Source organism: Podarcis tiliguerta, assembly GCF_965153285.1.
Source record: "Podarcis tiliguerta genome assembly, chromosome: 10".
Taxonomy (NCBI): Eukaryota; Metazoa; Chordata; class Lepidosauria; order Squamata; family Lacertidae; genus Podarcis; species Podarcis tiliguerta.
The window spans coordinates 45155961-45224021 of record NC_139543.1 but is presented as its reverse complement, the minus strand read 5'-3'; the positions used below and the strand labels follow the sequence as shown (position 1 = coordinate 45224021).

Genomic DNA, 68061 nt, shown 5'->3' with positions numbered 1-68061 from the left:
CACTGAACACAGTGGAACTTACTACTGAGTAGACCTGTACAGAATTGCACTATGTATGTTTTGATCATTCCTCATGACAAGGAGCTGAAATAAATGCTGAGGAATAAATGCTTTATAAGTTTTAGTGTAAAGCAAAAGATAAATGGGGTGAGGAGGAGGAAGGGCACTTGGTTGCCAAACAGATCAGTCTGGACTGTAGGTAATTAAAGAGAGACTGTTGGAAAGGGTGAATTCTTATGTTTTGTCCAATCCACTTCCTATAAGGGATAAATATTCTATTTTGCTAATAGTAAATGCTGCCTCTAATGGTCTGGATGAGGATGAGTGTTATCTGGAGAGGAAAATATTTATTGGCGTTGGGAAACTGACTGCAATTACTCGAAGTGCTTGACTAGAGGAGAAATGCCTTTGTAAATAATTAACTGTGAATCCTGCTGTGTGCTTTAATTTTTGCATGTGTATCTGTGTAGATATTATTTTTCCAGGAAGAATGCTGTTAAGTATTATGAAGAACTTGTCTGGGAACAAACAGCTTGGTGAAGGGGGATGGTGGAATTTTAACAAAGGGATCTTAATGATACTGACTTGTCAGCAGGTGTCATAGTATGGAATCCAGTCATCGGAACACAGGAAGCTGTCTTATGCAGAATCAGACCACTGGTCCATCTAGCTCAGTATTGTCTACACTGCCTGGCAGCAGTGGCTTTCCAGGGTTCTCTCCTCCTGTGGTTTCAGGCATACAGCCTCTGACCATGGAAGCAAAGCATGGCCATCACGACTAGTAGCCATGGATAGCCTTTACCTCCTTGAATTTGTCCCATCCTCTTTTAAAGCCATGCAAGTTGGGAGCCATCACTGCCTCCAGAAGTGCTTTCTTTTGTCTGTGTTCTGAGAAGGTGGGGCACCTTTTTTTTGCTCCACTTTTGCATGCCATACGTAATTTTATGCACTTCCATCAAGTTGCCTCTTAGTCAAACCAAAAAGCCCCCAGTGCTGCAATATTTCCTCATAGATGAGTTGCTCCATCTCCTTGATCATTTGATTGTCCCTTTCTGATTCTTTTCAAACTCCACAATATATTCTTTGAGATGAAGCAACCATAATTGTCCATGTTATACCAAATGCGATCACACCATAGACCAGGCATAGGCAAACTCAGTCCTCCACATGTTTTGGAACTACAACTCCCATATCCCTAGATAACAGGACCAGTGGTCAGGGATGATGGGAACTGTAGTCTTAAAACATCTGGAGGGCTGAGTTTGCCTATGCCTGCCATAGACCTATATAACATGATATTTGCAGTTTTGTTTTCAATTCATTTTTCTAACGATCCCTAGCATGGAATTTACCTTTTTCAGAGCCCAGGGTTTTGTTCTAGGTCAGTCACCACCAGTTCAGACCCATAAGCATATATGTGATTCTCCCCACCCCCATATTGCTACTCTCTGCTTACTGTTTCTTAACCAGTTCTTGAGTCATAGGTGTCTCCCTCTCCTGCTGCAACAAGCTCCCCTCCTGTCTCCCAGAACCTGAAGGGGGCTGAAACGGGCGAAGCAGCAAGAGGCTGCACACAGACACAGTCTCCAATTGCTTGGGGAAAGCCCTGGAGAGGAGGGAACTATAGGACAGCTGGGGGAAGTGGAGACTTTCAGTCTCAGCAACTGATTCATGGGTTAAGATCTACCGGGGATGAGCTGCTGGGCTTATTAGGCCTGACACTCAGCCAAGTCTTGAAAGATTGTGCTTTTGCTAATAAAGAGTTAACTCCAACTTTGAATAGTGTGATTTACTGCTGGCTTGCTCTGTTGACAGACAGACATTTATTGAATGAATGGATAAATAAATCATAGATGGACAAATAACCTGACCTGGTATAAAAGCAGTTTCCCGAATATGCTCAGAACTATAGTATATACAACAAAACCCAGGACACAGAAGTGCACATCAAAGTAGGTTTTCTCCTTAATGGCTTAGGTTGCTAGAGGCTAGCATGGGAAGAGAGCAGATTTCCTGCTACTTCTGTGGCTTCCCTAAGTACACTCCTTTACTTACTCCTGTGCAGAGTGAATGATTGTCATTCCTTTCCCTTAGAAATGTAAAGTGCTATACTTGAGACTGCTGGTATGGTAGCAGCAAATTCTACCCTCCACTCTGGATAGTGGGTGGTCTCGCCTTCACCAACAGGAATCTCAAGGAGGGCACTACAAAAGCCCTCCTTTTAAATCCATGTCTCATGATGGGTATTTTGCTAGCATTATAGAAGTGCCTCTAGCACATGCAGAGTACACATCTTTCCCCAGTTATCAACTGCTGTCTATTGCTGCAGGGTATTTGTTTTCTTAGGAGTGAAATCAATATAAACTACAGATTTTCACCTTTTGCCTTGCAATCCCATGTCAAGCTAAGAAGCAGTGTAGAAATGTTTGAATAAAGAAAACACTCCATACTTGGTTGTGCCCACTCACATGCACCATGGCAGGCTTGCTATAGGGATCATGACTGGCTTCTTGGACAGGACTTTGTGCCATTAAGAAAAATCCATAGAGCATTTCATGAACAATTATAGTCCCTGTAATGAGAACACCAGTTCCTTTTCAAATGATTTTTGATGTGGAAACACAAGAGAAGGATGTTTTCAGTTCTGGCAGTATATGGGGTTTTTGGTTGAGTTTTGCAGTCACTCTCTATGACGCCTTTCAGGACAGAAAGGCATTGTGATTCATTTTCAAACAGATGGTGGTATACTTAATCACAGGGTATATTTTCAGGCTATATTTAATTCAATGGCCTGTAGTAGCTCACCTTCTTTCTCGTATTTATGACATCTTGTGTTACATTGTGGAAAATGTATTAGCATGACTACTAGCTCATAGAAGATAAATGCCATTGCCTGCTGAATGCACAGAGTGTCACAAATTACTATATAGAATCATGCGTTCCATTGCAGGGTCACAGGTATTCGTGGATATTAGTCATGGTTATGCAGCATTGACATCTGCAGGGAAATACATATTCTGCTTTTCTTTAGCTGCTGAGCAGAATCTCATCTTGAAATCAGCACCTATATGACAAAGAAGCACCCCTGACACATGACCACTCAGGCTCTCCTTAAAACTCCTCCAGCAAAAGATCCTCAGCCACCAAACAAAACTAAAAGAAATATAAACAATGCTCTTTAACCAGAGTTCTTTCATCTTCAGGCTATCAGGCTGCTTGTCTTCATCCGTTATTATGCACTTTCATATCATTCACAGGATTAAAAAATCCAGGGCTTGGCTGCACAAAGGAAGTTGTGGAGTAATCCTAGACAATGAAAGTTATTCTTGATCAGGTAGCCTACGCTAGCAGTGCAATTCTGAGAAACATGGGAAGATTTGGAACAACTTCATTGAAATTTTTTATAACCAAGCAGGTTAGGTGGTGATCATGGATGTTGGCAGTGCTGTGGTTTGGTTTCCAGAGTGGAACTGAGTGAGAATTCATGAGGCTTATGTTTTAACTTTCAACAAAATCCTTCTTTATTAATTCCATTTATTCTTATTCACCTTTGTCAGTCTGTTTGTTTCCTACATTATGGGCGAGAGTCGTGGACAAATGCCCTGTCTCAGGGAAATGTAATACCAGGATCACAAAACCTTAATAAAAAAGAAAAGCAGAGACATCAACTTCCAGAGAGGTCTGCAAGATCAATTTAGTTGTCTGCTTGCTACCGACAGTTTCAAAGTTTTTTTCTCTTATTTTTAGAAAGAAGCTTTAAGGTGGCTTCAGCATATGAAGAAGGCTTACAGTAATAATAATTATGTACCTATATTGGGGGGGGGGGGAGAGACATATAGCACATAATTTCTTGCTGTAGATGCTTGTGGGCAACAGTCAGGGTAAGAGTGGGGGATGAGAGGCACAGAGGAAAAAATGGAAATGCTTACTGTGAATTTCTACTCCCAGGGTTCCTGGCGGGCAGTCCTGCTAGGGGCTGGCTCCTCCTCTCTTGCAGGCAGGTATTCTTCTGGGGGAGGGGCCATCCCACCCTCTCCAGTCTGGCCCTACCTTGTGTACAGAAGGGTCGGAGTCTTTTGAGCTCCAGAGAGCTCAGCGGAAAATCCTCCATTTTTCCTCCTCCCTCCCTTTTTATTTTCCTTTTATACAATTTCTTCGATTACTGACAGCAGTTGCGGTATTGCGGCGGCGGCAGCAGCAGCAGCAGCAGCAACAACAAGAGGGAGCTCCAGGCAACTAAATTCGGCCCTGCCCCTATCAACAGCCAGGGAAGAGGCTCAGGCAAGGAAGCCCCACGGAGCCCAGGAAGGAGGGGATCTCTGGGCAGCATCCTCAACCCCTTGCATGACCTCAGCCACCGGCAAAAGCAGCCGGCCCTTGCTACGGGCCTTGCTACGTTGCCTGAGGGCTTCCTGGCACGGCTTTGTAGTGCATCTGAAGAAAAGTGCAGACTCCATCGCAAACAACAACGCATCTCAAGAGTATGGATAGACTCACAGACATTTCGTACTCCCTGATGCAGAAGATATGGGAAGCCAAGGTTGCAGATATCATGGAATTGGCAAAAATGCAGGTGCTCATGGTTTCCTGCAAAGGTCTAGTAGATTGGACAGAACTCCACAAATGACCCATTACAGACGCTACCGCCGTTTCAAGAAATGACCGTGACATCCAGACACCGAAGCGTTCCTATGGGCTGCCATAGGTGAAAAACAGGAGAAGGGACTGTTGCTAAGACCTTTGGTTGCTTCACCTGTTTGAATGTGTTTGTTTTTACCTAGATATTTGGCTAAATTATAAATATTGATTTTTGTTATTGTAGTTTTGCATGTTATAACAGAAATTGTTACATTATTGCTTATTAGGTGTGTTTATATGACTTTGTCATTTTTGTATATTGTTGTTTTTTTCTGTTTATTGCTTTCTTCCTCTCCCTGGGATTGACAATATTCAACAAAGAGCTGGCTATAATCATGCAACTTCAACTCTGTATATAAGAGTTGTCACCTTAAGCTTCAAACTGTTGAGTCTAGGATACGGATGGGGAACATTTTTCAGCTGAAGGGCCATATTCCTCAAGGGGAAACCTTATGGGGGCCACATGGTAATAATAGGGAGGGGAAGAGGCAAAAGTGGCTGAAGCTGTGACACTTACCCTTTTGTACAGTCAGCTATGTTCCAGCCACACTAATGTCTGAGGTTTCTTCCCTCTCTCACCTCCTGCTCTCAACACTCTATTCAGGAATGAAATAAACTCGGCACTACCACGTTCAAGAACTCATTCCAACCAAGCAAAAACACTTGAAGGGGGCCAGGGTGGGGTGCAGCCTAGGAAAAGTACTTAGTAGGCCTGGAGGGTTAGATAGTAGAACAGACGCTCCCCACCCTTGGTGCAGGACGTATTTCCTTAAATGCCCACCCTATTCCAAAGGCGCAATCATTATCCAAATGATGAATAAATATTTTAAAGGAATTCTGCCAAAAGCTACGACTAAATCTAGCAGATGACACCATTCCAGCTCACTGTCTACAACAGTGCCATGCCTACATGTAACTGTATATATGTAAAGAATCTGGCACAGTTAGACTTTTAGCAGTTCTGGATAATCCTGTGTTTCATATAAATTTTAAAGTGCAAAGTATCAGTTGCTGTAAATGGAAAATACTGTATAGTTGGACATAACTCCTGCTGGATTGTAGCCAGGTTATCAAGGTTAACTCTGTTCAAGCTGCTGAAAAGTCCCCTCATTGCTGAAAAGCCATGTTGGAGATGCTTGCCGCCCCGTGCCATGTTGAAGTAAACACCAACGTGGCCTTTCGGCCTCGGACACTTGGCGGGGATTTTCAAATGGCCATGCAGGCAGGATTCACGACCCTTTCAGGCTGCATCCGGCCCCTGGGCCGTAGTTTGCCAACCCCTGCTCTATTTGGACCCATGCAGCGTTCTTCCCATTCCAGCTTCCTAATACTGCCTTTTTGGGAAATAGCCATTTCTCTCCTCCATCCTCCCCAGCTTCTTTCAGAAAGGAAGGTGTGGCACCAAGCAGTATTTGTGACAGATGCTAGTTTAGCAGCTTTGAGAGAGATTAAAGGATTTCTTTCAAAAGGCTGCCTGTAATTAACAGCCACTCAGGACGCATTGCTGCTGCCAACTCTCTGAAGGAACAGGATGCAGAAAGGCAAAGCACCAAGACAGGCCAGGTTCAAATGGAGAGGTGGTAAAGTGCAAATTGAACCAAATTTCCCCTCCGTTCCCAGCAGGGTGGGGAAGAGGGCATTTCCGCCTCTTCAAGCAGTCCTTTTCAGTGGCGGATACTGAAAGTTCTAATCCTGTATCTAGTAGGGATGGGGAACCTCTTTCAACACAAAGGCTACATTGCCTTCTGGGCAACCTTTTGAGAGTCAAATGCCAGAGATGTGCAAAAGTGGGTGGGGCAACAAATATAATTTTTACCTTTGAACAGAAGGCTAGTTTCGGTACACTCACACACCCCAATACATCTATGAGCAAAACTTGCAGACAACGCCTAATGAGATGCAGTTCTCGGTTTCAAATGCTAGGAGAAAGAAAGGCAATTGCTATTGAAGTGAATGAGGTACTTGGATGCACAAGAGCTGTGTGCAGTGAACTGCATATCGAAGGCACTGAACTGAGACATGAAGATGTAGATGATGCACCCCCCCCCCAGCCCTGCAATGAACCATCGGAGTGAAACAAAGTGATTCAGCCCATTCCAGGACAGAGGAAACTTGCATTTGGTCATTCGTATTTTTGTAAGTTAGAAGGGATCAAACATACATACAACAAAGGCAAGCAGCTTTGGAATGTAACAATTTATTGGGGTTCATCTTTTTAACTCCCCATTTCTGGCATTGATACAATACTCAAGAGCAGCAGAAAGAACAAAATGTACAAGCACACGAGAGTAATTAGCACAACCCCCCGCAAAACCTGGAGCAAGCCACTTTTCTGATGGAAATGCCAATGGGGGGTGGTGATTCAATCACCCACCCCACTATGCTTCCCATCCATCCACTCTAGACAGTTTAGCCAGCTGAGAACTGGATTTTTAAAAGCAACCAAGCAAATGCAAACACTATATTTAAAAATGAATAAGACAAAAATAATAGATAACACTTCATTCATGCACAATTGTTTCATTAAATGCATTTTTTGCCAAAATTAAAAAGTTACCAGATATATATTTAGTTATTGGTTTTTAAAGCCTATTTTATACGCCAAGAGGCAAGAACACAGCAACTTCAGCTCACCCTATGACAAAACTTAGCATAAGGCCTCAACTTTGCAAAAGCCAAATGTGCAGACTTACACTAACCCTCTCAATTGACTGCAGTTTTGTAAGGTTCGAAGCAAGTGCCACCATCGCCTTAGAAAGCCCTTACGTATTAACAAGGTTCACAATGGGATCACACTGACATCAGTAGCATGTCTGGCAAGGTTGAGGCCTGGCACTGGCAAGTGCAAGGGTGAGCGTAAAAGAGGAGCAAACACCAATTCTGAACCTCCTGGAACAAGAGGCTTTTCTCTAAGAGAACTCACAAAGAGAAATGTGGCAGATGAATTGGTTTGAGTATAAAATTGCAGGAATGTGGGGAGGGGGAATAAGCACCAGGAACATCACAAAAGCCATGGTTAGATATATTTACTTTAGGCTGGTGGTAGCAGCCACCATGAAACTAACTGCATCCTTAGAAGTCCCAACTTTCTGCCAGTCCCTTGCCCCCTGTGGCATTCATCTTGGAGAATATCCACCACCTAACTTGCTGCCTAGCTTTTGCATCTGCACAGGTCTCCCACATTCTTTGCATGTCACGCCCTATGAGCAACAGTATTCTCCAGATTAAAACCATAAATTATTCCCAGGTTAAGGGGACATCTTTCTACTACTGATAATGGCCTATGAATACCACAGGGCAATCTTCCACTAATTACATGGGACCCATACAGCAGTCTCTGAAGAATAGTTGAGTTGCTACATTATTTTCTTGCTCCACTGAAAAGCTTGACTGTAAAGAACTAGGAGTTGCTTCCCACATTACTATACATGCAACGTTGGAAAGTTCCTCCATGTCATTCCGGCACCAAAAAAGTAACATACATGTGTTGACTGCATAAGGACTGATACTGAAAGACTCAAGAGTCTCAGCAATACCCTTGTCAGTCTCTGAGTAATAAATATTCCCCACTATGCTATTTAATGACATAGGACAATTCCTACACGTCATTCTTGTGTCTGGGAAAAAACAGTATGGAATGGCTGGTTCTGTGAGAGGCTAGAATAAATGCTAAACATGGTGATCAGGCAAAGAACAATGGAAGAGGATCCCCCATTTAAAATAGCAAAGTACTTCACATTAGAAGCCACAGTATGAGAGTGCTGAACTTTTAAAGCATGTGCTTGCATTTTTTTTAAGTGCTATACAAAATAGGAATGGGTTTTCAGCATATTGGAATTGGGACTTAAATGAATCCAATCAAATGTTAAGCTGCAAAACATACTCATCTGCAAATTATCGTTTTACTGCCCATTGTATAGAAGAAAGTTTTTTCTCCAGATCACTTGCATGCCTTGATTTCCTTCAGTGAAAGCTTCAGACTAACAAGGAATCATCAGCATCCATCTTGGGAATGCTTCTTCCTTGTCAACAGCTATAATGTTGAGAGCCTTACACAGCATCATCCTGTGCTACACAGAAGGAAGAAATATAGTGACAGAAAGGCATACATTTTAATCCCCACTTATTCAGTACTGGCAACGACCAATTTAGTGACCGAAATAATCCCCAGATGTTAGCAAACCAGAGGGACCAACTTGATCCCTGCAGAATCTTTGTATATTGTAGTTGCAGATTGGCAAGTGATCAGCAACCCAAAGAATAAACAATTAAGCATAGTGCAGCCTTCAGGCTGCCTATTACATATATGGCACCCAATAAGGGTTACCAGTGGAGACAGCAAGAGGTGGTATATGAGCCTTTGGCCTAACCCTATCAAGTTATTATGTATTGAAGCTGCTCTGAGACCACATGGCTTTCATCAAGATGTTACTTTTACTTGACATAGCATCAGTAATGGGTCCCTCATGGGAAAGTAGACAGGCTCCGCATACCAGCAATGGACTAGATAGCTCACTTGAATTCTCTACTGCAAGTAGAGATAGGGCTCCCCTATCTTAATGCAGCACAGAAACACAGAAATATAAATTGAGGAAGAGTATAGCCCCTTTCTCCATGGGCAGCCCATTTTACTGCCAAGCTGTGAAGTGAGGAAAGGGCTCCTTTTCTCACCATGCAGCACAGGAAATACAATAAGCTCCCTCTTCCTCACTGCTGATATGTAAACTGAATAGCTGAACAGCATGTGTGGGGGTCTCCCCCACCACACAGCTCAGCTGATTGGAGATTACCACTCAACAGTGGGGAGAAGGGGGCCTGGAGAGAGCGAGTGGGGTTTGGATGCCAAGGCTTGGTGGACCAAATATTTCACATTCCAGATTAAGTCTTAATGAAGGCTGAGTGTATTCTGTAGTTCAAGAGATTATGTATCTCCAACAAGATAATCTAAACTTTGCACTCACCCAAGGTTGCTACATGCCTAAGTCATGCAAGGTTAAGTACATCTGCATAGATTTGCTTACTTTGCACCATTTACTCTGCTACTGCTAGTCATTGGGAGGCACAAGCAGAACTATGCTGGGCTGTGAACCCATGCTCAGGCCCCACTCTGGCTTCTTCGCCATGCATTGCTCACACATTTTCAAACTTATATTTGCAGCCATAAGTTAGCTTTTTTTTTGAAAGGATAAAGAATGCAGTTTCTTACGAAGCTGAATTTCAAATCCCTTACAAGATGCTGAATTCCAGAGCCAAAGCTAAATTCTACACTTGAACAATCACAGCCTTGGTCCTATGAACTGTGGCAATGGCACATCCAAATGCACAGATGCATTTCAGTGTCACGCCACCTTTCTGTTTCAAGGAAAATCTTTTGGCTGAGACTGGAGTAAAAGAGAAATGAAATAGATGGCGCAATTAATCGTTCAGGAAAACATGGAACTGACACAAAGGGCATAACAATGACATTGGGAGAAGGTCTTAACTCAGTGTTAAACCACATATTTTGAAAACAATAAGGGGCCCACGTTGAATCTCTAACACCCCTCATTAAAAGGGGCTAGGGAAAAAATCTCTGTCTGAAATGTTTAAGATATTGGAGTGCCACTGCCCATCAACCAACATTGGGTTGGTTGGATCAATAAGAACTAAATGGGACAAAGGTGGCTTCAGATGTTGTTCATATGCCATACATAAGTAACCCTGACACTTCCATCTCAAGAAGACCCAGTGGACCTCTCAAGTAGGGCAGGAGAAACTGCGAGGCAATCAGGGTGTTGCTGTTGCATTAACTGAGAAAGGAAGCCATACATGGAAGAAGAATATTCCAACACCAGGCTCCTCTTTCGTGGCTGTGCAAAAGCTGACTTGAATAAAAGCTAAACATTTTATGGGGAAAATACTAAATACAATTAGGGCTGTTCATAAGTGCTGGGAGCAGCTTTCATAAGAACAGCCTCCTTCAGTACATACTTTGGAAGCCAAGTGGCTTGCAGATCACAGCATTCAGACATTCCTAGTTCTCAGCCTTATGGTCATGCTACTGGCCCATGCTGGCTTTGCATAACACAAAGCACTGTGGTGGGTTAAGTGGAGGATTTTACTTACACACACACACACACACACACACACACACACACTTCAGTAATAAGAAAATAAGATCCCAGCTCTTGCACCACTAGTGGACAGTCAAAAAAGCAGCAAAGCAAGCAACACTGGAGCACAGGATGCACCAGGCAAAACAGTGCAAAGCCTCAAGGGAAGAGGCAAGGGGGGAGGGGGAATAGCAACATGATGGTTCATAACAGAAGGACTCTGAGCACTAAGTGTGAAATCCATTCCAGGCCTATTACATTTCCTTACCAAAGGCCCACTTGGAATCTTATACCTCCTGAGACCAAGGGCCTCTCCTAATTATCTGGCATGGGGGGGGGGGATGCCTTTTCCTGATTTTCTCCTCCATCTCAGTTACCCAAAATGTTGTTCACTCACACAACTGCAGCTTCCATGGATGGTGGACAAGAAATAATGTTGCAAAGCAACTAAACCTCCCCTAAGCACAAGAGGGGGGGAAATGGGAGCTTATTAACCAGGAAGACTCAGCTCAGATAGCACCCATTTTATAATGGAGGTAGGATTGCAGGTAGTTCTCCGTGGCCAAAATGGGTACTAAGTTATTGAGCAAAGAGGGGAATTCTCCTGAGACGGGAGACACTGTATTTCAGCAGCTCACCAGGAATCACAGGCCCAGAGTATTGTTCTCAGAATTTCCCTATCACTGCCCGTTGCATGCACCCATAGCCTATTGATAACCAATTATCACATATAGGTTAGCACATACAGAGACATGGGACTCAAGTCCCCCTGAGGAAGGATATCACAGTTCAACTGGTTAGTAACAGATGAGAAAGAGATAATAGTGAACAGATAAAAATGAGTTCTCTGCACAATACAGAAAGCTGGACAACCTAGCAGGAAAGATTTAGCTTTCTGGGAGATCTAATACTTTTTCCTAAACCGATTCCAAACTTCCATTCCAACTATGCTTTGCTGCTAACTACAAGAAGTGAACAATTAAGAGCACAGAAGCAAAGGTGTAATTTTGCAAGCAACAGATAAACATGAAAGCTACTTCCACAAAGAAATATACTGCTCAAGTAGCAGGACAGTCTTCCTCCAACAAAAACTGTCACACTTCATCCTTCTTGTCTTAGGGTGTATCCTATAAACACCAGGAGACTATTCCTCTGCTGTCTGAAAATTGATACTGAAGTGGACGACGGGTGGTCTCTTCTACAGATTTTGCATTGGCACTCATGGAAAAAAAGCCAATCTGGACACTTTGGAACAGGAGGGAAAGTGCCAGCCTATTCTCCACCAGTCAGTGCCACATAAATTCTGGGGACAATCTTCACATCCAACCAACACTCCCCCTTTTAATGGAATCTCCCCTTCCATGATGTCTCTTTTGCTAAAATCTTGATCACATACTTGCTCCTTTCACCTTGCTTTCCCTCAGGGCTCAGAATGAAAGCAATCACTGCAACCCAAGCTGCCATCATTAGTTTGGTGTTTGCTATCCTCACGAAGGTCCTAATCACTTTTTCCTCACATATCAAGGCTGTTACCCACTTGAGAACATCTTGGTAAAATGTACCTGGAAGATGTAAAGTGAATTAGATTAATTAGAAGGAATTCTTTGTTATGAAACCCAGTATACATTGAGGTTGACCTATTATGAGGAAAGTTTTGCCAGCTTCTAATAGTTTGTTTGGTTCACAGCTAAAACACATATTTCCTGCTTGCCTGGTATCTTAGATACTTTTACTTACTGAACAACCACAAAGCAGCAACATGTCCCACTTCATCAAATAGCTCTCACCTCAGTAGGTCACATTGATGCCTAAACTGTTCATCTGCAAGTGGATAACATGCCACATAGCCCTTCTGACAAAGCTTTGCCAGAACCAGGCTGAACTCTGGATCAATCATATCCAGAAAGGAAGGAAAGATGGGAGGCATTCTTCCTCCCTTCGCCCCAAGTAAAAGAAAGTAGAGGGAAGAGAAAATAGGTTTTTATGGACTTGCTTTCTCAACTCAGACACTGTTACTTTTTGCTCTTCCCTTGCCCAATTTGAATGGCCTGAACACCACCCTCCCTACCACACACAAATACTAAAAATACTCTTTTCTTTAAGGACCAGCTAAAATCACTACAGTTTGTGCAATCACTGCATTTAATATTTTTAAATTCTCTATCCTTCTGTCTGTAAAAATCTCATTACCTTTAAAAAAACCTTTTTTCTTTTCTTTTTTTGCAAAACTAGTTTCTTTCTCCCTCCCCTCCCCCCATTCAAACTCTCCTCTCTAAGAACAAGAAGTACAACAAACATGGCACAGACGCAAAAGAATACAGGATGTATCCTATCCTCTATTACATTAAAATTCACAATGATTCAAGGCAAAAAGACAGCCCAAATCATGAAGCCGTTAACAGTAGCCCTCTGTCACCATCTGGTGGCTAGAATGTGTCAGGTACAAGGTTTGCCACTTAACAGGAAAGATGAACACAATCTGCTTTTGGAGGTTGTGCGCCAAATACTGTAAAAGGGAAAATTTCAAGGCAAAACCAAGCAACCCTACATTCCAGCATTACATGCATCTGACTCTCCCCCTTCAAGAGTGATAGAGATGGAGGGGGAATGTTCAAGCAAATGAGCTACCAGGTTGGTAAAATCTTAGCAGCATAGAACTCCCTAGGGATGTTGGTTAGGAGCTGTGGCTGCTAATGCCAAAGTGGTCAAAATGCTAGCCAAAACAGAAGGCTTATCTTTGCATCAGAGCGACTCCTGGTACTGCACAAGTGGAGTGACTCATGCATCTGTGGGCTACTTACCGCAATCCATATCCCTAGCCTCTGATCCCAACAAGAGTCATCATACTGCATGGAGATGGAGAAGATACCACCGATGCAGTCAACTAAACCCTGCTCCATCCAATTGGTTTCACAATCACCTATCTGCCAAGGCTTTGCTTGTCACCTGCCTCCTCAAGGGAATGGCCTTTAAAGTACTTCCAGTGATGTAGTTTTAGAGCATCAGTAGTAACTCAACCAGCTCAACTCAACTATGAGACAGACAGGGACTGCTAATCCCTTTGATGGCCACCATCTTGGAAAGAGGATTAGACAAATCTATGGAGGATAAGGCTATCAGTGGTGACTATCCATGATGACTGTGTTCTCCCTCCACTGTCAGAGGCAGTATGCCTCTGAATGGCAATTGCTGGGAATCACAAGCGGGAGGAGAGCTGCTGTGCTCTGGTCCTGCTTTCACACTTCTCAAAGGCATCAACTGGCCTGATCCAACAGGCTCTTATGTTCTTAATCCCAGTCCAATGGCTGCTGTTCTAAGTAGACTAGAGGAATCAGCATGGTACCACCTCATCAGCCATCACTGCACCAAAATTATGGTGCTGGATGCATCCCGTGTGTTGGCACAACAGTAGCTGGTATCTGTATTCAGGAAACAGAAGCTTGTGACATGAGTGCCAGGCGGCATCCCACTTTCATACTAAAGCTACTTCACATCTTATCAGAGAGATTAATTCCCATTTGTTTATCAAGTGCCACACTCACTAATCTGTGGAGAAAGTAGACATCTGAAGACACACTTTCAACACAGCCCCAGGAACCAATACGGTGTAGACGTTTGCATGTTGCAGTGGATCTGGGAGACCAGGGTTCAAATTACCACTCAATCATGAAGCTCACTAGGTGAGCTTGGACCAGTCACTATCTCTCAGTCTAACCTACCTCACAGGGTCATTGTGAAGACGAGAGGGAGAACCACAAGTGCCATGTTGGGATCACAGACTAGGGATGTGGGATGCAGGAAGTAGTGGGATATAAATGTAATTCTAATAATAATAGCTAAATTCACCCTCTGGGCAAGGGTTTATTCCACTGCCTTCAAACAGGTGTGTCCCCTCATCCCACTGCTTTGAGAGTCATGAAGGAGAAATTAAAAACTGTGTTTAACATATCATGCAAATCTGCTCTCCCACCAGACCATTTCTAGTCTGGGACCTTTTTTTTCTGGAACAAATTCCAAAGCTATTGTTGATCCCCACCCTCCTTTCACTACTGACAAGTTGTTTGGGGGGGGGGGAGCCAACCTGATGCCATTGGAGGTACCATACATGAAATCAGTCAGCTTCTAACAGACAACAGCTTCCAACACCTCCAAGTAAGGTGAATGTCCTACTCTTTTGAAACACAGAGAAACCAAAGTGACAAGAGACTCTAGGGAAGGGGGGGAGGAATCTGCCAAGAACACGTGTTAAAATATTTGAAGAGTTTCCTATTAAAATTCCCTTTTATATTGTCCATTTACTTTTTTCAAATATTAGACAAACTTCAAAACCATACACCACACAAACATACCAAGCAATCTCAAAACACGATTGACTAGTATGCACCCCCACCCAGTATAATAGTTCCTCTCTTGCAGCTTCATAAAATATTTCATTTTTTTTTTCTCCTTTAAAGTCTTCTCTTTAATACAAGTCTCCCTGCTCCATCTCCCATTATACATCTCTACCCCACAACCCAACCCACCCACCTTTGAAGCTACAGCCATTAAAATAAACTCCCATAAAAAAACCCTCCACACTTCCTTTGAGGCAAAGCAATGATACAGCCTGTCTCACTGAACTCATGAAAAACAACAAACAGCTATTTCAAAGCATGCGCCTGTGGAATTACAAGAAGCCTTAGACTTACACATTAGTGGAAGGAGTGTGGAGGAACTTAAGCCTGCACACCATGTAGATTTCACTTGTTTTGAAATAATTTTAAAAGACACAAAAGGTGTTATATGATAGGATAAAGGAAAACCAACATTTTGAATATGTCTTAGGTACTGACAATCACACTGTCACAGACAATCACACTGTTTAACATTATACAATTTGCTTATGGTAGGCATCTCTATATATAGACACTTATATTTAAGATTATTAATAAGGTATCACCACACACCATCTCTCAATCCTGTACTTGGCAAAGTCCAGGCTTCTTTTTAAACACAGATATAGCCAAGTGGAACTTTGCAAAGTCAATGAGGAAAAGGTGAGACAGCTTAAAAAGGTCTGAAGTACTTCCTGATGTGAGATACCGATGAGCTAAAATGCCACAATTTTTGTAGCACCAGTCTTTACATGTATTGATAAATAATTAACTCAATGTAAAACTGAACAAAACAACTAAGCAAGCCCTTGAAAAAAAGAAAGTTCACACAGGAATACAGGGAAGAGAGATGCCATTAAGAACTGAATGCAGTTATTTCAGTGACAGCATAGCATGCAGACAAGCCCTTGAGAAATATTACTACCTCACACACACACACCCCTTCCCCCCAAAAAACAATGTAACGAAGATTACAAATAGTATGACAGGCAACACTTGCACGCACACATGCCACTGGTAACAAAACAGAGGCACCCAGGAGGGGAAAGAGAAACTTGCAACAGGGCTAGAACACAAGATGGCAGAAGAAACACAGAGCAGAACTTTGCAGAAATTGTTTTACTTCTGCAGTGAACCTTGGACACAAATATATGAGCTCATGGTTATTAACCCATTATGCGGGATGGTGAGGAGATAGCAAAAGAAGCCACATTTTTACCTCCTTCCAAGACAGGCTGTAAAGGTTTCAGTCAGAATGAATTCATGAAAAACAGCATGTTGTTGGCAGGTGGACGGGAGGGAGAGGCGAACACACACTGCACATGCACTCCACACACACACACACACACACACAAAGATCCAAGAGACACACAGTAAGATTTTACAATAGGTTCTTAGCACCTTTGGTTGGCAACTGTAGAGGCAGTTTGAGATCCTAGGAATTGTAGATGCGAATGTTCTTCCATCTCACTCACCTAGAGAGAGATGCAGATGGGGAAATGTGCAACAAGCAGGCCCTCCTCCTACCCACCTCACTGGAAGGATGATGGAGTTAAGTCAATAAGAACAGGGCTCACTCTCACTGCACAACTCTTCCATCCCTCCTACATTGGAAGATGGATGTGTGGCTCCTCTCCTTTTCATCGTAGCAGGTTTCAGGAAGGGGACACACATGCCTCAGACTTTAAGAAGAGGAAGGAGCAGGGCACAAGACTGACAACTTAAGAAGGCTGAAGAAACTCTAGTTTGGCCCGCCACAAAAAAAATGTGCAGGGTGTCTTAAAACCAGGACTGAGAAATGGTTCAAGACAGATGGAAGTGATAGAATGTGCCCAGGCTGACTCCAACAATTACCAAGTTAGCACTTTTGGCATATGCAAGGAGGAAGAGTGCCCAGCAGCAGAATGAAAATTTAGGGCACATAAGTTTCCCCAGATGTTCTGTAGCAGCCCCCACCTAATCATAGTGATCTACTCTCCAACCTCCCTTCCCCTTAAAAAGCTGCTTCTTCCTAGGGTATAGTCAATACAATCTCACCAAGGCTACAGATATAAGAGCAAGGTGACGGGTACAGAGGTGTAGAGAGTTGGAAAACAGGAATGCAGACTCTGCCTGTGTTGACCAAAGGATCTCTGTTTCATTAAAGAGGATGGAAAAGCAAATCCTTCCCCTCTTAAAGATACGAACCCATTCACCCAAGTTCTTATTCACCAGGTCCAAATCAGCGCAACATAACCCTTGAAGACAAAAGGGAAACTCATGCCCCACCATAACCCCTAGCAGCTGTGACATTTGGAAACTTCAAACACATCCATTCCCATTCCTCTACTACCGTCTTAATTTCCAAGCAAAGAGAGAAAGAATGGATAAGGAGGAGAGAGAAGAAAACAGGCATTCACACCATGCATGATCTTGCAGTAGAGCCTCCCTGTCCCTTCCCCCTCCCCCCAACTGCGCTGAAGGAAGAAGGCAGCCTCTCATTTGCTGCCTCCACCACCACCTCCAGCTGCTGCCACCTTTTCGAAATCCTCTGCATTGCAGAATTCCTTGATGGTGACCGTCAGAAGGTTGCTGGTGACATCAGTGACCACCACATTAGAGCAGGGAGACATTTCAGGGCGCCAATCCCCAGCCTCCTGCTCTGGGTCAGAAGAGGATGGAGATGATGGCATCTGACCCCCTCCTCCGGAAGGAGAACGCTTGCTGGTGGCTGCTGATTCTGGTGGAATTGATAGATCAAGGACTTCTGATTCACGCCAGTCAGGAATGGCTGGGCTTAGTGTCTCAGGAAGCAGCTTTGGTGGGGAATCATCTGGATCCGATGAGGAGTGTGGAGCTGGTGAGGGGCAGTCAGAGGAGCTGGAACTGCGGGCATCATAGGCAGAAGAGCCCATGAGCCCACAAGAGGCACCCTGGGAGCCTCCTGCCTCGGTCTTCCCCTCCAAGGATGGGACTGGAGTGGACGGCTTGTTGTACAGCGGGAAGTTTCCAAACTTCATGTGGCGGATCTGGTTACGAAGCATGCTCTCGCTGAATTTCTTGCTCTTGCCAATGACACGGTTCCGTGAAGGTATCTTGGATCGAGCCAAACTTCCTCCCCTGCTTCCCACTTTCCCATCTTTATCAATAACCTTCAGGTTGAGAATAATGCGACTGCGCTTGGGCTCACGTGGCTTCACCTTGCGGTTGATGATGCGGACGGTTTCTGAAAAGGGAGAGACAGGAGGGCGGATGCCAGTGCCCCCACCAACTCCACTATTCTGGGGGTCTGGGCGGGGCAAAGGGCGCCGAGACATACGGTGACATCGCCGGATGTCCTTCTTCAGTCGGTGCACTGCAGCACTGGAGTGGAGTTTGGGAGAGGATGTGCTAGAACTAGGCTTGACAGAAAAATGTACATCCCCAATGTGTAGGGCCTCCGCCTGGGCCCGAGCCTGCAGTGGAAAAAATGGAGTTAGATGGGAATAAATCACATTCTGCATACTAAACTGCAGGCACCTGACATCTTAAGGATATGAAGCCTAACTGGAGGAAGTGGAGGCTGAGCTCTGCAGAGGCCTGGATTTCAAACTTAACATGTTCCCAATCCAAAATGAATCCATCTGACCAAGCATAAATCACCCTAACAGTGGAAACCATGAAATCCATTTCCATACATTTTCACCCTGGGTTTTGAATTACAGTTTGGGATACTGGGATTGTTCAAGACTTAAAGAACATTAGGAGATGCTGTTCAAAGAACATTTGTTAGTTATTACTAAGGCTATTCATTTAGCAGACTGCAGCACAGCACAAGTTAAAATCTACCAAAACTTCACGTGTAACAGGAGAGTTTGCAAAGTAAGCATTTAAAAGAAAGGCATATTTTTTCCTGTAATATGTACAAACAATGTATTGAGGTGACTTGCAGCCAGATCATTACACTCACCACTTCTTAGAAGTAAAGCTAACTAGGATAACATCAGGTCTCCCACGAAAATGAACAATAAATGCAATTAATTCCATTTGGAAAAGGTTTATTCAATCCTGCTTTAGGTCATACAAAAGCTTTCCCACTCCGTGCAACAAAACAGAAATCCATTTGAAAATTATCAGGGTTTGACTAAACCATAAGTAAACGAAGCAAAATTTAAGAAAGGATATTATGCTATTAACATGCAGATTAAACCTTTAAATATACAATATTAGGACATACAGACTATTGGCTGGGAATATAGGACTGCCTTCTTCCATCTTCAGCTGGTATGTTAGGCTACAGCTATTCCTGGACAGGCATAACTTGGTTACAGTGATGCCTTGGTAACCTCTAAACTGGACTACTGCAATGTGCTCTCTGAGGATTTTCCCTTGAAGTTGGTTCAGAAATTACAACTAATGCAGCTAAACTGAGTCATGGACCTTATTTGAGGAATTTAAGTGCAGTTTCCCCAAAGTTCCTCTATTAAGATACAACTATAGCTTCCAGCATTAGAGTGAGCTGAGATATTCCTGGTCAAATCTCATCCCATCCATGAAATCAGTACTCTTGGGTCACCTATAAGCCATGACGATGATACTGATCTATGTTCAAAGTCATTATGAGGATTACGAAATTAATATCCCTTCTGCCCTTGTAATAAAGGATAATAATACCCTGCCCATCTGACTGAGTTTTCCCAGCCACTCTGGGAAGCTTCTAACAAAATATTAAAATACAATAGTGCGTCAAACATTAAAAGCTTCCTTAAACAGGGCTGCCTTCAGATGTCTTCTAAAAGTCTGGTAGTTGTTTATTTCCTTGACAGCTGATGGGAGGGCGTTCCACAGGCCGGGTGCCACTACCGAGAAGGCCCTCTGCCTGGTTCCCTGTAACTTGGTTTCTCGCAGCGAGGGAACCACCAGAAGGCCCTCGGTGCTGGACCTCAGCATCTGGGAATAATGATGGGGGGTGGAGACGCTACTTCAATTTAGTTTTAGATTACACTGTTGAATTTGATTTAGTTTACTATAAAAGGTCCCCTCCCTTTTAGAAAACTAACATCCCATTGTGTGATGCTTACAACTAGATATTTATTGTAGACCAGATGACTCAAGTCATTCAATGTGCTAACAAAAATAGCTAACTTCTGTATTCAAATACCATCAGACTAACCAAATGTATCTATCGCCCACCCGCTTAGTTCAATTAGCTTTTCCCACCATCTGGTGCCTGCAACAAGAATTGCAGGTGAATGCTTCTGTTCCTTCCCATTTTCTTCCTACTTACTTTCCACACAGATATATAAGCACCAAAGACTCTGGTTATGCAGCAGCTCCAAAAGTAATAATAATAAACTGGGAATAGAAAGGAAGGGGATAATAGAGAGATGCTATCATAGGAGAGACAACTGAATGTAAAAGGAGTAGGAAGCGGGGATGAAAGAAATTGGCAGGGGGTGGGGTGGGCAGAGGTACAAGATAGGTGTGAAAGGAAAATGGGAGAATAAATTACAAGAGATGAGTAAAAAATACTCTGAGTGGCACGAGGGGGAGGGAAGGGGGAAATATACAAGAAGCTTTCTCTACTTAGAGCCTCTGGATCAGCAAATTCTACCTAAAAGGGGAAGGCTGAGTCACAACACCTTCAGAGCCAATGCCTATACTTCACTTGAGACAACATGCAAAAAGTACAGTGTTACCATTCAGCTAGTTTAAATGCATGCAAAATAAACAGCGTTCCTTCATTGCAATAATTGCTGATAACGCAATCACCTTGCCATACATATTGTGCTTTCTTTCCAGTGCTGAGGAGTAACTCTCTAGTCAACCAGCAAGATAAGTTGGCATAGCAGAGATCATCATCAGAATCTCATAATTATATTAGTTTCCACCTCCCATGCACCTATAGCGCTGTACTAATTTTCTAAATAACCTCTCCCTCTTCTAGTGTTTAATATTGCAAATCCGTACTACAGTACTAGCAACGTACTTAATAAATGTCCACACCTTTAAGCCCCACAAAATGATAAAGACATTGGAAGTGGAGACACAAGAATATAAAAGCAGTTCATCTATATTTCTTTGATCAGGAAACCCAGTTTTGGGAAATGAATGTAATTTTGTAATATTGGGTAGTTAAACAATGCACTAAGAAGTAGTCAGACTTCAGACGTGTACATTTGTGCTTTTTGCTGCATTTTAAAAGCGTTTTTCCAACCAAATTCACATATCAGTGCATTCAAATTACTGCAATACAAAGTTAACATGTTTCTTTTCAATGATGACTTGTGTGAAGTACTTTGCCACACAGAGCATAAACTATGGTTATGATACTACATGACGTAGTAATGGCTGCCAACTTGGACGGGCTTTAAGAAGTGTTTAGACAAATTCATGGAGGATAAAACTATCAATAGCTACTAGTCATGAAGGCTGTCTACTACCTCCAGCATCAGAGGTGATATGCCTATGAATACCAGTCACTGAGGAACAACAGCAGGAGAGCATGATTATATTCAAGTCCTGTTTGTGGGCTCCCCAAAAGCATTTGATTGACCACTGCTAAAAGAGGATGCAGCATGGCTCTTATGCTCTAATGTCTGTTTCCATATATTCATGAATTGCTTATACTTCTGGTTTTTTAAAAAATCCCCCTTAAGCAGAAACTGGATTCTTTTGTTTATACCTTGCCAGGAGTTCTATTTTAAATATTTGTGTCTTTAGGGGAATACCACTCAGTGCTATACTTAATTTATTCTATTGATTACTCATAGTTCAGCTTCCACTTCTGCAAACCTACATAAACAGAAAATATTGGCACATTAGCTGTATAGGTAGGAGTTTTTGTCTTTTGTTAGAAATCATTCAACCCTTCCTTCTCAGACATCCCGTTTTGCTGACCAAACCTTCTGCACACCCTGGAAGTGAAATTTGCTATCAATTCAGAAAATAAACTCAGGAGCAGTGATGAACATGGGAAGCTGCCTTATACTGATCGAACTCAGAATGATTGATACTGACTGGCAGTGGCTGTCTAGAGTTTCAAGGCAGAAGTCTCTGCCAGCCCTATGTGGAGATGCTGGGGGCTGAGCCTGGGACATTTTGCAACCAAAGCATGTGCTCTTAGCACTGGGCAGATGGCAATAGTAGGCAGGATTATCTTCTGTCCAGGTTCCATCATTGGAGACAGGGATATTGCCTCTACCCTCACCTGACTCTAGTGTATGCAAAATTCCACAGCTACCCAAACAGTACTGAATTACAACTTTCAGGATCTTCCCCCGCCCCTATTCCACAAAGCTGTGTCCAGAACTTGAGTAGGAGTTGCTTACTAGAACTCAAAGACTTACTGCTACAAGGCATATTTTCCATGAACTATAACAAACAAACTCGGATAAAATTAGTCCTCAGCCACACAGCCCAATGGCCAACTGAAAGAGATTGTGTTCTACCTGGCCCGCCCAGCGCTTACCCCTTCTCACAGAAGGTTAACCCAATTTTCTAGCAGCTATATACTCACGAAAAGCCAGTAAAATGTACATAACTGCAAGCATTTTCTTGCATGCTTTTAAATCAGTAACTTCTCATGAACATAGTATAAAGCACCTGATGTACTGACCCAAGGTAATATATAAAGGGATGTTTTTATCCATTCTGAGAGTAAAAGAAGTCGTGCAGACCACTCTACTCATGCGGTTAAAATTCTCCCTTTATGTATTACTTTGAGTCAGTAAATTTCTAAATGATTGTTTATACTGTGTAGCAACTGTGTTCAAGTTGCTAGAATCATCAGTTTCTGCTCTGGGAGTTTCAAACATCTTGTAACTACATGAGCAAAGCTCTCCTCACCTGATTCCCCCTGGCTGAGAATAAAAGAAATGGCACTGAGGGAGATAATGAGGGTTCCAAAATTTTAACTTAAATAAATTATAGAAGATTAAAAGCAAAACTGATTTTTAAGTGTACAGAGAAAGAACTACTTGTCAAAGAATGCAGCCCCTCCCCCCATTTCTCTGTAGACCACAAGCTACATCCTGCAAACTGTGACTGGGAAATTCCCTAGAGAACTAAGAATCCATTACTTGCTACTGACCGTCTAATTTATTCCTACTAGCTTACATCTACCCACCTTCATGTTTACAATTTATACGATGACCCAGCAACACATTCTTTGCAAGCCAGAGAGTTGCTCAGTACAAAGCAGGTCATACATAAGTTAACACATTATAGCATGACAAAGTGGCCCTGTACTTACACAAGGCCAAGCTGATATGAATACAATATTTTCGTTTCCATTATCCCAGAGCACCTGAATACTATCTTGGAAAGCATTTGAAGTGGTTGTTGTTACTGTTGTATCACCATCAATTCAAATGCATTCCAAGATAGTGTTCAGGTACTCTAGGAGAATGTAATAGAGCTGGGTCCAAATTTGCCTCAAGTGTTTCATACTACACAAAGGACGTACATGCCGCAAACCTGGAAATAAGCGTTCCAATTTGCGAACATTTTTTGGAAGCTGAACGTCTGTTTTGGCTGTCAGCAATTTTTCAGGGGCCAATGAGAAGCCGCACCTTGGTTTGTAAACGTTTTGGGAATCGAACGGACTTCGCGAACAGATTCCATTTGACAACCAAGGTACAACTGTACTCTTGCTGCCATTTTGGTGTCTTTTTTGTTTTCCTGGGCATTTGGGTACCACCAATGATTTGACACATGGTTAAATCTATGTTTAAAATAAGGTTTATGTGATTTTATAATTGCATTTTTTACTTTGGTTGTAAATTGCTTTAGGACATTTAGTGGGAAGCAATGTATAAATTTAATAAATTGAAACCACTGCCTGGGAAAATGAGTGGACCCTCACAAATATATTAAATTAGTCATCCTTAGCTTAATATAGCAGTGGGGAACTTGCAACCCTTCAGATATTGTTGAATTACAACTGTCATTAATTCTGACCATTGGCCATGCTAGTTATTATGGAGCTCAGGATTTTCTGAATCATTTACATCTGCAAATAAGCTATCCAGTTAGTTTCCAGATCAAATCAATTATCAGACCACCTATGTCATCAGAAGTCAAACACTAGACAAAGTCATCTTTATAAGTCCTGAATGAATATTTAGGAATTTGCTGAGAAGAGTGGTAAAATTTACACAACCAAGGTTTTCTTAGTCCTGACAAAGTGCAAATATCCACTTCGGGTGTTAAAATCTTTATTCTCCATGATGGATCATCCTTTTCCAAACTGGTTTATACTGGTTTAAATGCCAACTCTGCAAACCCTCCTCAGCATTTGAGGTTCAGATTTCTACCCATGCTTCCAAAATTCACATCAGTAAGAGCTTCTACTTTAAATGAGCTGAAAGCAGCATTAGTGAGAAACGGAACCCCAGCCCACTCTGCCTCTCATATAGTAAGCACTGCCTCAGCAAGACTGGGAGGAAGTTTAAACTCTGATATACTGATATACACATACACTTTTCTCACTTTTTACAGACAAGAAACCTCAAAGCAGGTTTTAGTGCTGCAATCACAATAGCCTTAAACAAATGATATTTTGGACTGTCTGGTCCAGAAAGTTCCTGGGCACTTTAGCATTTCCAAAGTTTAATTATTTTCTTTCAATAAGATTTTAAAAACTACTGGTTTACATTGCCCCCTCTTCAAAGTTCTGAGAAAACACTAAACAACAAAGTCCATGAAAAAGGGTGGCAAAGCACTGGCCCATTTTTAGACAGCAAGAAGTCACGAGGCCAAAAGGCCAACTTACATACACTTTAAGCAATCACTTTCAGTCAAAATGAAGATGGAAAGAGATCAAGAGCATATTTGTAGCTTTCCAATAATTTATGGTGTCCCTGGACACATGCTGCAAAATAACATGTGAAGCTTTAATTTCTAACTACTTCCTTTCCCCAGCTGACTCTGTTTTTTGTTTTATTTTTGTTAAGAGTTTTTAGTGGGCAGTTAACCATACTGAAGTTATCAGATCCCAGAACCTTGAACTGGTTCAATTAGAGCCAAGTTATTAAAGTGAGAGTTACCTTCAGCAGAAAAGTTTTGGGCTTGGGTCCTCTCTTCTTAGGTCCGTACAGCTCACGCTCACGTTCCCTTTGTGGGGGAGAAATTAAACGCTTTTTTAAAAAAAAGTCAAACCTCTCCATTCTGCAAACAAAACAAGTGATAACTCCTAACTCTTCCTCTACTGTCCAGAATCAATCTCAAACTCACTTTTGCTCAAAGGCTGCAATTAGACGGGAATCCAAGATGTTCTCTTCAGGTTCCCAAGTGCTGTACCTGCAGAAGTGCAGATGGACACAGTTACAGGCACATGCAAAGGAATGAAGGGGGGGGGGGGAGAGAGAAATATTAGCACATGCTGAGGAGTTCTTGGTGGGTGGGGAGGCGAAAAGGATAAAGCAACCCTACAGGCACTCTGTGTGCGTGCACGCGCACGCGCGTGCCTTGTGCGCACCCAGGGAAGGGACACATAATATTAGCCCAGCGAGAGGCCCACAGGAGGCGGGAACGGGGCTTCTTCACGCAGACAAGACACAGAGAGGCGCTAGGGGGGAACTCACTTGATGGCCCAGCCTTTCCATTTCACCAGGTATTCGATGCGTCCCTGCAAAATACGGAGGGGGGGGTTGGCAGAGGGGAGGGGGGTAAAATGGGGGGGCGGTGGGGAAGAGGAGAAACGGGAAGCGCAGGTTAAAGAGATGGCAACGGCAGAAACACCCCCTCCTAAAAAAAGCCGAGCCCCGGTCTGGGGCCTCGCTGGCCCGCCGCTTACCTTTCGGATCCGTCGCTTGATGATGGATTCGGCCGCGAACACCCGCTCGCCCACTGCAGACAGCTCCATTTTTGTTTATTTCTTATTTATTTCTCTCTCTTTTGCTCAGCCCTCAGCAGCAGCAGCACCCACAGCCCATAATAATCCCGCCCGCTCCCTCGCCTTCCTTCCCTCCCTCCCTCCTCAGTGTGTAACTGACTGACTGACTGAGGCGGGCGAGTGAGGGAACGGCTCTGAGGGCTGCTGCTCCCGCGACAGCGGCTCGAGGGGCTGGCTCGCGCCGTGAACTCGCACGCACGCACGTACGCGAGCGAGCGCGCCCCCTCCTCCGAGCGTGCGCACCGTCTTTGCTCGCTCGCGCCGCCACGGGAAAAGGGGGGCCGAGAACGAGGGAGTGAGGGAGAGGGACACGTGACGCGAGTAAAGCCCGCCTTCGGCTTCGCGCGCCCCGTTGCTTAGTTTTCAGGGCTTTGCTGCTTCGTCCCCCGCCTCCCGCCCTCGCCTCCTTCTGAGCGAAGGGAGTAACGTCTGCAGAGCGCAAGCGCGGACCCTTAAAGGGGCCGTGCGGGCAGCTTTTTGAAGAGCGGGAGGGTGGTGGACGTGCGGCAAGCAGAGGCAGGAAAGTACAGCGTGGACTCGCAGGCGGGGCAGCGCCCCCTCCTCGCGCGAATGTTTCCCGCTATTTTCATTTTCTCAGCGCCTCCCCCCCCCGCTCATGTTTTGCCTCATTTCTCTACTCCTGCCTCTGCTCAGGTTGCGATGGAAGATTATGACCACGATGTTGTCATTGTCGCTGCAAATAAAAGCAACACTTTCGAAGGCCGTCGCCTCCAGCAAAGTGCAGCCGGGTTTCAGCTCGATGGGTGCATTTAAAAGAAAGGGGGGGGGGGGGAGCAAATCTTTGACCCCGCTGAGAGAAAAGCAAAACAGTGGGATCGAGAGCTTGTAACTCTGGAACATCTTTCTGCAGGGGTGGGAAACATATTTGGAAAATATAGCATATTCCAGGCCGTTTTGAAAGCAAGATTGGAATCGCATTTTCGATTTGCTGCTGAGTGATTTGATGGGGTCTTGGGCTGTAGGCCTTCAGCCCTGCAAAAACGTTGAGGCTTACACCAGCCATGGAGAATCTCCCTCATCCTTTGCCATAGCCTATGCGGCACCAATATTTAGTGGGGTGTGCAGTGGTAAGATTTACTATTTTCTTTGCCCTCCTAAAAAAAATAAAAATATGTTTAAAAATGAGGAGGGGGGGGAATCCCCAGGGGCTTTAATAGTACACTCAATCCTATACTTGTTTACTCAGAAATAAGTTCCACTGTAGTATTTTAGGCTTACTCCTACGGAAAATGTGTTTAGGATTACAGTCTGAAAGTCAACACACATCTCTCTCGTGTACACACACATAAACGCTTGAGAATCCAGCTCCTGTCACAATTGGTTGCTCTGATTCAGTCTTCCATACAAAAGGATATCACAGACAATCTTCAGCTCTCCCTACTCCACTCCTGGGTGTTTATTTTGTGTAGATTTACAGGCAATTTGCAGGAAGTGGTGAGGAACATAGGAAACTAAGGAGCAGTCAGAGGTCTCTCTCTGCCTTATCAGGAGATACTATTGAGTATTGAACCTGGGACCTCCTTATGCAAAGCAGGTGCTCTACCCCTGAGCTACAGAGCCTTCTCCAGGAAGGTAGAGCTGGAAGAAGGAAGCTGGAAATGGATACAAAGAAACAAGCTGAATAAGATTTAGTAAATCGAGCAATGATGAGGTAAATGGAAGGTCAAAGAAAGGAAATCTTAAAAAATTAACCAGTTCATCAATTACTTCATGTATTTTCTTCATTTGTTGAAGTTATTAGTTCCTGGGAGAAGCGTAGCTCATGCATATCTGACATAGTAGGGTATGTTTTGAAGCTTCACAGTCACAGATGCTACCAAAGGAAGAGCAATTAATTTCCACCTCGTACGTTACACTATGTAAATAAGAGAAATAGCCAAACAAAATGTGTGAATGGACACTTGGGCATATGGTCAGTGTGTTCATTATCAGACAAGCTCTCAAGGCTCTCATAATAAAAACAAAACTTTATCCAACATTTACAATGAAGTGTGTAGGCAAAAGAAACCTAGTCACTAGCCTACCATGTTGCTAGTGCTGAATAAATACCAAGGACTGATTCACACCTGCATGTGTATCATTCAATAACACATGACTCAATGACTCACAGCTAAAGTTTCAAGCTGTGTTACACACATCCTGCCTCTGAATAGTGAAAACAGCAAGGGTAACAGTTTTCTTTGCAGAAGAGTACACTAGAGATTTACTTAGAAAAAAGTCACATTGTGCAACATTACTTGCTCCCAGGTAAGCATGTGCAGGATTTCAGCCTTATAGAGTCTTTGTAATGATTAATTTGCAACTATTACAAAACATAGCATTATGAAAGCAAACCAACACGTGAACAACGTGCAATAAATATCTTGGCAAGCAACTTGTGTAGCCATCCCCTGAGGCTCTATCAGCCAAGTATCAGCCCTCTGTCAATTCAAACGGCATGCTGTTGTTCTCTCACAAACGCATCTTCCATTTACTCTTCTCATATCCCACCCCAAGTTGATGTTCATGAGATGACTGAAGTAGCTTCTGAGCTTCCAGTGACTGCTGTGGGCAGTTTCACATACTGCATTTTTACATGTGTCGATACATACCATGCATGTGTCCATAGCAATTTAATAATGCAGGCATGCAACAGATATGGTTGTCTCCATCTCTGCATCCATATCTCTTGTAGTTCTTGTACTTTTAGTCCGCGTTTCAGGCCCAGATGGGCTTGTAGAGCGTCTTACAACATTTAATATACAGTCAAAAATGCTTCTAGAGTGGGGATACCTGCCTGGGTTGAGTCTGGGAACTTTGGAAGACTGTTGCCTCCCCTCCCTCTTATGCATCAAATAGGTACACATGCCAGGATGCTGAGACTAGCCATTGCATATATATGCACAGCAGTACATATATGACATGTTAAGCACTGCCATGCATGACCCCTTTTAAACCAGACTGTTACACAAACCACCTTTTCAAACCATGTTCACTGCAAAAAGTAGCCAGACACCACTGAATCTACCATTTGAATTGCAAGACACTTCCTACACAGTTCAATAAAGTGGTTATCAATAATGTGGCCTGCCTGTGTTGCCCACTTTCTTTACGTTGTACAGAGCAATTAAGTGCTCTGATAAGCTGCAATGGTGCTTGATTACATTTCTGAAGCAATCAGCACTCTGGAGAGCACTTGCTACCTTGTTTTGTTTACAATCAGCAGATGCCCTGAAGGGGAAGCATACAAGGAAATTAAGCATGCAATCACTGTGCAGAGTCAAACTGACGTGGGACTTAATGGAGAAGTCTAAGGTCAGCCACATAATTAGGGCTCCACATGAGTCCATTTGAAATGCTTTCAGTGTCTCCCTTTATCCCGTTTTCTCTCCCTCTGTGGAACCAAGGTGGTAACATCACCACACCCTTGGGATGTTACTATGAGATACTGTGAAAGCTGGTAATATAACTGGCTTAAAAGCCAGTTAGATGAACTGACAGAGAGCATAAATGGTTCTGCAAACTGCAATGCTTCAGAACCAACTTCACATCCATGGCTGGTCTAGATTTCTGTGCACACCCTCCAACTCCCCACAACTTGTTTTAAAGCCATTCAGTCATTTTGATTTATTTGATTATTAGAGTGCAAGAAGTCTGGAATGAGAACTATAGCGAGGGGCAAGCTATTCATTTTGTAAATACAGTTCTTTACAGTGGTAAATGTTATGAAAAAGCATCGATACATCAGATCTGGATTGCTAAGGCACACAGATAAGGGCTCTCAGCTTCACAGTTACAGAACTTCCTACCTCCCCCCAGCCACCCTGCCTCCCTCCCTCAAAGGCTAGCTTGCATGCAGTGAGAATGGGTTAAATATTCATATCTGAAAAACATGGATTGTAAAAAAGTTGAAAGCTGCCCTTGAATTGCAGACTCACCAGCCAAGGACAGTTTTGCATTTATGTTGACATCCAGTTTGATGAAGGTTAAATCTTCCTGCTGCAAGTGCTTCATAGTTCTGAGACACCTTATTTGTCATCAAAACATGGGAGGCTGCCTTATACCAGGCCAAGACTGTTTGTCCAACCAGCCCAGTAGTGTCTATGCAAGCGGCAGCTTGCCAGCATCCCATACAGAGTAGGACTAACCAAGATCTCTTTAACTGGAAAAGGCAGGGATTGAACATGGGACTTTCTGCAAGTATATGCTCTACTAATCCCTCCCTGCAGGAAACCTTGCTCCAAGCTTGCAGAAGCATGCATGCCTCTCTGTATTATTTTTACTACATAGCCTTGTCAGTCTAGGGCAGTTGTGGTAAAAAATTTGGCCCCCCAGATGTTGCTGAGCTACAACTCTCATCAGCCTCAGGAAGCATGGCCAATGGCCAAGGATGTTGGGAGTTGAGGTTCATCAACATTTGGAGAGCCAAAGGTTCCCCACACCTGATCAAGGAGCTCCAGATGTTGTTGGACTACAAATCCCATCATCTCTGACCATTGGCTAAATTGTCTGGGGATGATGGGAGTTGTAGTCCAACAACATCTAGGGACCAAAGGTTGGCAAATACTGTAGATACTTCAATCTAGGTCCTAGCAATATGGATGTCGGAATAGGGAATGGGGAACTTGTGAGCCTTCAGATGTTGTTGGATTCCTGACTCCCATGGTCAAGGGTCAGAGGTTTGGGGAATTATAGTCCAGCAACACCTGGAGAGCTGCAGGTTCTGCATTCCTGCTCTAGCCTCGAGCCTTGGCAGTGGCTCTTAACTCAATTATCATTATCTTAGCTGCAGTAATGCTTACCCAGCTGCCTCATAACTTCTGCAGCACTGTTTGGCATGCTATTCAACTCATTACATTATGGCAATGCCTCTTCTTACACTTTTAAGACAGCATATTTCTTCTATACTATCACTTCATTCAAAATAACAGTGCCAGGGTTTAATGTGTCAGATTCAAACCAGTGCTTAACCATGCGGTAGACCTAAGAACAGCCTATTAAGTCACTTTTGTAGCACTAAAGTAATTTCACAGACAGATGGATAGGTTATTGATCACCCCTTTCAAGTTAGAATACTTAACTGTGTGGTATTTTCCTTTAGACATATGTGCCAGCAAGAAAGAGAGAGAGATTGTATTGGGTGATTTTTTTATATAAAAAAATTCATTCGCTTGTTTAGTACAGTACTGTTGTGTCAGCCAAATGGCGGACATTTTGACTGAAAGCTTCCTCTCTCTCTTATTGGCTCAGTGCAAGCAGCGTCCAGACAGCTAGCTTGAAGTGTAGATTTGAAACACTTAACCTTCATCAAGTCACTTTTCATCAAGTCCTCCCATCCTGTCCAACAGCTATGGAAACCTATGCAACTATCTAGATAGCAACTCTCATCATTTGAAGACTTGCTGTTGTATTCTGCAGGACTGTGGACATTACCTTTGAAGAGCAGATCCCAGCTTTGTGTCCCAGGCACATTTCAGCCCCACCCCTTCACCCTCAAATTCCAAAAGCAGTTTGTTGGAGAGCTGTATTCAATAAAGAAAAACCTTGGTTGGTTGCAAAGAATTTATTTCCAGGGCCTCTGGCTTGTAGACCAGCTAAGCTTGCACGGATCAGGTTTCCTGATCTTTTTCAAGTCTTCCCCATTGTGATTAGGAGTGAGAAATTTGTGGCTCCTCAACTCCTATTGGATTGCAGCTCCCACCTTTCCTCACCATTGGCCATACTGGGTCACACCCACACATTTAAAGCACTCTTATTCCACTTTAGGAGTCATGGCTCTCCTCCAAAGAATCTTGGAAGCAGTAGCTTGTTATGGGAGCTGAGAGCGTTAACAAACCAGATTTCAAGATTCTTGGGGCAGGGGGAGCCATGAATAAGAGTGCTTTAACTATATGGTGTGGATGTGACCTTGGTCTAGTTCAAGAGCACATGATCCACCACAGAAATCTGTTTAGGCACACAGTTAAACCGGTTTGTGTGGAGGCCAGAAATCTATTGTGTTAACTCAGCACTCCCAGAATCCTGCTATTTTGGGGTGGGATTCAATCATATCCTGGCAAATTCAGGTTGCCCAGCTGTAGTTGCTAGGGAATTTTTATGCAACAAACCCGTTTCTCCAAAAGATCAGATTTTTTTGCAGTAAGGTGAAATGCACCAGAAAGCATGAGATAACACTTGCTTTGATGCAGCGGCATCTAACCTCTCTGCCAACCAATCGGAATGGACTGCTCATCAAATAGCCAACATCATCTCATTTACCAGAAAATATATTATGATGAATGCTCAATAAACCAATGGTCTGTGGACCAGGAGCCGTTCCTTTCCTTTGCCTATTCCCCTGTCTCAGACACTGATGGGTGCATGGGCAGAGCTTTCTTTCTGTTTTTCCTGCCCCACCCTCACCTCTGCAAAATATCCACAATACAGCCAGAATGTTGGTTTATGTCTTGAACTGCTGCAAGCTGGCAGCTGCAGAAAGCCTGAGATTCTTACTCCAGTGCTCTTTGCTACAGTAATTCTTTAGCAACGCCGCATACGGCCAGCTGTTGAAATCGCTTTCAGTTATGATACTGGTCCCCGGAGATCTGGCTACAACTCCGCTTATGAAGTAAGTTTAGAAATCAATGCAGTGTCTCCCTCTTCATACCTCCTTGTGTTCTGAGAGACCAGTTGACGGGGAAGCTTATTGCAGCAAGAGGGTGAAGACAGCTTGGCTTCCTCACAGCCCATCCGATCTCTGCCTCTTGGCCCCCTTCTTATCCAGCTTCCACATCTGCCTCCGATTCTGGACTGCTATCTGCCACGGCCTATTCCTGCTCACTAAACCCTGTTTCCTCTTCAGCATCTGACACCTCCTCTTCCCAGTCTTCCCCCTCTGACCACTCATCCTTGTCCCACCACCAATCCCCTGAGCTCTGAGCCTTCTTCCCTTGGGGGTTCCACTGCTGGTACCTCCCACCATTCCTCTGCATCCAGCCAGTCCATGACAGCAGGTTAGGGCTGGGACTGAGCCGACTAGCTGGGTATCTTTTTTCAGCCCAAGGGCCACATTCCCTCATAGGGAACCTTCCAGGGGCACAGCTAGAGGCAAAAAATGGGCAGAGAAATTTTATTTATTAAATTCATATCCCACCCTTCCTCCCAAAGGAGTCTAGGCAGTAACGAACGCAACTCCATGTCAGCAGACTGTATTCCAGCCATGCAGAATCCAGCAGTTTTTCACCTCTCCACTCAAGCAAGCAAGCAAGCAAGAAGCAACCACTACAGTTCAAGGCCCCATTTGTTCTTCTTGTTGCTGTTTAGTCTGGTCCGACCCCATGGACTAGAGCACGCCAGGCACTCCTGTCTTCCACTGCCTCCTGCAGTTTGGTCAGACTCATGCTGGTAGCTTCAAGAACACTATCCAACCATCTCGTCCTCTGTCGTCCCCTTCTCCTTGTGCCCTCAATCTTTCCCAACATATTTTCCAGGGAGTCTTCTCTTCTCATGAGGTGGCCAAAGTATTGGAGCCTCAGCTCCAAGGCCCCATTTAGAGCTATGCAAAAGCACTCTTGGATCAGGGCAGTAAGGCATAGTGGGTACACAGTCTTGAAGGTGCTGCAATTGCCAGGGGATTCAATATGCAGCAACCTGAGGGTGTTCTGAATACAGGCACCCCAATTGTGGAACTCTCCCAGCCTTGATACAGTGTCTTATAAGCTTTGGTGCCCAGACAACTTATTCAATTTGGGGTTTAGTCCATGTTGTTTCACTTTGCAAGCTACTATTTAACTGGGTATGCGCTCTGGCCTTTTTTTACTGTTTCCTGATAGACTGTGTGGTTTTATAGTGTTTTATCAGTATTGTACCCCGCTTTAGGATTCTTTAATAATAAAAGCAGCATAAACAAGTTTTATAAAGTGAATAAAAATAAATAAAAGAGAAAGTGAAATTCCAAATGCTAGATAGAGAGCCTGAGAAGCTGGTGGTTGTCTGCGCACCCAGAGGTCAACCCTGGTCTAGTCACTCTGGCTGTGTGCTATTCTCAATATAGTAAAAAGAGTGGAATGGGCTATTTTTATATATACACACCCACACATATACCACAGATGCTTCCAGAAAGAGGGCCTAGCAAAGAACAACTTCAGACAATAAGGGTTGAATGAAGACACAGAAACAGGATGTTAGTTAAATGTCAGTTCTCATTTATTTTATTTTATTTTAATAATCTTGTTTGCAACATTTACCACATAAATCATCTAAATAAATAGATGCTGTACAGTCTCTTAACCATCGTCAGTACAAAAATAAAGCTGCACGTTGAGTCAATTAAAACTCGCTCTGGCCCTCTCATTTGTATTACAATCTCTGTTTGCATCAAACACTCACTCACGCACAAAAAGGCATTAAAACTTTGATATATGTCTGTATCTCTTAAATTTCGTTTGGAATTTTGTTCCCTCAGCCCCTCCCTCCCCCAATACATTCAGTTAGTCTGTACAAAAACATAACAAAAACAAAGAACTGAGAAGCTCATTCTGTGCAAAGGAAGCTTTCGTGTGCAAAGGTTTAACTTGGGCGTCACGTCAAGAAAACACCAAATTGGATTTCAGGCCAAAAAGGAGAAGGAAAAGAAAACCACTGAGCGCACACGCAAATACACACACGGAAATTCAAACTTTTTTTAAAAAGCAACACCTCAGGTCGGTTTCTCTTTTCCCACCCGTTCATAACTACTTTGCCCCTTTCTAGCTCCAAAGAAAACAATATAGAATCAAGCAACTAACTCAGACCGAGAGACCAAACAGTGCAAACGAGGAAGAACATAGTTCAGACACCCCACCCCCCTCGACAGGATATGGCAGCCGTCAGTAACCTGGTGTCCTCCAGATGTTTTGGACTACAACTCCCATCAGCCCCAGCCAGCACAGTTATAGTAGCCAGGGCTGAGGGCAGTTGTTATGGACAATATGTTTACCACTTTTTACCTCAAAGCATACTTTTTGTGCCTCAAAGTGACTTGCGTTATAAATATTAAAACCAAATATGAAAGCAGCAAGAAAAGAAGGCCTAAAGTGCTCATCCAAGAAGATATTGATAAAAGGAACAAATCCTACTCGCCTCACTTAACTGGATGAGCACCAACAGCTAGTTACACTCCCAATTATGAACCAAAAACCTAGGTAAATAAGATGTTTCCGCCTGGCACCTAAAAACAGATAATGGTGTCAGGTGTGCATTGCACAGAGGGTTGACATAGGGAGAGGCGTTCCTGGAGGTATTGGGGTCCTGAGCCACATAAGACTTTGTAGATTCAAGCTATCACTTTGAACTGAGCCCAGAAATTAATTGGTAGCCAGTGCAGTTATGCCAGGATTGGTGTTATGCGCTCAGGCCCTCTTGCCCTGATCAGCCAGCTACAGTTTCCAAACTGTCTTCAAAGGCAGCCCCAAATATAACACATTGCAGTAGTCTAACCTAAGGCTACCAAAAGATAACAGAAACTAGTCTAGAAGTTGTAGTCCTAAACATCAGGAGGGCACCGTGTTGGCAAAGGCTGATATATGGACTCCTTCAGAGATAGGTACTTGGCACTGAAACAAGCCTCCTAACCTCATTAGCCAATTATAATGCCCCCTTTTGATTTCCTGTAAGCTTTCTACTTCATGGTATTTCCTTAACCCCCCCTTTACAAAATGGGTCACCATTTAATACAACAGTCGGGAAGAAAAAGCTGCTGCATTGCTTACATCCTACCCTAGAGCCTGACCTAGTCCCACAACCCTAAAAAGCTGTTAAAGTGCAATTTATCAAGGGGACGGGAGTCTGAAGAGATGCATTAAAAATACATTATATACACATACTTATAAATGGAAGAGATCCACAATGCTGCATTTGACTGACTTGCCCTAGGCCAGAGGGATTGATACTGGAGGCCATTTTATTGCTGATGCCTGGAAAGTGTAGCTCGTTTTTCATAGAGCTGTATGGAATCCTAAAGGGGGAAGTATTATGCTCTCCTTGCTTGGAATGGGGAGCCTAAGAGTCAGCCAAAGCATGAAAGGCTAACTGCAAGTCGTGAAGAGGAAGTTTAAGAGCAGCTTTGTGGCCTAACGTGACTACACCTGTTATCTTGCCAGATGCCATTAGAAAGCACCAGAGAAATAAGCATTTACAGTGGAATCCTATGCATGTTTCTTCAGAAGGAAGTCACACTCTGTTCAATAGGGTTCACTCCCAGTTAAGTGCATAGGGACTGCAACTCTGGTGCCCTTTCCTGTGCGCTTCAGGCAATCTGCAAGCTGGTTCCAGTCAAGATACATGGGAAGCCTAAACAATCTGCATTACAGGCAAGTGCAACCTGTCTGACTGTGGGGTTGGTCTGGAACCAAACCATTACTGGTTTCCCCCTCTACCTTAATTCCTGGTACACTTTGTCACAGGTCTATTCATACTGTGACAGTGTTGAGATAAGTGTTGAGGGGTGTTTTGGCAGCAGTAAGATCTGTATTCCCCCCCCTAAAAGGGATAGATCAATATTTTTGATTCATCATACGAACTTCGGTATCAGCACAACATTCACCTCTTCCTCAAAGATCTTGTTTCACCTCATTTTCTCCCATCAATTCTGTTGGTTTATAAGCTTCAGAAGAGGACAGTGTCCTATTCTCACCAAGCAGGCAAGCTAACACCCAACATGGATTTGAAAACACACCTTTCCCACTTCTTAGGACTCATCAAAACCCAGCTTTCACTTCTGGGTTTTGCTTGCTTTGTGGTAATTTTTTGTTCAAAACATGTTTACTATGCTCTTCTATATGTGCAAAATTTACAGTGTTCAATATTAAGAGGAAGAGACAACGGCTGCCTCTTCCGAAAAAGTCTCTTATCGTTAGAAAGGAAAACCTGATCCACATCTCACCATTTCTTCACATGCTCACATCTCCTTCCACTTCTTAATGGATTGCTACACTGCAGCAATGGCTATAGCAGATTCACCATTCCTACTTTATACAGTCTTATGAAACCAGCAGCATAAACTGTCTTACGAAACTGCATACAGTTTCCTTACTTCTTTGCTCTATCATCAATTTTGGCTGAAGATGCACCAATACCTGAAGGAGCAATCAACTCTTTATAACCTATATAATATGGGGGGGGGGGGGATTATATTTTGTACAAGTGAAGTACCATCAAGAAAACATGCCACTGGAGAACATCAAACAACAGTGCACATAGTTCTCCAACTTACGATGCATTTCATTTTTAGATAAGAAACACATTCCTCTGTCTTCTGTGTTTCATCTTTTCTCTACATCCACCCACATCTGCCATTACCTGTTCCCTAGTATAGCTTCAAGCCAAATGCTTTTCTGGATTAATACTCACACACCAACATGGAACATTACAAGATCCCGAGCTCTCTCTAATGTAGGGCATCAGAGCATACTATGCACATATAGCATTTATACACAGTAGTTACATTAATTGAAAATATGGCCCCCTTTCTACACCACTCTTCTCATAGGAACCATTGTCCACACACACAAAAAAGGGTAACAAGTTCATGACAAAGCAAGGGGCATAAGGAGAGTTATGTAAACACCGGCTGATAGCATTCATCATACTGTGTGAAGACCCATTATATTAGTTGACTTGAGCCCCTTAAGTCCACTGACTTCAGCAGGTCTATTCTGGATGTGACTTAGTAGGACATCACCCATTCATAATAACTAGCCTTCCCCAACCTGATGACCTCCAGATGTTTGGGGCTGCAGCTGTCATCTACCTCACCTGGTCAGTGGCCAGGTATGGAGAGAGCTGTATCCTAGAACTTCTGGAGGACACCCCGGTTGGGGGTGCATAAAATACAATGATTTTATTTAAAGGAAGTTTGGTTGAGACTCATCACTTTGGCATCACTTTATATAAAATGGGTTGTTTTCGCCAGGAAGGGGTTTCCTATTTGTAACGTTACAAATGCTTCACGTTACTGAAGTGATGCAGTCCAACCTCAACAGTGCAGCAAGGACGTTACTAGAAATGGAAAAGAAAAGAACTGTACAACTGTTTCGGAGAGTTAAGAAAAAATACTGCCAATGGACAGTTCCTTGGAATGACCCAAGGGCACTCAATCAGAATTTTTGAATTGGTCGATTTTTATGCCATGCATACTTGCCAATCATAAACACGCATACACTAAGAGTAATTGTAACATCACCACATCCCTATCTATCATTCTATTGCCAGCTAAATCAAGAACACTACAGATTTAACTTGTCTGTAGTTAAAAAGGGAGACAATAGTACTAATACTATTGGTACCAAGGTCAGCACCCTGGAAACTCCGTTCACGTACCTATGTACAAACCTGATACAAAGCTTGGAACTTGCTTCCGACGTGTATGTTAATTCTCTAAAGTGCCATAAAAGTTAGTTGCTACAGACCAGGGATGCTGACCCTCCAGATGTTGGGCTACAGTCCCCATCTTTCTTGACTACTGGCTATGCTAGCTGGAGCTGATGGGAGCTGGAGTCTAACATCTGGATGGCCACAGATTCCCGATTCCTGCTGTCTTACTTCTTTCAGAAGTTACCAGATGCTGCTGCGAAGCTTCTTTAAAAATAAACTGAAGGTGACTAGCAAACTCTTCCACCCATTAAGTCAAACGTCTATTTCCTCGTCTAGATCTTTGAACCGAAACGATGTACAAATTACTGCAACGTATTTTGGCAAGGTGTACAGCGTATGGTTTGTTTTAACAACTAATACCCTGCCACAGTTTTAACAGAGAGAAAAAAAAGGGGGGGGGGAGACTGCAGAGCCATGGCAACCATGAACCCCACTGCACACAGTAAGGCATTTTTGCAAGGAATGAAAGATAATTACAGCAACACCCATCAAAACCTCCTGCAAGGTAACAATCCAGGGCTGGCGATACCAAGGGTTGCCAGCTGCCACCACCCTAGCAAGCCTCCTTTGTGTAACTGCTGTGTGGCACACAGAGATGCAACAGACGCAACTTTTCCCAGCATGAAATGCAGAACTCTGCACCTGCTGAATTTCTGCCTATCACACAGCTGTTATACAAAAAGGCACAGGAACCCTGTCTGGAAGGGGAAGGGAAGAGAAGAGAAGGCACAAAGCCTAATGGCAAGTCACTGGGCACATGGAAAAAAGTCTAATGGGGCAAGAAGGTTACATAAAGTGCAACCCACATAGAAAATATTGCTTTAAAGAACACATTTCTGGGCTCTTTTTACACATGGCATATCCTCAGGGGCAACTCAGAACAGTCACATATAACTTAAGCCAATCTTATAACTAGTGGATTATATCTATTGGGACCATCCAATTTCAACTGAATATTATAACCACCTACTGGAGCCATGCAAATGCTCAATTTAAGATGCACATGCTCACGTGTACAGGATTGTAGTGGATGGGCCCATTTCCCCTTGTCGTGATATTCAATTTGTTTGGCTAAGGAACAGGTTTTGTTCATTTCTATTCCCTAAGGTTTACAAAGCCACTAAGGTGGGTCAGGGGGACAATGGTGCATTCTCCGCTTCTTCAGCATTCACACACAATTGCCAGATAAGAACTCAAGCTACACATTGCTTTGGAATTGTGTTATCGCACCAGAATCAAGACTTTTTGCTCCTGGTAATCAGAGAGAGACTCCAATTTCAGTGTCTCCCTGACCAGGTTTGAAAAGGGAGAGGGGGAAAACCCTGCACAAAACATCTTTTCACTAGCCAAAGCGACACTGTTTGAGAGGACACAGACTTGTATCACAGAGCCAGCCACAAGACAACACAGTTCAAACCATCAAAGAGGGAGGGGAGGCAAGCATCCTTTCTGAGGCCGACAGCCCAGCCCTTCACATTCACTTGGAGGGATGTTACGCATACATTTTGATAAGCCTTATTTTCACATGTGGCCTTGGACCACAGCATGAGCTTTGAAAAAGGCAAATCATGCCACTGATATATCTAAGGAGAGGTGAAGTGCCTTTTTCCAACTGAGTTTGATCCTCTTAAACTCAGCCTCTAACAGCTGTAAAAGTTCCAAATCAACAACAAAGATGATCACTCTCTTCTGGTGCACCCAACGTGGCTAGAAATGGTTTCATGCAAGGACAGATGTCAGTGACCAATTTTTTTTTTTTTTTTTTTTGAAATTACAAATGACACACAGACTTGAGACAGAAGCAGTATCTTTTTCACTGACTGCTAGGGCTGACTCCTATACAAACCCCTATAGAAACCTTTTTCTTATTATTAAAGTGGTGGCAGGGAAGTAAATAACATTTTGGATACAGGCCTGGGAAGAGACTGAGGGCACACCTGCACTGTCGTGCAGACATGCACCATTTTGTCAGCCATTCTCTATCCCTTCCACAGAAAACCCTGACAATGGCTAAAGAATTTTCAGTACCCTTATTAATTCCCAGGATTCTCTGAGGGAAGTGAGCCAACATATATTTGGAGTGTCCGCATGGCCTTAAAGGAAGAAACAAAAGCGCCAACAGAAATGGAAGTCACATAACAATGCTTGCTTTCTGCTGTTTAAATTTAGCGAGATGGGGAAACACCTAGGAAGACGTGGCTTCCCTTTTGAACAGCAGGTTAAAGCAGAGCAAGTCACAGCTGCAGCGAGCTTCCTAAACTCTGTGGGGGAAATGGGGCCAAAACTTCATAGCGCTTAGAAACCCAATGTTGTTTTAGATTTAGATTTAATTGTTTTAGATTTAGATTTAATTAAGAATTGGTTTATAAGTACAATGTGCAGTCAATTTGTATCACAGTAGAAACCCGTGGAGGGGCGGAAGGAAGTCAGAGAGTCAAACTGAAGCAGTAAAAAATATGTGAAAACTGGATGTTACGAAAAATGGGGGGGGGGGGGGAGAGAGAGAGAGAGAGAAACCCAATATTGTTATGCAAGTATTGTAGCCCAGCCCTTTATGGGTCAGAACCTGGAGTTGGCCTTGTGTTGCCAACTTTTCAACTGACCCCTGAAGCTCTGCTGTTTGATCTGCAGGAATTTAAATGGGAAGGATTTTATGGCACAGAGAAGCCTTTCAGGGCATTATTGCCTGCTAACTTCTGCAGACCAAGCCACTGTTAAGAGGCACAGCTTCAGAGGATGGTGAAGAAGTTGGTACCGGTTGCCAACCAAACCCATGCATTCACATCCTGCAATATGATCTGCTGATATGTCTCCGTGCAATAAGTACCTGATGTTTTTTTAAAAAAATGAGGCCATTTATTCATTTCTGCAAAATGGTCCATTAATGTAATATAGACCCACCAGGCCCCCACGAGAGACAGCAGTGGGCACAAAAGCTTAAATTTCAGCAGTGGAAATAACAATGTTATCCTCAAAACACTTGAAGCAGCCAAAGCTCCCATGAAACATAAGGAGATCTATAGCTCTAGCCTTTTGGTGGATTAGACTAGAACCTAACTAAAGAAATCAAATTTGGGGGAAGTTATCCCAACCTATGCATACACAATAGTAAAAAAGAAACAAAATGACATTGCTTCTAGTTTCTGGGAAGGGCCTGTCCAGCTCTCACATTCTGTCCAGGCCTTACATTAAAAAGAACTCAGCACCAAGTCAAGCTCTTGCATCACTAACATTGTCTGGAAAGTGGAATATTTATAGCCAGGCATCCAGATAACCCAGATGTCCTGGTATTCTGCAGCCTGATGGAAAGACAAAGACGAGGCCAGAATAAACTGAGGGACCATGTCCAAGAAGCCAGCCCCCTTCTTTGTTAGCATGAATAGTTTGAGATAGCATGATTTATACCTTCAGACCCAACAATGACCTTTCTCCTTTTAACAGCTCTGGGACAGGAGAAAATCCATAGCACTTGCACTGCTTTTAAAAACAGACACTATTATGGAGGATGGGAGGTGACGCTCTTGCACAGAACTGAAGTGTTCCTCCAAAAACTGGTTTCGGGTCTGGAGTGAAAGATTTATTGCAGGTATCTGGGACTAGAAACTCCACAGGGTGTTAAATTCAGCTTTCACAATCTCTAGAGACTAATGTAATTTCACACACCTAGGGGAAGAAATGTTCTTTGTAAGCTAGACGATGAGGTCAGTAAATAAGATCATCAGAAGGTGCACAGCAACATTCTATTGCTCCATCAGTTTCTCTTTCACCCCCTAATTCCTAAACTAGTCGTATATACAGATGTCAGTCCCATTCATTTCAGTGGGATATAAACTGAAGTACCTATAGCTAGGATTGCAGCCTTGCCTTCTAGCTTGCCATCCTCACTCTCTAAAGGAAGATAAATTTTGTGGAACTTTCCCTTTTGCTTAAGTAAACTTAAAGGAGCACACAAGCACAAGAAAATATTCTAAAGCTATACAGATCATAGATACCACCGTTCCTTATATATAAAAAAAGTCACAAAGAAGTCCAGCACAAATTTCAAGGCATTGAAGTGCAAGACAAGGCTCTATAGAAGTGCAAGCAGCTTCTCCCTGGCAAAGGCTAAGATGTTCACACACACACTTATTTGTCAAGAAAACCACACACAAGTATCAGAGCCTCCAGTGTTGAACAAGAGAGATAACATCAAGGGCAAAACTGAAGTGGAAGAATTTTATAACTCTCATAAACATATTTCAACCCCATTCCCTTTCATACCCATATTTCTGACCCCTTACTTTGATCAGACAGGACAATATTGGCCAGTGTCCATATCTGCTACACTACCAATTCAACAAGGCAACAGCTACAGTTCTTCTGACTCCACAAGGAAGTTCTCACTCTATCATCACCTCCACTTTTACCCACCCAAAGCCCCATGCCTCAAGAGATATATGAAGCCAGTTTCATGACAATGGGAGATAATGGAAGTCCACAGCAAAGCTTGAACATGGATAGAATTTGATGCAGCGTTTCTCTAGTATCCTGAGCCTGGCAAATATTTAAACACAAAACCAGAGAGATTCCCAACTACCTCCTGGAAGTTGGGAATGCCTTCACCACCACAACTGATAACGAGAAGAAATGCCCAAGTGGGGCAGGCTGAAGCAGTTGTTTAAAATGAACAAAAAGTCTTCCAGCTATTTATATAAGCAGAATTGCAATCACCGGGCAACTCCACCTGTATGCATCCAAGAATGGCAAAAGACGGGCATGTAAAGCTACAGTTCATTACCAGATAGCCGTAGTGGCTTAGTTCTTACACATCACATTATTCCATCAGCCTGCCAGAGGAACAAATATCTGCTTCTCGTGTGGTTATGTTTGTTCCAACAGGGGTTCAGAGGTTTCACTGACACTGCATGCACTGATGCACATCCAATCCCTCCTCGCCATGAGCCATCATCAGTCCTGTGGATCCTCCACACAGGACACAATCATACTCTGCTCTGGGAGGATTCAAGCTTCCTAGGTCCAACTGTTTGCTAAGAATCCCTGCACATCTGCCAGAGAACCATTGGATGATGCACATTGTAGAGCAGCCTCCCCATACCGTGTCCTCTCCAGATGTTTCAGACAATGACTCCCATGATAGCTGACCACTGGTCAAGCTGCGTGAGGCAAACAACAGTTGCAGCCGAAAACATTTAGAGGGCACCATGTTGGGGGAGGCTGTTCAAGAGCATGCTCTCAGTGGGTGTGCAGTGATAGTCAGACCTGGTAGGATTCACTTTGTCCCCTACTTAAACCAAATGTAATTTGGCTGTGCACAGAGAGAAGTCAGTGAAGACGTTCCCTGGAGTGACACAACAAAGCAAGCCGGAGTAAAGGAAGTCTCCCAAATATATAGCATGTGTGGAAGCACTGTGGAGGCCGCATCTTGTACAGTACAGAAAAGGGAGGAAGCATCAAACATGGGAACTCAGCCACCCAAAGGAGGGGGACCACTGCTTTTCACAGACACCACTGGGAAGTGATGAAGTAAAATCAACTCTGAAACATGGAAGAATACAGGGAAATTTGTATTTAGCATCTTCCTCTTTTCTGAACATTCCCCGGGTCCTTCCTTCGATTGCAGATATGCTATAATTGATATAGGGAATGGACATTTTTCCAGAATGCACTGTGAATAAATGTCTTTGCCAGTGAAAAGAGCTTCCACTTCCCAAATGGACAAAGCAACAACACATAATATCTATATACTCTCTCTGTGTCTTTATAACAAATGAGGAGAGAAAAAAATGTACAGGCACCCCCACGTTGCCTTCTTTTTTTTCCTTTTTTTCTTTTTTTGCTTATTTGAAAGGGGAGCAAGGGAAAGAGAGAGCCAGTGAGATCAACAGTCAAAATAAAACCAAAATCCTCTGTAAACATTTGTGAAGGAAAATTTCCGGATTTTGCTTGTTAAATAATATAATTAAATCCACCCACCCCTAGAAAAATCTGATTGGGAGCACGGGGGGGGGGGGGGGGGGGAAACACACACACACACACACAAATGAAAAACAAAACGAAAAGGAAACAGAAATCTTCCAAGCATGAAGAAAAGAAAAACGATGAAATAATAATAATAATAGAAAAATGCAGATTCAGAATGGGATGCTCCTGTCTCGGAAGAAGCCCTCTGCCATTTGTGCTTCTCTGAAAGTCACGGTAATGGAGTTTGCTGTGATGTCCGTCACTGTCACTTCATTTGGCGGCAGGGCGGGGCTCCAGGAAAGATTGCCTTCTGCTGCCTCGGAGCTCACTGTGGAAGAGGAAGGAGGAAAGAGAACAGCATGTGAGAGGGAGGGGGAAGTGGGAGACCAATAGGAATCAACAATCTTGTTCTTATGGAACAGGCTGGCCAACTACGAACTGAAGCAAATGGGGGGGCGGAGCAAACACACAGTCACAGACCAATAAATATGTGGCCTATGCAAACCACCTCAAACCCACTTTACAGGCTATAGGATTGAGACCTGCCCCCACCTGCTTATTCACTAAGCCAGTGGTTTTCAACCAGTCTGCCATGGCACCCTGGGGTGCCTTGAAAGATGGTCAGGGCTGCCGCAGGCAACAATGGCCTCTGTCCCTCTTCCCTTCCCTCCCTTCCTCCGATGCCCTCGTGTCTCTGCCTCCCAAAAGCTTGCACAGATGTTTGTGGCAGCAGCTCTGGCTACAAGCTCCCCGTGTGAATGGTGCCTCTGGGGCTGGCCAGGGGGTGCTTCCCAGGCCCCTGTGGGGCAGGGCAAGGAGGCACCTCCCTTTATGGCAGCTCAGAGACCAGGGGCGGCTGCCTGCAGGACTCCCAAGGAGGCTGAGGGAACACTCCACAAGGGAGGGTGGTCGAGAAAGGGTGGGAGCTTGCCAGCTCTGCAGGCAAGGGGTGACATAACTGGTCAAGGGAGTCGTGGACCCAAAAAGGTTGAAAACCTCTGCACTAAGCAAATCCTCTCACTTAAAAGGGATATAGTTTGGTATTGGGTTTATACTGTGCAACAAACCAAGGAGATATTTTCCAGATGCTTGTTATATGAAAAAGGAGAATTTGCCACAGAAAAGTTAAAAGGAGATGCTGTGCTTTCCAAATCCCTCAAAATGAGTTTCCTTTTAGTGTCAAGTGGGAATTTACGTTTCCTCTCCTCCATAGGAGTTTCATGACACATTTATTTACCCAAATGGCCTCAGCAACAGCTGAGAATGAGGGGCCCGCTTCCTAGACTTCTCATTTGGGACCTCATACATAAAAAAGCAGCAGCAATAATCCCACCCCCATGCCAAAAGAGATACATGGAGAGGGGAGGGAGGGAGGCCTCCATCTTCTCTTATTTACCTGTTCTGCACCCTCCTGTCCCACCTGGGAATGGAAAGTGGGCCCTTTAACTGGGTATTCCTGGCATCTCTCTCGGATATCTGAGGTGTGTCTACTCTCACCTGAGAAAGGCTCCATTTCTCCCCGACACTACCCGGGATTCCACATGTGTGCTCACGTTGAAGGGAGAATAAAAAAAATAAGGTTTACATTTCTCTAGCAGAATTTGTCAGCTACACCTCAAGGGACTTCACAATGAAAGCTACAATGGAAGGCTCCAAAGTACCCCACAAAATGCAGCAGCCATATTGTGTTATTGGGAGTTGAGAAGAACTAGTCAACATCTTGACTTGCAGCTGCAAATAATCTAAACCCCACTTTGCTCTATCCAAACCAACTGTGCAAAAAGTGCAAATATCAACACAGATGGACACTCCTGTCAGATGCCTGTTTTATTTATTAGGATATTCATATACCACTATTCATTTTTAAAAAAAAAAATCAGAGCGGTTTACAACCATCATACACAAAACCCTATAGAAAACCATATAAAGCTCTAAAAGCAGAGGTCAAGTAGCACTTACAGAAGGGTATTTTCTGAACTGCAACCATGAGCTTGGCAGCATTTCTGCCTCCAGGGATTATCTTCTGCTTTCCCAGCCTGTCACTGTGGGGCCGAGGGGGCCAAATGCAGCCCTAGAAACTCCTCCCTGGCCACACTCCTTCACTAGCCCTGCCTCACACCCCAAGTACTCCCTCCCTCCACATTTATTAATAATGAAACATAACAAAGTATAATAACAGGTGTCAAATAAAATAGCAAAAGTATGAGAGACTATCTAGAACTAAACATATAGGAACAAACTTCCATACCAAACACATACATAATTAATATCCCAAGGTCCCTACATTTTCACCTTTAAACAGTTTTTTCCCTTAAAAAGTAAGTTTTCTAGGCCTAAAGGTTGCAAAGGTAGGCTTTACCGTCTACAGACAATGCTTGTTGAAACTTTAGAAGCTACAATTTACATGCACTTGACTTTAAAGTCCTTCTTGGATGGGCAAAGCTCCCTGACTAGAAGATGTAAAATAAGTTATTCTTAATTAAACAAGTTTGCTTTATTTGCATATATGCAAGTTGTAGAATGAAGATTTCTTGGCACATGATCCAGTTTACCACAGGAACATTCCCCCCCCCAACCAATGGAGTCCATACAAACCTCCTGGTGAGGATGGCACACAGGGTTTCAACAGTACCACGTAGCCCTCCAAGCAATGCATGTGTGTGAAGATCACTGTAAAAGCTCTCCAACACAAAAGTGTTCCTCTACTAAAAACAGAGGCTTCCTATATACACTAGGAAGTTTATATGCATTTTATACCAATCTAGGCTTTCCTTCGTGAAGCCCAATTGATGTGGTTCAGCTGAGGGTGTGTAAACCGGGGGAGGAAAAGCCACCAGCCCAAAGACCAGACCTGGCTCCTTCCAAATACAGTTGTACCTTGGTTCTTGAACACTTTAGTACTCGTACATTTTGGCTCCCAAACGCCACAAACCCAGAAGTGTTCCAGTTTGCGATCGTTTTTTGGAAGCCGAACATCTGACACGGCTTCCGCTTGACTGCAGGAAGGTCCTGCAGCCAATTGGAAGCCGTGTCTTGGTTTTCGAACGGCTTTGAGAGTCGAACAGACTCCCGTAACGGATTAAGTTTGAGAACCAAGGTACCACTGTAATTTTTTAGGCCTGAGGCGACTTCAGCACATAGTTCTGGAAGGGTTTGCTACAAGTCCACCACAAAAAATTAGCTACCCCCAGTACAGATTGATCTCTATTAGATATTCTTTGAGATACCCACTAGCCCTCCCCTGAGCTACAATTCCCAAGGTTTTCATGAAATAACTCTTAAACCACTTTAAATATGTAGCATAGATATACACCCAAGAGACCACAGGGAGGTGGGGAGAAACTTCTCTACCAACATGGCTTCTTCTTCTTCTGTGATGGTCACCCACAGTAAGAACCCAGACAAGAAGCGCATTCACAGGCCAGCTGTCATTAAGAAGAACAAGCCCGAAGGATGACATTAAATGCTTCCTATTGTGGGGATGTCAATCTACCCTTGCGGTTTTGGCAGGAGAGCGGCAGCACTGCCTGCACAGACCCTGCTGGTCTGCCCGGACTAGTGAATGAACGGCATGGAAATGAGCGCCAGTGTCAAGTCGTGATAAGATTCAGAGTGTCTACTAACCAAACACTCAGGGTTGTCTCCATCTAAGCCACACGCAGCTGAAATCAATGTACTTGACTAACTTAAGCCCATTGGTTTCAACAGGTCTGCTCCAAGTCAGACTTAGCTGGGAACAATCCTAGATCTGAGATTTTCCCCTTCAGGTCAACCTGCAGGGGCAGCTGGCAAACAAAGGGTTAGCCCCAAACGGCATGCAGGGTGTGCAACAGTTAAGAGAGGAACCTGGATGCCCAAGCAAGTGAGATGAGATGGGCTCTACGTAGCTGGGGGTATCTGCCAGCGCTTACCTTCTTTGCTGGCAGGTTGCGTGGCCTCATCCCAGTCGCTGGGGGTCTGCCTCTCCTCCAACGCCACTGGCTCCTTCAGGAAGAACTCCCGCCGGCGGTTCCGATTCTCCAGGCTCGCCATGCGGGTGAACTTCTTCCTTGAAAGGCGCAGGTACTTCTGGTTCTTGCTCTGCTTCCGAAGCGGGAAGGGCAAGACAGTCGCTCCACTCTTCTCGGGCAGCTCGGTCTGCCCTCCCTTGGCTAGGCTGTTTCCTCCTCCCCCAAACCGCCGTGACAGAGAAAAGCAGAGTTTCTCTTTCCCTTTGTGTGCGCTTCGCAGGTCCATGCTATACAGCCTCTGGCAAACGGAGGAAGAAAAAAATCACAATTCTGCAAATGCCCCAGTATTTCTATGAACACCTGTAGCCACAGAACCATAACATCCTTGAAGAACTAGCTCAATATGCTCTTCACCTTATGATATATGTGTACACACACACACACACACAAACATATTAATAATAATTATTTACACAGAAGCAAAAAAACTGTAATGGAGAATGATCAACAGGAGCGGGACACATTAAGCATTGCTTTGGGAAAAATTAAGCCAAACTAGCAATCTGTAGGGTAACTTTGCCTGAAAATGTGTACGCAGCAATTCTTACATTTTAAGGAAAAGTGTTTTGTTTTAATCATAGCTTCAAGATTTGGAGCTGGTGAGCTGTGTTCAGAACCATGATTTTGACATTATATGCACTGATTGTTTTGGCCTTGGTGGTTGGGGATGAACTTTGTGTTTTTTCATGTTATGTTTGCTTCTTTTCTTTGTCTGTCAGCCGCTTTGAGCAACACCTTTGTGGAGGGACAAGCAGCGCATGTATTTTCAAAATAAATGTAGAAGTACTTAAAAATATATATATGCATGTAGTGGATAGCTGAGTCGGTACAGCAATGCTGGGGCTTAGGAACGGACAGTGTCATTCAACAAACTTGGGCCCTTACCTGCAGCAAGAGACGTTTTGGTTTGGGGCCTCTCTTCCTGTAACCTGAGGCACGATCTTTCTCTTCCCTGAGGAGACAGAAGATACCTAGCAATTCCATTTGTTAACACAGCAAGAGCACCAACAAGGCCACTTGTTGATCCAGGTTATTTAAGGCATATCACAGAGCTGCTGCTTGTGCAAATACAAATCGTAGTGGAGAAGGGGGAGACTTTCATTTGGCTTGGTTGGTAGTTGGAGCTGTTCTTTCCCACCCACAACCTAAATCAGCAATGCTTAACCGAGTCGATACCTACCTGCTATACAAGCAGCAACTGGGATCGACAGTTCGGTGCATGCAAGCACACAAGAATACACAAAACCCTACCTGATGGATATCACAGTCTAAAGCCAGCTTACGCTGCTGGTTTCACCATTAAGCATTGTTTTATGGTTCACACACAACGGGAAGCTCTGGTTAACTGCTATATCCTGCCTTATTTTGTTGCCGGTTCAAAGGGTGGGAGTGAATGGCAGGAAAGGAACTGAGTACATTCACACATAGCTTGTGCATACCCTGCTTTAGCAAGTCAGGATTCTCAGCTTAATGTTATGTGCTAATGCAACCAATGGTAATTCCCATTGGGCTAGGTAAGATACTGATATTTTAGACCCTAACTACACATTATGGGAAAACATATGGCTGCTGCTGGCATACATCTATCCAACATGGGTTGGTGGCACATATTGATTTTCCTAGTAACATGCAGTCCAGGCAGCTAGGAATATTGTCATTTGTCTTATTGGGCAGGTGAAGAGGCTGCAGCATATTCTGGGAACTCTTCACACTGGGGTGCTCTCAGGTAATTGAGCCATAGCACAGAAGCCTCCGTTCAGCTGGGTGCCTGCTCTTTAGATTAGAGTAAAGAGCTTGTTTATTAGCTCTCCTTGCCTTGACAGGCGAAGAGAGAAACTCTCGAGCCAACCTGACCATGCTAGATCTCGTTGATGAATTTGAACCTCTCCCCAAAATAAAAAGGAAATATTCTTACTTCTCTTCATAAGCCATCACCAGGCGAGGGTCAAGAATGTGATCCTCTGGCTCCCATGTGCTGTATCTAAGAGGAAAAATGTCAAGAGAAAACCATGAAATGGTTTCTGGTCAAGGAGGGTGTCGCTAGCACTGTCAAAGTTCTAGCACTTTCCCCCTTATCAACTGGAGACTACAATCCACTCAACAGCTGAAAAATAAAGTATTTGAATTTCCCACCCAAGGGTTCTGCCAATAAATTCTTGAAATAAAATTTATACCATACCCTGCTCCTTCCGTACATGGAATGGATCAAATAAGTGACCATCCTTTTTTGAAAAAAGGGGAGCATAAACTCTCTGTTCTCAGTCTTAGATCTGCCTGTTGCAGCCAACAGAAAACTGGATTCCCACAAAACATCTCCTATGCAGAACCCTGTGCATTTCACCAGCTTTTTCTTTCAATGGCAGGCTCTTACTAGGCCACTAGATTTGGAGATGCTACAGTGTTTCTTGCCTGCGTCGTTAATGACTTTAGAGCTGGGAAGTATGATTCATTAAAGCTTTTTTTTTAAAAAAAAGAATTCAGAAACTGATCTCTGAACACATGGTACTTTAGAAGTATTTTTACCCTTCCTGTCAATCAACTACGGTTCCAGAAGGTGGCATAAAACTTAAAAACCAACACAAAATACAATACAAAGCCACCCAGCAGGGAATAGGAACAAATTCCAACCAGGAAATCAGAGGGGGGGGGGGAGAAGATCCTCCAAAAAAGCATCATCATAGGCTTCAAGCAGGCAGGGAGATGGCAGGGGAAAGAGAGAGAATGAATGAAAGAAAAAACAAACACTGTGACCACATTTCCTGTGGTGGATGCATACATAGAATGGTCCTCTGAAGATGATTTAAATGCCCAGGTAGACGTATGTGGGATAGGGCCGTCCTTAAGATACCCTAACCCATATTGCTTTCATGGCAATTAAAAAATACTGTATTTTTTGCTCTATAAGACTCACTTTTTCCCTCCTAAAAAGTAAGGGGAAATGTGTGTGCGTCATGGAGCGAATGCAAGCTGCGCAGCTATCCCAGAAATCAGAAAAGCAAGAGGGATTGCTGCTTTCACTGCATAGCGATCCCTCTTGCTGTTCTGGCTTCTGAGATTCAGAATATTTTTTTTTTCTTGTTTTCCTCCTCCAAAAACTAGGTGCGTCTTGTGGTCTGGTGCGTCTTATAGAGCGAAAAATACGGTAAATAAATCAAAGCTAGCCTGTTGAATTGTGCTCAAACTATAAGACATTACAGTTTCTATGAAGACGCTACAGATTCTACAGTGTACTTCAAGTGACTCACCACCATCAACTTCTTAGCAATGTATTCTGGGCCAGTGGATGCTTCCAAACATAGCAGCTCCATGTACAGTACACTACTGTAATCTAGCCTGAATGCCATCAGAGAATTACGCTAGCCCTCTCTCTCTGTATATATATTTATATATAGTAAAAGGTAAAGGTACCCCTGCCCGTACGGGCCAGTCTTGACAGACTCTAGGGTTGTGCGCTCATCTCACTCTATAGGCCGGGAGACAGCGCTGTCCGCAGACACTTCTGGGTCACGTGGCCAGTGTGACAAGCTGCATCTGGCGAGCCAGAGCAGCACACGGAACGCCGTTTACCTTCCCGCTGGTAAGCGGTCCCTATTTATCTACTTGCACCCGGAGGTGCTTTCGAACTGCTAGGTTGGCAGGCGCTGGGACCGAGCAATGGGAGCGCACCCCGCCGCGGGGATTCGAACCGCCGACCATGCGATCGGCAAGTCCTAGTGTCCCCTCTTATATATAGTACAGCAATGCTAATAGATGTTTATGGCTCACTATGCTGTGCAGAAGCAGGCCAATGTGGTTGCAAAAGGAGAGGATGTTGCAGATGCTGATGGCATCAAGGTGAACATTAAGTTTTTAACACATTAGGGAGGTGAAAAATCTTCAGTAGTAAAAGTTATTTTGAAAACAGTTAGAGAAGAGCTGCTGTTTATGCCACAGGTATAATTTCTTCTAAACGATACACAAAATGTGTTTTTTAAAAAAAAGATAAGAGAGGGAAGAGGTGGGGAATGTGTTAATAGCTGCTAAAGTGCTTATAGCAAATAATTCGAGGTAGCTTTGGTAACTTAGTCACCCCATATTATCTTGTAAGCCAGTAGCAGTTTTATGACTGCACTGTGGAAAGGGAAAAAGTCTATGCAGAGATGTATGATGAAATGGCAGCTATGGATATTTCTTTTGGTATGAAAAACATTCTGCAAACAGGGTTTATGCTTTAAAGAAAAACTGTATATATAATATACACAGACAGGGTAGCAGTCCATTAAGTTTGACTCCGAAAGTAGACCTATGGAAATTAATGGACTTAACTTGGACATGTCCATTCATTTCAGTTGGGTCTACTTGAGTAGAACTTAGTTGAATCCCACCCATAGAGACACAGTTGCAGCACACATCAAGGTAAGCCATAAATCATTTCTCACAAGCCAACTGCTCCTCCCTGCTTGAACAGGGGAGAAACAAAGCATGATCCCTTGTTCAAACCTGGCGCTAAGCCATGGATCGTGGCTCATTTCTCTCCAGGACAAGCAGGTTAGAGCACAGCAGGCATATTTGGAACAAGCCACAGTTTATGGTGTGCGCTGATGCACAAACCAGGTCAGTGGGATTGCAACAGAAGATAATGTAGGTTTTCTCCACGTTTACTTTTCTAAAATAATAATGAGATTGTCTTTCTGCAGCAGTAAATAAATAAATGCAAAAAACCTTCCATTCTGGTGACCTGTCAAAGAGGAAGGATTAGAAGATGAACCTCAGAGGCAGTGCAGGATCAGGACCTGAGAGAATCTCAGCTTTAATCCTAACTCAGGAATTGACTTTCTGGGGACCCTTAGGCAAATTCCCATCTCTCCTAGTTATCACAGCTTTCTCTTGCCAAGCTGAAAGGCAGGGTATAAATATATTTTTAAATAAATAAATTGCTCAGCCTTGATTTCTCCTGCAATGTGAAATGGAAAAAACCCAGCAGCTGACTCCCACATGCCTGCCTTGCAGCAGGCTTTTTTTCTTTCTTTTTTTTCTACCTGCCCTGAGGCTTTAGGGAATGAGGTGTGATGTTAAATAAGTCAATACATTTACTTCAGAAGATGTCTCTCACATCCAGCTCTCAGGGGAAGGGCAAGGTTATAAATAGCTTACATCGCCAGCTTCGTTTTCATTAATTCTTATTCAGTCCTCATCATTAGCCAAGCTCTACCTCCCAGTAAGAGCTCTTCCTCTGCCCCTGCCATCTCCCTTCCAGCCTGTTGTACGCCCCAAAAAAGTTACCAAATCAGAAAAATAAAAACTCGAGCTGAGCAAATGTTGTGCTTGCTTTCTACCTCCTTGCTGCACAGAATTTTGCCATTTGTTTTAAGCTGCGAGGGAAAGAGGGGCTAAGGCTTCCTTACAGAAGGCAGCAGAGCTGGCAAGCGATTGGGGGAGAGAAGAAGAGTAACGGATCGGGAATGTATTAGATCTTTTAAAAAATGTCCTATGGGTGTTGCCCATTCCTCTGCAGTTTAGCTTCTTGCTTGACTGCAGTGAGAAAACACTGCATACAGTACAGAAAAACATTGCAGCTCGGCACACGTAGACACACACACACAGAGAGAGAGAGAGAGAGAGAGAGAGAGAGAGAGAGAGGCCAGACTGCAGCAGAACTGCAGACCACGCATTCTGGAAAATACAAGTCACATGATTGCCTCCCTCCTCCCTCCCCCCCCTTCAAACCCAAGTTGTAAACAAGCTTGCAGCTGACTCAGAGCCATAACCCTTCAAATCCCTGGCTCTGAGCTCCTATGGGTGGGGCATGCAGGCCATTTTTTATTATTATTAAAAAATTGTTTGGAAAAGGCATCCAGAAAATCGGGAGGAAAGGAAGAGAGCATGAGCAGGGGGGAAACTGGGGAGGAGAGAGGCCAAACAGTTTGAAGCATAACCATTTGCCTGCTTTCTTCAAGCCACAGTGGAAGAACTGGCACAAAACCGGGAAGGGTTATGGAGTAAGATGGAACGCAGACACACAGAGATATTATGCAGGTATCAAAAGTTGAGAAAGGATGAACAGGGATGTGTTAGGATGAACGGATGCAGAGATGGGGGGGTGCTGTACATAGCTCGTTGTTTACAACATATTCAGTGGCAATCAAGAAAACGAACATAAAATATTTGTAGCTGTATTTTAAGCACAGCTGCAACCTTCATGTTCTTAAAATAAATTATCGGTCAATCTTCAGAATGGTTTGTTCATTTATTGGTGGATCTAAGAAGCCCTTTTTTTTCAGTCCTAGGAAAAGCTATGAGCTCATCATATCCTTATTTTAGCATTTGTTTCACTATAGAGCTTGAGGGTGGGGGGAGAGAGAGCAGTGGAAGACTGCTATGTGGAACTTAAAGAGTGCCACTGAAAAATAGTGTAAAATCACCATGGATTAGGAAACAGCAATAGTACACTCCTCTCCCTCCTTAAATATGATGTGACTAACGAATAAATCCAGCCAAACTCTAATTTGAAGCCATCTTGGGGGAAGTGTTTAGCTAATGAGCTTGACAACACCATGTTGTCAGCAGCAGCACACATTGTTAATATGGAAGACAGAACGTATGGTCGGGACACTTCTCTCTTCCTGGTCCAAAAAGGAATGGTTGTTTTTGCTGTGGCTACATAGAGAGCAGGAAGGTGGATACTCTCTGCTCTGTTTTTGCAGAGTGGCTATATTCTTGCAAGTTATTAAATTGCAACTGCTGGATTGCATCTGACATGAACAGGCTCTTAGCCCCTTCTCAGTTATTTCATTAAAACGGGGTGGGGGTGGGGCTGTGACCCTCTAGGTGCTGCTGAACTACAACTTCCACCATCACTGGCCATGCTGGGAGAGCTGGAGTCCCAACAACATACTGGAGGGCTTCAGTTCCCACATACCCCTGCATTAAAATACGCAATATACTACTCTGCCCGCACTATAATCCCACATGGGTAGAAGAAAGAAGATGCCTCCCTATTGCAATGCAGTTTCCTCTGGGGAGGCATTAACTAGCAATAAACACCAGGCATCAAACTTGAAGCTGTTTAAGCGATATCTGGGTGGAAACACCTCTGAAAGAAATAACGAGTGGCAGGTACTGCCTCATCCAAAAGGAGGGGTGAGGGGAGCATTATGCAGCCAAATGTATGTTAATACCTCACTTTATTGACAGGTAGCCACAAACCCACTCAGGAGGGTCAGGGGCAAATGCACCCAGCCCTCTCTGGACAGCAGCACTGTAAAGATATATTGCAGTATTTTGCAGCTACAATGAGGAGCCTTATTTTCACTGCAGTTTTCGATCAGGTGAAAAAGCAGTGCTCCTTCTCTTCTTCCTGCTGCCCCCCATATGAGAGGTGACTGTGCCCCTCTCCCGAGTCCTCTGTACGCACTAGAGAATGCTGCAGAGAAGGGGACATTGCTACCGACCACAAATAATGGCTTGGTGCTAAGCCAACATTGGTGGACCCCTGTTTACTGCTCTGCCGTTACTCTACTGGAGTTGGAGCAAACACAACGTACTTCTTCGTTCCTTAGATCTGCATCCCGTGCTCTCTAAAAAGACTTGAAGAGCAACTATTTCCTTGGGACTACTCCTGTGGTTTCTTTTTTTAAGACGACTTAAGTTTAAGGTACTGTATCTTTAGGGTTCCATAGGAAAAGGAGCCACCTGCTAATGAACCAACTGTTTCTATCACCACTCCAAGGATACGTATTTGAGGAAAATGTTTAAGAAATTAGAACTCTTGGTTAAATAGGGCCAGGAAGGGAAGTAAGGAAAGAATGGTGTTCCTTTTGGAAGTGGCGTCAACAAGAACCAAAACACAGAGGACAGATAATTAACACAAATGCAGCTTTACAAATATACCCCAGCACTTACTTGGGGGGCCATCCTTTCCATTTCACAAGATATTCCACTTTACCCTATGGGAGGGAAAGGAGAGACAAAAGAAAAAACAAAATCAATAACTGAAAAAAGTAAAGTAAATTGGGTTGGCAGGATGTGAACCATAATAAACCCCTTCACAAATTTCAGCTTGTCCAATTCCTCACATTGGAAATTTAAGCATCTCCTCACTGAGCTACATCCCCAGGTAGGTTTGCCATGCAGACCTAAGCAATGGCCCTTTTTCAAGAGGGTCTTCTTCCAGAACGATCAGCTAGAAAGCATATACAGAGACCCAACAGAAAGACGAATCAAAGCATATACATGCAATTAAGAAGGAATGCTTAAGAAGTGAAAAGAAAAATATCCTTTTTAAAGACATTCTGAAGGATCCTGCTGCATTGCTTGCTCGATATCTGTCTGCCTTGCTCTTCTCATTCCCTCTCCTACGAAACACCTCTCTCTTGGCACGCAAGCTCTCTACTTACAGCATTCTGTAATATGATGGATCACATGTCATCTTCTAGATGGTCTATAATCTTATAAAAATGAATGGAAATGGAACGTGTGGCTGGGCTACAAGAATGGTTCTCAATGTCTCAGGCAGACCTATCCAGGTAGCTGCTAGGGGAGGTATCATTTCCCACTCCACCCTGTTTACACATCCTCATTGACCCACAATAAAGGATGCCAGCCTACCTGTCAATTTAATACAGAAGGTTGTGTTCCTCTACTGCATGATCAGCAAGCCAACCCTAAAGTGATGGTTTCATTTCCTACCATACATGGATGGATAAGGAAGGCAGGGGGAATAAATACCGAACAATCGGCAGCGTTCAGAGATTATAGGCGTGCTGAGCTAGTATGATGTGATACGGTTCTTTTTGGCCCTGTGACAGTTGTTTCCAAAGTGCATAACTCATCCCCTCTAGGAAGGACTGTGAAGATGCATAAGACCAGAAGGACAAAAAAATTGGGGGGACCCACCACCTATCATTATCATAAATTTTAAGTATGATGCTATTTCCATTTCCAGAATGGGTTGCCTTAACTTGCAAAAGTCAAGGAAAGGTTCCTAACCCTCTGGTGTGAAATTATACATCTAGGGATAACAGCGCAATCTTAACCATGTCTGCTCAGAAGTAAGTCCTTCTGAATTTAATGGGGCTTACTCCCAAGTAAGTAATATTAGGACTTTACCCCAAGTCACCCAAATGTCAAGATGTTGACAGCCTCTCAATGTCCAAGTTGTTGAGAAAGCCCTTCATACAGAGAGATGGGTGGTAGTCATATTTTCCATTGCAAAACAATGGGCTGGCGGCCCCTAAGAAACTGAGCACAGAGACCCCCCAAAGGCAGATAAAGCACACAGTGAATTGCTCACTTGAAATGAATGGCCTAAACAACAAGGCAAAGCTCTGACAAGAACACCATCAAGTCCATGCAATGACACTCAGATGTTCCAGCGCCCATCTCAAGTTTCAGTCATGCCTTTGGTGCCAACCACCATATATTTAAAGCTGGCAGGGCTTCCAGAGACCCAACCCGTTCCTCTTTCCCATAGGACTGGAAATGAGGGGAGTAGAGGAAATGGAGTAGGGGCTTTGAGAATGGGACACCCACTAACTAACGGGCATGTTGGGTGTTTCTCCTCTAGGAGAACTCTTTCTACTGCAACACCTCTACTTTACTATGGGGGCAGGTAAGGTTCCAAAGTGAGCCCAAGGGTGTGCAATCTAAACGCACACTTGCCGCTGACCCGGGAGTAAGCCTCGCTGAAGTCAATGGCATTTACTTCCCAGTAGAAACAGGCAGAACAACACTGGGCGACGTCATGCAAGGGTCCCAAGCGGTGGAAACCATTCATGCCAATCACCACGACTGCCACACAACCTCGCCTGGAGCATGACAGCCAACCCATGCCCATGCCTTCAGGGGAGGGAGAGTGACAAGGGCTTCACTGCCGCCCCCTGGCGGCGGGATAACGAGACGCTCCGCCGCCACGCCCCCCTTACTCGCACCGTGGCATGCGTATGAGATGTGGGGCGTGGGGGTGGGAAGCATACGATGCCGAGCTGTTCCTTACAGCACCACCACTCCTAGAGGTTTCTCCTAGGCGAGGAGGAGCCGCTTTGACCCCTGCCTAGGAGTCAGTCACCTAGATGAGGCTTAGAAATAGAAATCAAAGCGGGGCCCGCGTGCCTCCCTCCTACCTATTTGACCGCTGGAGTAGTGGCGGGCGGGGGGGGGGGGAGAACACGAGTGGGGAAGACGCCAGCAGAACCCACCTTCCTTATGCGCTTCTTCCTGATGCTTTCCACCGCAAACACCTGCTCCCCGATAGCGGAAAGCTCCATACAGGGAGAAGACGGCGAGGTGGAGGAGGAAGCGAAGGCGGCTGCTCGCGGATTCAGCGCTGCGTGGCGCGGGCTCCTGATTTTGCTGCTGTTGCTGCAGCTCTCGCGCTTACTTACTCCACACTCACACGCGCGGCGGGGCGGGGGGGGAGAGGGAGGGAGAGAGATAGAGACGCACGCACACCCCTCGCGCGCTCCGGCACGCCGCCTCTAACGTTCCATTTTAGAACCTGCGCAACATTTTCCCAGGCGCGCGCGCTAGGGAGAGCAGCGCCCCCGCCCTGCTTTTCTCGCGAGCGCCGACTGTCAGCGAGGCACCGGGCGCACGGAAGGAGAGCAGCCGCGCCAGCCTCAGACCTGATTGAGCAGCGGCTCCTCCTCCTCCTCCTCCTCTTTGCACACAACAAGTAACCTGCCTGAGCGCGCGAGATAAGTCCCAGCTCCTTGGCGCCCGGGCCTTTATTTAGCGCGCCCGCGCGAGCGAGCTGCCACTCTCCGACGCTTCCTCCCTGCAGGCAGGGAAAAGAAGGGCCGAGCAAAAAAAATAGAAATGCATATGTTAAAGATGGGGCGATACATACTGGGGGAGGAATGGGGGAGAGAGGGGAAGACTCGCGCGCACCGGTGCTTAAAGCTAGCGGCGCGCCTGGGAACCCTGGAGAGCAATAGCATTGTTATGCAGTACGCGCACCCGTGGCGGAGGCTGCTATCCTCTGCGTTTACCTGGGCGCGAGCTGCGGGGGAAAGAGGCCGTAGCAAGGCGGTAGAGCGTTTGCTTTATACGCAGCGGGTCGCAGGTTCCAATCCACAGCATCTCCGAGGCAGAACGGAGACGGATCCTGGAGGGAACCGCGCAGCTAAGTTCAGTTGTATGGACCAGTGGACTGACTCGCTGTAAGCAGTTGCCTAAGTTTCTGCCCCACCGCTTGACTCTGTGGGGCTGACTTCTCTGAGCAAGCATGCGTAGGATCGCCTCGCACAAGCAAAGGCGGCACCCGGGAGGGTCCTAGGGTTACTCAGGCACAATCGCCCCGGGTTTGTGTCTTCCCCAGTCGTCGTCGCCCCCAACACCATCTTGCTTCAAGGGATTTTCCTGTATAAAAGAGGGATCGCGAACCCTATTTAGGCTCCTTAGTCCTGTCCCCGCCAGGAGTATTTTTCGAGCAGAGTTTTTCAGCATGGCTAGTTCTGTAAAATTAATCTCAATGAGGGCTTCGTCGCGCAGCAGACATGAGCTGCAAAGATTTGGCATCCTGTCGTAGATCGGGTTGTGCTCTTACTGACCCTAATTCCAAGTAGCTTTATATTTCCCTGCCTCAGTTTCCTGCTTCCTTGACACCTGTCACGCATCACATTATTATTATTATTATTATTATTGTTGTTGTTGTTGTTATTATTATTATTAAGCTACGTGGCAGACAGAAGTTCAGCAGGTGGTGTGTTTCACTAACGGAAAAACATTTCTCGACACAAAAGTGTCCGTTATCTCACACGCGAATTGCATTCTTCCCATTTACAAGGTTCTCCGAGCAGTGAGGGTGGAAAACGTCAAGCATTCGTATGTAGGCTCTGGACAATTGTTGTCAAAAGCCCGCCTATAAAAGTTCCGTTTGGAGGAATGTGCGTTTAGAAAAGGAATGAGCCCCCAGTACCACTCCCATGTGCTTTTTATAATGTCGGAACTTTCTTTTTAAACATATCCCTGTACAACGTTCCTATTGGTTCATTTCTACCCAGGGCCTTCCTTCCTTTGGCTTCATTGGCCCGTAGCTATGCTTGTATTCTTTCCGTTCCCCATAATTGGTCGTGGTCTGTTAATTATTTCTCTCTTAATCGTGGAATCATCGCGGCCTTAGGGCCTGTCTCCGGGATTTCCGTGTGCTTGGTATTCTTAGACTCGCGAGCGGCGAGCAATGAGGATTTGCATTTGAGTTGTTTTTCCTAACAGGATTATTGCCACATAGTAAACAAAGGAGTTAGCAGCAAAGTCGGGTTTTTTAAAGAAAAAAATATTGGATGTCTGAATGAAAGTATAGTGTACACACACACACACACACACACACACCACAAGTTGCTGTCACCCAGAATTGTATTGGCTTTATATTGGTTTTTCTCTCTCTCTTTGATTGATTCTGCACAATTAAGGTGGCTAGTTATGCAGTGCCAACGGAGAAAAATCTACTTCATCAGATGCGTGACATTTTATCCTGAGTTACAGGCCAATATATGTACTCACTTGATATTTTGTGTTTATGTGTGTACACACAAATATGCCATAAATAGATTAGGCTTTAAGGTGCCACACAGGCACTTGTTCATCTGGGATTTTTTTAGCCCAAAGGTCACATTTCCTCATGGGGAACCTTGGGACATAGCAGTGGTGAGCAGGACCAGATGGAAGGTGGGTGGGGCTAGAAACAAAAGTGGGTGGAGCAACAGGAGCGTCTCTTCACTTTTTCCCTGTACACAAACATCTATACCATACCCCCTGCTCAGCAAGAGGCATTAACATGTTTCAAGGAAACATCCCACCCAGGCAAAAGCAGTCAAGGAGGACTAACACAGATCTGGACCAACAGGCTGTGGCTTGGGGAGGGGCTTAGAGTCACAGGGGCCTGATATAGAAGTCTGAAGGGCCACATCTGGCCCCCTGTAGGGCCTAAGTTTCCCTACTCCCCAGACTAGCACAGCCACTGCTCTGCGAATTTATATGTACAGGTGCAAATTTAGAAATGGTTAATGGAATGGATCATACAGCCGTTCAAACAGAGGATGCTTTCTAAGAGAGGGCTGCCCACTGCAAGCTAGGGCACACGGCCACCCTAACCACAAGGGGAGGGAGCAACACGGGGGACGGGGCGGGAATCCAGCTGGCCCACTCTTGCAGTGCAGCCGTCTGAGCTCTTGCTGTATGGTGGCTGTAGGAAAATATAATAATGGGATGTTGAAGGCATCTTGTACCATTGTGCTGGTGCATTTGGATAGAACGAGATTCAGATTATTGCAAAGCCACTGTGCAAGCAGATCAGCCAACTCAAGCAATGCGGCACTGTGCCACGGCAGGTAGGCTGAGGCAAAGGAACCAAAGCACAAGAAAAGGCAAGGCTATGGTCTCATATAAAGGCAAGCATGATGCATATGGTCGATGAAAACGTCAGCTTTAGGTCCCCTTTATGTATGTGTGTAAAATCTTTTTCTTTTCTTTTTGAGAAGCAAACTCTGCACATGCTCAGGAGAACTCAGCCTGAGCTGCCAGAATTTTTGTAACACATGGCAACTCCAGCCCTGACTCAGCAGATCAATTTGAGCGCAATGCAACATAGGATGCAGAGGGTGCCCACCTCCGCCCAGGTGTCCAGTTGCAGCCACATTCGGAATAGAAAACAGCTCCTGGAGAACGCAACGAGTCTCTCTGAAGACCTGTAGCTTTGCAGAGCCCCAAGAAATGGCCTTGCTATGTTGTTGTTGTTGTTTAGTCGTTTAGTTGTGTCCGACTCTTTGTGACCCCATGGACCAGAGCACGCCAGGCACTCCTGTATTCCACTGCCTCCCGCAGTTTGGTCAGACTCATGCTGGTAGCTTCAGGAACACTGTCCAACCATCTCGTCCTCTGTCGTCCCCTTCTCCTTGTGCCCTCAATCTTTCCCAACATCAGGGTCTTTTCCAGGGAGTCTTCTCTTCTCATGAGGTGGCCAAAGTATTGGAGCCTCAGCTTCACGATCTGTCCTTCCAGTGAGCACTCAGGGCTGATTTTCTTAAGTATGGATAGGTTGGATCTTCTTGCAGTCCATGGGACTCTCAAGCTTCTCCTCCAGCACCATAATTCAAAAGCATCAATTCTTCGGCGATCAGCCTTCTTTATGGTCCAGCTTTCACTTCCATACATCCCTACTGGGAAAACCATAGCTTTTACTATACGGACCTTTGTTGGCAAGGTGATGTCTCTGCTTTTTAAGATGCTGTCTAGGTTTGTCATTGCTTTTCTCCCAAGAAGCAGGCGTATTTTAGTTTCGTGGCTGCTGTCACCATCTGCAGTGATCATGGAGCCCAAGAAAGTAAAATCTCTCACACAAAAGCTGCCATTATTTCCTTAATGTCGCAAGAGCTGGCATCTGTTCAGGGCTGATCTCCAGAAGCCATTAGCAGCGAACAACTGCAACGTCCTTGACTGTCCAAGCTTCTGAGCAAAGCCTGTGGATTCCCGAGCTTGCAGCAGATGGCACCCTCTACACTAACAATGAATGTGTGCTTGTCTTGGGAGGGAACATGATTCCCTCTCCACATAAGCGGCTGCACCACTTCGGAGCGGTGATGACTTCATGCACTGCCGCCCATAATGATATAAATTGCTTCCCATCATGTGGAGAATTTATATACTTGTGCTACTTGCTGCTAGAGGAGGCTCAGCAGGTTGCAAAGCACGGTACATGCTTTTGCCTGCTGAAGATCCTAGGTTCAATTCCTGTTTACTGTTAAAAGGATCGGGTAGCAAAGCCTTCATCAACTTGGTGCCTTCCAGCAGTTTTGCATCACAACTCCCACCAGCCATTGACAGCACTGCGCCTCAGTCAAAATACTGGGTTTTTTGTTTTTAATCCTTCTGCAGGCATCAATTCATTTACCAGTGTCAGGATGTTTGTTTTATCATTAACACACAGTCAGTGAAATTACCTTTACATTTAATTATCATAGTCTGTATTCCTTGCGTTTCATATCGCTCTGACTTCATGGCTAACATTTCCCCATCCTTCCTATGTGCATTTCATGACATTAATCCCCAAACTACAGGAATATAAAGTATTTTTTGCTCTATAAGACTCACTTTTTCCCTCCTAAAAAAGTAAGGGGAAATGTGTGTGCGTCTTATGGAGCGAATGAAGGCTGCGCAGCTATCCCAGAAGCCAGAAGAGCAAGAGGGATTGCTGCTTTCATTGCGCAGCGATCCCTCTTGCTGTTCTGGCTTCTGAGATTCAGAATATATTTTTTCTTGTTTTCCTCCTCCAAAAACTAGGTGTGTCTTGTGGTCTGGTGCGTCTTATAGAGCGAAAAATATGGCAATTTTAAAATAGACAAACATTTGCACAGCATGATTCTCTGACTAAGCAGCTGATGTTATACGTTACAGTGTGCAGCTCTGCTTTATTGCTGTTTGACTTTAATTTTGCATCATGAATGGCACAGACGTGAGACAGTTCCTGCCCAGAGGGTTTAGTTAGTATTTAAATTGGATTGACAGCTTTTACCAAAGATAGTCCTTGCTTTACAAAAACCTCTGGCAGGCTGCATCCTGTCCTCTGCTTGTTACCCTTTTAAAGTGTCATTTGCACAGCATCATCAGGGTTTTTGCAGTCGGGTTTCCTTCCTCATTGCAAAGGGTAGGCCCAGTTAACCTCCTTCAGAATGATTCTCATCCATCAACTCATTGAGCCTGCAGAGGGAGGCCTTCAAAGAAGGAGCCCACAGCACACCTGCCTGCCGCAGGGGGCCTCACACTTCCTGGGCTGGTCACTGTCGGAGACACATTACAGGGTCAAATGAAGCATAGGGCTGATGGGGATTGGCAGGCCCTGGTTCTCCCGAAATTCCATTGCGAGGAGGAGCTGCTCCCAGCTGCTGCTCGGGTTCGACAGGATGGGCACAGGAGGGCACAGCAAGTGGCTCCCATCAGGCATGGCCAGGAGAGAGGAGGGATACTTGGAGGAATAAACAACCAAGAGTTCTGCAGCACCTTGAAAACTAAAAAAAAAAGACTTGTGAAAAAACATCTATTGACTTGTGTCTCCGTCATCAGATGCATCCTCAGAGGATGTTACATGAGAGGCAGTATTCCTTCTTTTTCTTTCTTTAGAGGAAGCAGTTGGAAACAGGCTGAACCCTGATGTTGACCCCTGATGGGGAACATTCCTAGCCCCACCTGGAGATTGCCAAGGATTGAACCTAGCCAAAGGAGATGTTCAACCATTGTGCTATGGCCTTTTCACCTATTCAGGTAGCTCCTATAGCTTTAATAGTTTAGAAAGTGGCATTTTGAAATGTGCTGCTTTTCCAGGTTGGCATTTGTCTGCTTCCAGAGACAATGGAGTGTGCCTCTCGGGATGAAGTCAAACTGCTGTGTTATCAGCATTGAAATGACCACCCCCCGGCCAGTGGGCTGCCCAGATGACAAGACCCTCCACCCTCAGTCCTGCTAATGTGGTCAAAAGGAAAGCAGAGCAAGACATTTAGTACCAACGTGGCTGCAGGAGTTGCTGGAAGGAGGCATACCAGGTGCCATCCAACAGTCTTAGGGACTCCACCTTTGTGTAGGGTTTACTCCTTAGACTTTTCTTCTCCCCAAGATATGCTGCAAGGCAGTGGAAGTTTTCCTTCTCCTAGATAGAATAACTTCCCAGGTTGATGAGCCCCATCCCTCTACAGCTTGTGCAGAAACCGCCTTATTGATCGTTGGACCCACTATTAGTCTGGTTTGCTCAATCCGACGGATCTTGTCTTCACATGCAGAGGCAATCCCTAAATCACAGAGTTCGAGACCCATTGGCTATCTCACCTGGTTAAGCCAGCCAGTTGAAGTCATTTCCTGGGCTGTGGCTGCTGTCACATGCTGACGGCTTCTAGGAGCCGCAAGTGAGTGCTGAGTGCATGGTGAGGACCGAAGGTAGACAAACTACCCCAGAAGGTGTACAAACTGTCACCTACCAGAGGTACTTCTCTTCCCCACACCCCCCCTACGCCCAAGTACTGTGTCAAGAAAAGCTCCATTTGCTGAAGTTTCTCTAACCTATGGGATGTACAGGAAGGTACAGGAGAACTGAAATGCTGATCCATCTCCACTATAAGAAAGGAAGAAGAGCCCCAGTGAATCAGGCCAAAGGCCCAGAAAATTCAGCATCCTGTTCTTACAGTGGCTAACCAGGTGCTTGTGGGATGCCTGCAAACAGGACCTGAGTTCAATTTGAGATTGATTTTTTTTTCTGTATCTATCTCAACACTCCCAAAATCTGAGAGCCACAGATGTGATGGTGTGGTGATCTGTTTTGAAACAACCCCATTGAAGAAGATAACAGTGGTTACTCAAACCTCATTGCCGATTGCAAAGGGACTCCCGTGACGGTTCGAGCTTCAGGGTCCCCAAAATGTAGTTTCACTACTGCTTGTTCCTGTTTCTGTACCTTCATTTCTCATATGGTGGTTTCTAGGCACTGAACAACATGTAGGTAGAAAAGGTGTGTTCATGGCTCAGCATGCACCCACATGGTTATCCAAGTGCCATTTTAGGAGGCCACTCAACAGTTTCAAAAGTGAGTTGGCAGTGGCGTGATAAATAAGGTTGGACTATCCATATAAATACTTCCACACACAGTCAGCTGCAACATGGGACCATTCCTACCATATCATAAATCTGTGTGGACACTGGCTATAGAAACCAGCACTCATGGGCTTATTCTTGACTTGAACTTGCAGAGTTTTGTTTTTCCCACTAGATGGCACTTTGGACCTCTGGTTGCTGGGGAAATGCACAGTTTATTATGTTTCTGCTAGTAGTAGTTGCTTCAGACAATATTCCAGAGGGGGCACCATTTCTCTCTATCCCTGCATGATATTAAATAATGAGAAGAGGGTCATTAGAAAATAAGCAAGGGAAGGTTGTCATTTTGACTTTACACATCAGGTGTGAAAAAGTCTGTGAGTGGAAGTGTTGGCAGCTCTGAAAAGGTGTGAATTTGTTTGTGATGGAAGACACTTGGCGCTTACCCAGACACTGAGCCACTGCATGTCCCAGTTCCTAGCAAACCTTTGCATTATCTTTCCATAGTCTCCTCCAAGGATGGAGACCCTGGTTGTTCTTCAAATGTTGTTGGAGTCCAGCTGTCATCACCCCTGGCCATTGTCCATTCTGGCTGGGGCTGATGGAAGATGGAAACCAACAACATCTGGAGAACCCCATCTCTGGGCTATAGTGTGATTATTATATTCCTTGATATTGCACCATATTATATGGTCTCCATGTAACAGAGGGATAGTTTTGCTGTAAGCCATCCTACTATTGTGGCTGGCCCCTTTGAAAAACCACAAAATGACATTGAGAAAGATGAGTGTGAAACTTAAAAAAAACCACAAAAACCCTAACGGAATGAAAACACAAAGAAATTCTCATATTCATTGCTAGGGGTAGGTTAAGTTTGTCTGAGTTTGCCGTTGTTTTAAAGGCTAGCTAAGTGCTCCTGAGATAGAACGGTGTAGATAGGGATCACTCAGCTACAAAAGGATTTTAAAAATAAAGCAAGACTTTTAAAAGTTGTAAAACAGGACAGGATTTGCACAGGAATTGTGTCATTGCTTCCCTAACTGGTGCCGATGACAGTCACGTTATACACAACACTTGGAATAACAATGGAGGCCAAAATAATAACATCTCCCCAGCAAAATAAATTTTAAAAATTGCTGTTTGATAGCAAGGGAAAAGCAATTTCCCTGCATCACAGCCCAACTGTACAATATATCTGCAACAAATGAATAATAAACATGCGTTTTGTGAGCTGAGCAGTGATTGGGTGGGAAAGCTTCTGATTACGCTGGAGAACAAATTCTTGTCTTTTGTCATGAGACAAAACGCTGTAATGAGCTGTTTTGCTTATACCACAGTTTTGCAAAGCTTGTGCGACAAGTTCCCCTTTAGAGATCATCTTCTTATGATTTTATCTATCAGACGTTTTACTCTGTCCTTCCAGAGCAGTTTCCATGCAATTTCGCATCCAAGTGCTGACCGGGCCAGGCTGCCTTAGCTTCCACAGTAGAACTGACCCATGTGGATTCTCTATAACATCCTCACTTCCAGCATCTTCCCTTGCATTGTGTTGTAAACTGGACATTCCATCTTGTAGTACATGCTACAGTGTGGCCAAGATTTATGTTCCCCACCCTGGCCACATCTACTGCACATTCAACAGCTTCATAGCCGTCAGAAATGTAGCAAGTGGTGGTTTTCCTTTCATGTAGATAACTGTTTTGAGCTGGGAGGGAACTTTTATTGCCAAATTTCTGTTAATGAAGTCAACTTTTTTTTTAAAAAAATGGTTTTTTTATTAAAGATTTTATTGTTACAAAACAAATAAGTGGATAAAAGTACAATTGGGGGACGGAGAGGGGAGGGAGAGATACGGGGGGGCTGTTGTTCTTTCATTTTATTGCCTAGAATAAGTGTAGGGGTTGAGACAGAATCGTGTTTATATAGGTTGACATTGCGACAGGTTCGGGGGTCCAGAACTAATGAAGCCCTACTGGGAAAATGCTGGCAACTTCAGACAGATACTCCCCCTTCCTTACTGGGTTCTGGGGGGAAACCAGATGCAGGTTACAAACAGTGGGTAGGGATGTGTTGATGTGGAATAGCTCCCACTTGGTTGGTTTCAGGCTGTGAGAACCGCCCCCCCCTTTTAAAAAAAGAAAAGAAAACCATGGCTCATAATGTGGGATTGTTCCCATGTCTTTTGCCTTTAG

The 68061-nt window shown here is 44.3% G+C and overlaps 2 protein-coding genes across 4 annotated transcripts; both read right to left on the bottom strand.

The window, feature by feature from the left end:
• Positions 1–10745: 10745 nt before the first annotated feature.
• CBX6 (chromobox 6) lies at positions 10746–26291 on the bottom strand. 2 transcript variants are annotated; one of them, XM_083400702.1, is made up of 5 exons: positions 25860–26229; positions 25648–25691; positions 25298–25363; positions 25111–25177; positions 10746–18483 (listed from the first exon to the last, which is right to left on the bottom strand). In XM_083400702.1, exons 1-5 carry the CDS (start codon positions 25926–25928, stop codon positions 17581–17583), a joined length of 1149 nt encoding a protein of 382 aa, XP_083256828.1. In that variant the 5' UTR covers positions 25929–26229; the 3' UTR covers positions 10746–17580. The 2 variants fall into 2 exon arrangements, with proteins under 2 accessions (XP_083256828.1, XP_083256827.1); XM_083400701.1 differs by having other exon boundaries at positions 15011–18537; positions 25860–26291.
• A 7829-nt stretch (positions 26292–34120) lies between these two features.
• CBX7 (chromobox 7) lies at positions 34121–59765 on the bottom strand. Of its 2 annotated transcripts, none has more exons than XR_014502511.1 (6): positions 58495–59682; positions 56201–56244; positions 50235–50300; positions 49205–49271; positions 45706–48557; positions 34121–44637 (listed from the first exon to the last, which is right to left on the bottom strand). XR_014502511.1 is itself a non-coding variant. In XM_083401247.1 (6 exons), exons 1-6 carry the CDS (start codon positions 58561–58563, stop codon positions 44480–44482), a joined length of 741 nt encoding a protein of 246 aa, XP_083257373.1. In that variant the 5' UTR covers positions 58564–59765; the 3' UTR covers positions 34121–44479. The 2 variants fall into 2 exon arrangements, 1 of the variants encoding a protein (XP_083257373.1); XM_083401247.1 differs by having other exon boundaries at positions 48221–48557; positions 58495–59765.
• Between the last annotated feature and the right edge of the window lie 8296 nt (positions 59766–68061).

Bases quoted from the DNA above. Each gene is read 5' to 3' on its own strand.
- CBX7 (XM_083401247.1), bottom strand. From the start codon at position 58,563: ATGGAGCTTTCCGCTATCGGGGAGCAGGTGTTTGCGGTGGAAAGCATC. The intron at 56,245-58,494 runs GTGGGTTCTGCT...TCCCTCCCATAG, and splicing joins GGAAGAAGCGCATAAGGAAG to GGTAAAGTGGAATATCTTGT. The intron at 49,272-50,234 runs GTAAGAATATTT...CTGTCTCCTCAG, and splicing joins GTGATGGCTTATGAAGAGAA to GGAAGAGAAAGATCGTGCCT.
- CBX6 (XM_083400701.1), bottom strand. From the start codon at position 25,928: ATGGAGCTGTCTGCAGTGGGCGAGCGGGTGTTCGCGGCCGAATCCATC. The intron at 25,692-25,859 runs GTAAGCGGCGGG...CGTATTTTGCAG, and splicing joins TCAAGCGACGGATCCGAAAG to GGACGCATCGAATACCTGGT. The intron at 25,364-25,647 runs GTGAGTTCCCCC...GCACTTCTGCAG, and splicing joins TGGAAAGGCTGGGCCATCAA to GTACAGCACTTGGGAACCTG.